We start from the raw sequence: 72,089 nt of genomic DNA on the forward strand, positions 1-72,089 counted from the left end.
ACTCGCCTTCCTCGCAGTGCAAAATGGGAGCGATAAACTTTCTGCTGAATGCCGGCTCTGCCCATCAACCAATTCAACCCACCGACCAATCAGAAAAGTGCAGCCATACAGAAACTTTATTACTGTCTACGATTGTGGTAGTTCTGTTATGAGCTCATGGCCGACAGCAACGGCACTGAGTCTGCCCATTCATTTCATGCTGGATCCTTACAGACAGCTGAAAAAGGAGATTTTCATCCCATCAGTCTGTACTGGATTTCAGTCCAGATTCCAGGTATGAAAGGGCAGAACAAGAAGTTATTCTTTACTCAGGTGATAAAACAGCTGAAACTAGTTTCCAGGTTTAAGACAGTTCACTGAATTCATTTAGAATACACATAATGCAATGGGAAGACAATTAAGTTTTATATTCAACAAGGATGAGATTAAAAGGATTGAAGGGCAACCTTAATCTACTGTAATAAAATTTGCCCCATTATCCTTTCTCTCATACATTATCATTTACCAAATGCCCCATAAGTACAATCCTTTGTGGTGTAGGAAATCACTGAGTGAAATAGCTGATAGATGTGGCCTCAGGAGGGAAAATATAGAAGAGTGATAAGGAGGGTGAAAACACACAATACTAAATGTCAAAACAGCTTTAATGTTTTATGTTTACTGACTGCCAGTGTTGACAGACCTGATTGAACATAACTTTATTCTTGCTGAAAACACAACTTCTATTGAAATATAAATTAGATTTTTATGACCAGGAGATATTTGAATTTTTTTTTTTAAAAATCACCATTTTCCAAACTTACTGGCATGATACCAGAAATTCTTTCAAACCATGTTTAAGTAGTATTCAACAGTGCTTGGAAAATGCTGTGTACTGCTACAGGCAGTCTACTAGTCCTCTTCAATGATATCACTCTCTCCAGCTTTAATCATCATCAACTGTTGGTTTTATCGTTACACCTCTTCTTATCTGACCCCAGCCAATTAAACTGTACGAAAGAAAGAAAGTTAATTAGTTTTTATGAATGAAACAATGCATGTTAACTAACAATCTATTCAACTGTGGAACAGTCAATTCTAATCCACTTTCCCAAAGGGATTACTAGACTTGGCTGATTCCCATCTCTACCTATCCTGCTTCCCTCCCCCCAGTCCCAGGACAAAGGTAAATTGTACTGTCCCTTCTGCTGCCCTCGGAAAGATTTGTTAATGCAGCATAGGAAAAGAATCAAACCAGGGTCCTTCTTGGCCGGTATGGTACAGTATCATACTAGGTGCTGCATATGCCCAAAGAAATGTGATTCTTTTATGATGAATCCGAGCACAATACAAGTGAGTGCCACATCATTGGTGATAAAATTAGCAAAGTCTGAAGCTGACTGACAAGTGAATTCCAATTTCTCCACCACTGTTTCATGCTGGTGCAAGTGATGTTGAAGTACATTCCAATACTAATCAGAAACAGTAACACTTCAAAAACATCCCCCAACAAAGCTCTCTGCACGATATACCATTCTTAAGGGAACAAGTAAGCTAGTTGCTCCCAGGTGTTGCCTAAATTCAGTCCTGAGCCTGCTTCTGGTCATTGATAATTGTCTGGGTGATTTGGCATTTGGATTTCCTTCCCTGTTAAAAAGTGCAGATATCATGATGCGGTGAACTAGGGCAATAAGCTCACATTTTATCAACTCTGGTACACTTTCAGCACATTCATCATTTTGGACACTTTCACTCTCTTGAATTTTTATGGTGGGCAGACATAATCAGGCTTTAACCACAGCACTGCTTTCTAAGATCAAAGCAACTTAGCTTTTTTTTTCCAATTATCTTTAACCCCCAATAGCAACAATCCATTTCTGCACAAAATGTTGATTTTCTTTTCTTTGTACATCAAGAATATGTTCTACATCATTATTCGCAATGTGGTACTATAACATGTTTCTGTGGAGTACCATTTTGGATTCCTCCATTAAAAGATATTCATAACTTATCAGGAAACTTATTTTTCAAGATGTACAAAAATGTTAACTTCCAAGCTTCCCTTGAAAAGCTGCAATACTTCCGCCAGTTTCTTTACTCACCGCCAGTGTTTCTCTACTCTTCGGCTGAGGGCAATCTTTTCACCAACTTCTGTACATACTGGATTTGTGAGGACTATCTTCCCCAAGTCAGCCTTTACTGCACTGACTCTTCCTCCAGTAGAAAGGGATCCTATATTTACCATTAACACCTCATTTTTGGATAGTTTTTGTACCTAAAAAGAGACATTTATGCTAAAATGCACTCATTTTAAAAATAGCTTGTCACCAATAACTAAATTAAATTCCATTATTTAAATATACATAAATGGTACAACACAGTCAATACCCTATTTGCATTTTCAAGACAAAATCATTGGATGCATTAAGAAACGTTCATGTTAGTTATTGTAATGCAACAAGAACTGCTGTTGAGTTATCTGACGGTACCTCCAGTAAGTTAGGGCTCTAGTCATTTTTGTCAACTAAATCACATTTAATTTTCTGAACTTCACATACTAAATTTGGGCAGAATATTCTTCTAAAGTATGTTCTCATTTATTAGTTTTTTAAAAAAAAAAAGTGGCCGTGTGCTCAATATTCAATTCACCTTTGCTGCTTTCTTGTCTCCTTCTGTACGTACACCCAGCAATCGCCTGAGAAGAAAATAAGAGATTTCCAGCTCTGTGAAGATTTCTGGGAGAGCTCCCACAGCACCAAGCACCTGTCCCACCATACGATCCGCACGGCACAAAGTTGGGTCAATTTTTGTTCCAACGCCTAAAACAAGGAGGAACTTCAGCAACTAAACACAACAGGCATTTCAGATCCAGTATCAGATACTGAGGAACCTGAATAGTCAACCCTTTTAAAACAGGCACTCCTTAGTCCAGCTGATTCAGTTCAAAACAGCAAGAAGTTCATAGTTACCATATAGTTGACTGCAGCAATACTTGGCAATGTTCATTATAACAGATATAAAACTAAAACCTCTGACTCCTCTGTAGTTAAACAATCAATAATCTTTTGTCAATTGGCTAGGCCATAACATGCTTTTAGCAAAGCAGAGAAGGCATTATGCAGATCTTCATTATTGTGTGGAACTGAATCAATCCTAAGCTTTGGACAGGAATAATCTCAATAGTCCAGCTTGAAAGAGCAGGAACTTTTTCTTATTCATTCATGGGATGAATGGCTATGCCAGCATTTAGTGCCCATCCCTAATTGCCCTTGAGAAGGTGGTGGTGAGCTGCCTCCTTGAACCGCTGCAGTCCATGTGAGGTAGGGACACCCACAGTGCTGTTAGGAAGGGAGTTCCAGGACTTTGACCCAGCGACTGAACACTCATGAAGCATCACATTTTACCAGACAATTAGCTTGCAATTGCACAGATTCTAGACACCATCAAACCACAAAAAACTCAACTACCAGTATTGATTTAGTATGTAGTTTGAAAATAAATAGGACTTCTGATTTTTGGCTTTTGTTTTACATAATTCAAAACAGTTAATCAGCTACACAAATTAAAAAATATTCCTCAGATAACTTCTGGTTTAAGCAGCAAATAATTTTACGATAAATAATAAACACCAGAAGTCTTTTACTAAGTACAATAAGGAGTAAAGGTGCATCATTGGTATATTCCTCCTGTGGATCAACATGCGATGCAGGCAACTAAAGTATAAGTACATTGATGCTGCTTGTCAGTATGGTGAGAAAGCAAAGTGTTCCCTGCACCATATATGGAGAGTGGCCTTGTGGATGATACCAACATTGCCGCTTCCAGATTTTATCATGTAAAACCTTAAAATCGTACAGCTTAAAAGCAAAGCATCCTCCTTACCAATAAGGCCACCGGGTACTGCAAACTGGAGGTCATTGTGTTCTGCAAAGAGTGACACAATCTTTGAAAAGATGGGCTTGCACATCAGCTTCCCTTCATGGTCTTTTGACACAATACCAGGTCGAACTTCAAGTTCCTGCCCTACCTGTGAAAGACACATTAAATCCCTCAGATTTAGAGGTATGAATTAAGCTACATCACAAATTGTTGCCACACTTGTATTGACAAAACTATGTTCTGTTGGAGAGCTTTTGTTCAAGACTATTTCAACTGCTGTGCTAATTTCTCTCCCCTAAAGGAACTGAATCCTCAGTAGGGTAAACCTTACTCAGATGAACTTCAACAGTGAATTTTTATGGGTTGTATTGCCCGATAATGGGAGCATAACTGAGCCAGAACCTGCCCTGAACTAACATCTGCATATACACTTGTGACTGGACCTCTGGATAGGGGTCATGAGAGGCAATGTAATCAGTTCCTTTTCCACAACCTAAGGCACATCAAGGCCAATTATAATACCCAACCATTACCATAGCCTAAATCAGTTATCACAACACAGATTAAGTTTGTATGGCACAACTACTCACTGGTAAAGTTTGTCGAGTTACTAAGAAATTAAAGACTTGTATTTACACATCTCATTAGAAACAGGGAAACTCAGAGTGCAGCAATTCCTCAGTAATGCACTGGAGCATCAGCCTTGATTATTTGTGCTCAAGTCTCTGGAATGATACTTGAACCCCCAAGCTCCTGACTTACAGGCAAGAGTGCTACCAACTGAGCCATGGCTTACATGGTATCATCGAGAATATCACTCAAAATTAAATCCTACAGTAAGACTTTGGAAAAATTGATCTCAGTTTTCAACCTCAGTGCATGCAGTGACTGATGATGTCACACTGGGGACACAATGAATTGCAATAAGATATTGAAAGGAAAGATGTAAACTTTGGTTTTAAGAAGCCAAGGCTAGCTTGACCATTAACAAATCATTTCAAATCTCATACCAATACAAGAGACATGATGTGATTCAAATATATAAAAGCTGTACTAGTCCTGTGTAAGATTTGGAGATGGTGCGCTGGAAATTCTGGGCACCGATGGGAGGATTAAGCAAAGTCCAGTCCTTAAAAACTTATGGGGATCCCTCTGGAAATCCACCATTAATACTAGAATCTCTGTTCAAAAAAGGGAAAGGATAAGTCAATAACTTAGTCAGCAGCCTGTATTTTCCTCTCAGCAGCAGGCTTGTCAGTGGAGATTTCCCCTAACCTAACGTCTGATTTAGTGCAGTGTCCTCTACAGGGGATCTGTGGCACCATTTCAATGTTGGGTCCATTGATGAGGACTGCAACAGCATATACTGTGCAGGAGCAAGGTATGTCCGACAGCAACCTCTGGATTTCTGTGTTCAACAGCATATGTGTGGACACCAGAAGTTAGTTTCAGACATATCCTGTGGTGAGATGGTCTCACCGTTATTATTATAGCAAGATATGGGCCAATTAGTTTTACCTCTGTTGTGGGTAAACTTCTAGTGTTCATAACATGGGAAGAAAATGAACAATTCGAAAGCTACAGACTAGTAAGGACAGTCAGCATTGATTAGCAACAGACAAAACATGCTAAACAAATTTAAATCAATGAGAAAATCAAGGTACAGATAAAATTAATTATGTATGTATGGATTTTACAGGGCACACAATAAACTGTCACATAAGATATGATAAAGATCAAGGCACATGTTATTCAAGGACATAGCCACTTGATTAAGAGGTGGTGGGGGAGTAAATAGACAATTTTCTGATTGGCAGAATATGGGTGCCTCAGTGTCCGTCTGTGATCTATATAAATAATTTGGACATAGACATGAGAAATGAGATTGAAATTTGCTCATTGTAGCAAATAACAGAACATGACCTGTCAGTTTAGCTTCAGTTGTGGGGACCCATGAGTCATTAGTAGGGTCCTAACAAATTCACGGCTGTGAAAAGTGTGTCATGGACCATGAACTTGACCATTTACTGTGCTGCACCAATTCAAAATTTGGTTTTGCTCATTTTCTCTCTGCTGTAAATTCTCAATTCATGAATTACATTTATTGATGTGCTTTGTGCTTCACCTTGCTGTTCAAATCATTCCTGTTTTACTTAATGTTTGATCTCTGTAGTTTTCCTCCTCCCCTTACCGTAATCATAAAGCATTGTGATTTCCTTTGTTTTCTTCCTTTCTGCAAACTCGGTTCAGATTGTCGTGGCTTTACGACGGCTAGCAGCATCAACTAGTGTTGAAGAAGTGGCACTGCAGGAGTGGGAGTACAGAATGGGGAAAGGCTCTGCTGCTGCATGTTAACAGCATTTGAAGATTGTGTGGGTGCGCAAATAAAAGGTAATTTGAAAGTTCTGTTGCAGATTTAGTGGAAGCAAGAGGTCGATGCAAATAAAGTAAGCGTGTAAAAAGAAATCTGATGTGACTGCAGGTAGCACTAAATGTTTCCTTTTGATGGTTTATTGTGACATTGAAATTTATGATTTAAATACGTGAAATCCACAATTCTTAAAATGTTGCGACTAGGAAATTTGTAAAATTTGACTGTGAATTTGGTAGGGCCTTAGTCATTAGGGATAGCGTGACTGAGCACTTGAATAAACATAAGCAGATCAGAGCACGCCATCATGGCTTTCATAGAATCACAATGATTACAGCACAGGAGGATGCCATTCGGACTGTTGTGTTGGTACTGGCTCTCTGCAAGAGCAACTCACCTCACCCCACTCACCTGCCTTTTCTCCGTGGCCCTGCAAATATTTTCTCTTCAGATAGTTATCCAGTTCTCTTTTGAAGGCCTCAATTGAATAGGCCTCTACCACACTCAGGCGTAAAAAGGTTTTTCGCTGTTGCTTCTTTTACCGATCACCATAAATCAGTGTCCTCTTGCTCTAGATCCTTCTACCAATGGGAAATTTTCCCCTATCTACTCATGATTTTGAAACACCTCTAGCAAATGTCCTCTTAAAGAGAACAGCTACAGCTTCTCCAATCTATCCATGTAACTGAAGTTGCTCATCCCTGGAATATATATGAAGAAAAGCAGGGGTCCCAAGGATGACCCCAGGCTACCCCACTGTACCTTCTTCCCAAATGAAAAACAGCCGTTGACAACTACTCTGTTTTCGGTCACTCAGCCAATTTCGTATCCATGCTACGTATATCCGTTTTATTCCATGGGCTCTAACTTTACTGACAACCCTGGTATGTGGCATTTTATCAAATGCCTTTGGAGGTTCATTTACACATCAACTGCATTACCCTCATCAATGCTCTGTTACCGCATCAAAAAACTCAAGCAAGTTAATTATACACGATTTGCGCTTAACACTCAAGCAAGTTAGTTAAACACCATCTGCCCTTAACTATGTTGAAAATAATTCATGCATGACTAATCTAGTTGATTTTTTTTGCGATTACTAATAAGGTATAAATGGGAGTGTCTATGCATGTTATTTTTATGCACTTCAAGAAGATATTCCACAAAAGATTAGCAAAAATGAGAGCGCATGGAATTGGAGTTAACCTTTTGACTTGGATTGCAAATTGGTTGGTAGGTGTTCCAGTACAAAAATAAGGAGGAACATAGTAGATTTGATATTATTTCCTCTATCACCGTTTTAAAATGTGTAAGTCTTAAGCTAGACAAACCTTGAGGGCTTGGTGGTTTCCACCCCATTGCATTAAAATAAGTGGTTGAGGAAATTAGAGATGCACAATTTTGCAATAGTAATTTTCTCGTCCAAAGGCACAAATTTCACTCCATTATTTAAGTAGGGATGAAGAATCTGTGGAGGTGCAAAGGAATTTAGGTGTCCATGCACATCACTATAATCTACTGCACAGGTACAAAAAAGTAATCAAAGACTAATGAAATGTTGGGCTTTATTTGAAGAGGGCTGAAATAAAATGGGGAAGACATTACATTCCAGTTGTAGAGTGTCTTGTTTAGCTCCCAATTGTAATACTGCTTTCTATTTTGACCTGTTTTGCAGGTCAGGAAAAATACATTAGCCTTGGAGGGGTGCTCAGTAGCGATGCAAAGAAATTTAAAAAATTTACAAGAATGATGACATTAGGAATGAGAGGTTATAGTTATGAAGAAATGGTAAAAAAAAAAGTTACCCTTCCAATGGAACGGAGAGGATAAACGTCCAAATCTATGCGTAAACGGCTGTTTCCCCTTGTTGGAACAATGGTAATGGGGGGGTGGGGGGCAAAGGATATTGAACAGAAGGACAAAGGGAAAAGTTAGAAGGCATTTTTCCATAATGTTATTAGAACATGGAATGCCTCACCACAAACAGCCAATAAGGCAGAAACTTAAAGATTTAAAAAGCAATTTTAAAAGTACCTGAAAATAAATAATAATGTTAGGGAAGAGAGGAAACATGGGATTAGAGTTGGCAGGTTATGTTGGGAGAACTAGCCCCAGCACAGCTGCCAATGGGCTGACAGCCAACTTGAGCTGCATTTATTTATTTTTTTTAAAGCAATTAAGATATTAGATAGAATCCAACTAATTCTCAGTCACTTTAAAGAATGAGATGGTTACCATAGGAAAATGCAGAAGCCACTGGACATCTCTTTCAAGTTGGGTCAAGAATACAAGGTTTCCAGGTGGAAAATAACAGGCACATTGATAAATTATTCTATTTTGACAGACTGGGGGAGAACCAGTGACATGAGTTTAAACTACACAAGAGTTGGAACAGAATGGACTGTAGGTGGTTCTTCTTTTCCTGGACAGTAGGGAAATTAATGTGTCGTCAGCTGGTGCTGAGTCTCTGCATGTCTTCAAGTGAGAGCTGGACCAGTTTTTGACTGAGGCAGAGATTGCATCATACAGATCGTATGAGGTTTTACAGATAACACATAGTCCATGTCATCTGCTGGACTAGTTTTGATTGCCCAAGCAGGTTGAAAAGGGATTATCCAGACTAATTTTTTTTCCTCTTATTTGCCCTGGGGTTTTCCCCGATTATGTGCCCCTTGCAAAAAATCACATGGCTGCAGGGGTGGGGATTGGAACTATCTAGTCATGAAACTCCAGCCTATCATGAGTATGGAGCAGTCTTGATGAACCAGCTGGTGTTTTCCTATCTGTTGTTTTTGTTATGTTGGTAAAATGGACTAAACCCAAGTAGATGGAGGGTGTATCATCAATGCCAATCAAGGCATATTCACTGCTGATTTTAAAATCAAGCATTCAATTTTTTTTTGAACAAGCTGCACAGGAGGGGAGAAAGAAGAGTGGAAGAGCAAGAGCGAAAGGGGATTCAATAGTTAGGGGATCAGACGGGTGTTTCTGCGGCAGTAAATGTGACTCCCCTGGTGCCAGGGTCAAGGACGTCATGGAGCGGCTGCAGGACATCCTTCTGGGGGAGGGTGAACAGCCAGAGGTCGTGGTCCACATTGGTACCAATGACATAGGTAGGAAGAGGGCTGAGGTCCTGAAAGCAGGTTTTAGGGAGTCAGGAAGGAAATTAAAAGGCAGGAGCACAAGAGCAGTAATCTCAGGATTACTCCCAGTACCACATGCTAGTGAGCATAGGAATAGGAGGATTGATCGATTGAACACGTGGCTGGAGAATTGGTGTAGAAGGGAGGGCAGCAGATTTCTGAGGCATTGGGACCGGTTCTGGGGCAGGTGGGACCTGTACAAGATGGATGGGTTACACCTTAACAGGACAGGGACTAATATCCTCACAGGGAGATGAGAACTTGAGAGGTAGCTCAAATTGAAAGGACGGTAACAGGAAGTAGAAAAGTAGCAAGTGAAATTAGAAGGCATACGAAACAAAGGCGAGCATTAACTAGGCTGAGACTGCAGAATATCAAAAAGACAAGGTTAAGGGCACTATACCTGAATGCACGCAGCATTTGCAACAAGGTAGATGATTTAAAGGCACAAATAGAGGTAAATGGGTATGATCTAATTACCATTACGGAAACGTGGCTACAGGGTGACCAAGACTGGGAGCTGAATATTCAAGGATATTCAACATTTAGGAGGGACAAGAAAAAAGGAAAAGGTGGTGTTGCGCTGATACTAAAAGGATGGGATTAGTAAGGGAAGATCACAGATCAGGAGAACAAAATGTAGAATCTGGATGGCGCTAAGAAACAGCAAGGGGCAGCAAACATTGGTAGGAGTTGTTTCTAAGCCAAACAGTAGCGGCAGTGTGGGGCATGGCATTAATCAGGAGATTAGAGAAGCATGTAGCATGGGTAATACAGCAATCATGGGTGACCTCAATCTGCATATAGACTGGGTAAACCTAATGAGCACTAATGCTTTGGAGGTTGAGTTTCTGGAGTGTGTTAGGGATGGTTTTCCTAGAGCAGTATGTTGAGGAATCGATGAGAGAACAGGCTATTTTAGATCCAGTATTATGTAATGAGAAAGGGCTAATGATAGAATTTTATCTTTTTCTTTGGCCTCCTTGTCTCGAGAGACAATGGGGAGGTGCCTGGAGTTGGTCAGTGGTTTGTGAAGCAGTGCCTGGAGTGGCTATAATGGCCAATTCTAGAGTGACAGACTCTTCCACAGGTGCTGCAGATAAAATTGGTTGTCGGGGCTGTTACACAGTTGGCTCTCTCCTTGCGCTTCTATCTTTTTTCCTGCCAACTGCTAAGTCTCTTCAACTCGCCACACTTTAGCCCCGCCTTTACGGCTGCCCACCAGCTCTGGCGATCACTGGCAACTGATTCCCACGACTTGTGATCAATGTCACAGGACTTCATGTCGCGTTTGCAGACAACTTTAAAGCGGAGACATGGACGGCCAGTGGGTCTGATACCAGTGATGAGCTCGCTGTACAATGTGTCCTTGGGGATCCTGCCATCTTCCATGCGGCTCACATGGCCAAGCCACCTCAAGTGCCGCTGGCTCAGTAGGGTGTATATGCTGGGGATGTTGGCTGCCTAGAGGACTTCTGTGTTAGAGATATGGTCCTACCACCTGATGCCAAGGATTCTCCGGAGGCAGCGAAGATGGAATGAATTGAGACGTCGCTCTTGACTGACATACTTTGTCCAGGCCTCGCTGCCGTAGAGAAAGGTACTGAGGAATTTTATATTATGTTTAAAAGTGAGGTAGTTCAATTTGAAGCCAGGGTGTTACCTTCATGATTTCCTTTGTTCAAAGTTATGAGGGGCAAATTGGCTGAGGTGGATTGGGAAAATACATTAAAAGGTATGACAGTACATAGGCAATGTAAAGTCCTTAAAGAATTATTACATAGTTTACAGCAACTATACATTCCTTCAAGACACAAAAACCCAAAACGAAAAGTCAGTCAACAAAGGAAGTTAAGGACTGTATGAAATTAAAAGGCCGATAAAGTTGCCAGAAATAGTAGGAAACCTGAGGCTTTTAGAATACAAAGAATACAACTCCTAGAAAACAAATCCAAGGGTCTAGGGAGAATGAGGAATTGAAGGAAATTAGTATTACTTATAAGGTTATATTGGAGAAATTAAAGGGACTGATGGTTGGTAAGTCCCTGGGACCTTATATTCTACATCCCAAAGTGTTGAAAGAGGTAGCTATGGAGATAGTGGATGCACTGGTGATCATCTTCCAAAATTCTATAGATTCTGGAACGGTTCCTGCAAACTGAAAAGTTGGCAAATGCAACCCCACTATTTGAGAAGGGAGGGAGAGAGAAAACAGGGAACTACAGACCTGTTAGCCTTATATCAGTAGTAGGGAAAATGTTAGAATCTATTCTAAAGGATGTGATTAACGGACACTTGGATAATATTGATATGATTGGGCATCATCAACATGGATTTATGAATAGGAAATCATGTTTGACAAACCTGTTGGAGTTTTCTGAGCATGTTACTAACAGAATTGATAAAGGGGAGTCCGTGGACGTACTATACTTGGATTTTCAGAAGGCTTTTGATAAAATCCCCCAAAGGAGGTTGGTTAGCAAAATTAAAGCACAAGAGATAGGAGGTAATATACTGACAGAGATTAAGGATTGGTTAACAGGCAGAAAACAGAGAGTAGGAATAAATGGGTCATTCGCGCATTGACAGTCTGTGACTAGCGGGGTACTGCAAGGATCAGTACTTGGGCCCCAGCTGTTCACAATATACATTATTGATTTGGATGTGGGGACAAAATGTAATATTTCCAAGTTCGCAGAGGACACAAAACTAGGTGTGTGTGTGTTGTGAGGCAGATGCAAAGCTGCTGCAAGGGGATTTGGACTGATTTAGTGAGTGGGTAAGAACATGGCAGATGGAATATAATGTGGAAAAATTTGAGGTTATCCACTTTGGTAGGAGGAACAGATGTGCAGAGTATTTTTTAAATGGTAAGAGATTAGAAAGTGTAGAGGTACAAAAGGGATCTGGGTGTCCTCGTCAATAAGTCACTGAAAGCTAACATGCAGGTGCAGCAAGCAATTAGGAAGGCTAATGGTATTTTAGCCTTTATCGCAAGAGGATGCAAGCACAGGGTTGCGATGTCTTGTTGCAGTTGTATACAACCTTGGTTAGACTGCACCTGGAGTAGTGTGTGCAGTTTTGGTCCCCTTACCTTAGGAAGGATATTATTGCCAGAGGGAGTGCAACGAAGGTTCATCAGACTTGCTCCCAGGAGACAGTCCTATGAAGAGCGACTGGGGAAATTCGGCCTGTATTCTCTCGAGTTTTAAAGAATGAGAGATGATCTCATTGAAACCTACAAAATACTTAAAAGGGATATACAGGGTATATGCAGGTAAGATGTTTCCCCTGGTAGGGGAGTCTAGAACCAGGGGACACAATTTCAAAATAAGAGGGAAACCACTTGGGACAGAAATAAGGAGAAATTTCTTTGCTCAGAGGGTTGTGAATCTTTGGAATTCTCTATCCCAGAGGGCTGTGGAAGCTCAGTCATTTTGTCTGTTTAAAGTATGTTTAAAGCAGAGATTGACAGATTTCTAAATACCAATGACCAAAAGGATACAGGGGTAGCATGGGAAAAAGGCAATGAAATGAACGATCAGCTATGATTGTATTGAATGGCGGAGCAGGCTCAATGGGCTGAACTGCCTACTCACGCTCCTATGTTCCTAAGCTTAACATTAATACAAAACCAAGAAGCTTTTTTTACAGTTCTATTTTTAACAGATATTTATAATAAATGTGTATTGCATAGCATAAACCGCAACTTAAAACACTGAAACTTTACCAGCACAGTAATCAACAATGGCCAGCTGACAAGGCTGCAGTACAACCAAGTTTCGCCTGGTAATTAACTAAAAGCTCACTACTGCTACCAGCAGGAATCTGGGGGTACTAAAGACAAAGCACATGCAAGTTAGTTCACAATACAGGAACTGAAAAATAAATACATTTATCAGTTACAAACTTTTATCAGGTTACAGAAACAAATAAACTGCTTCCATGCCACATACCTATACATCTAAATGAACTACTCAATCGATTGTGGTTTCAAAATCCATCTCAGATCTTCTCAACCCCAATGCAATACCACTACATATTTTGATTAATATTTTATACCTTTAATACTCCTTTCAAAATGCTGCCACCAGCCACACCACCTTTTAGATCATCTACTTCACAGCCAGGCTTGTTGACATCAAAGGATCGAATAACTGCAATAACACAAAAGAAAAATGTAAAAAAAAATTAAACATTCAATTTGTCTCAGCACCCCACAAGATCAGGAGAAAAAGAATTGCCTAGGATTTCAGTGATTCTCACTGAAAATTCACATGTGGAGATTGGATGAATCCAATAGCTTACATTTAAGCAGCACTTCAATAAAATTTTCCAAAGGTGAAAACAGTTAATAGTAAAAAGAGAAAAGTTGGGGAAAATGACCAAGGTGGCCAGATGCAATTTTGAGGAGGCTTTTGAAAGAGGGCAGTATAGTAACAAGGCAAAGATTTAGGCTGAGCATCTAAGAGTGCACTGCTAAGACAGGTAAGGTTGTGTGACAAGAGCTGGTGATGGAATGACGGTGGAAAAGAAACCCAAGTCACAAGAGTAAAAGGCACGTACTGTAATCTCCCCCTCTTCTGAATTCTTCTAAGATGCGGCGCGCCTTCAAGTTACTTAACTGGGATGTTTACAAGGAATGGTCATTCGAGTGAGATACAGTTTCTCATCATCAATGGAATATCTAGTTATGTTAATCTAGCATTACTAGAAGCATATCTCAGATGGGCGGCACAGTGGTTAGCACTGCAGCCTCACAGCTCCAGGGACCCGGGTTCAATTCTGGGTACTGCCTGTGCGGAGCTTGCAAGTTCTCCCTGTGACCGCGTGGGTTTTCGCCGGGTGCTCCGGTTTCCTCCCACAGCCAAAGACTTGCAGGTGATAGGTAAATTGGCCGTTGTAAATTGCCCCTAGTGTAGGTAGGTGGTAGGGAATATGGGATTACTGTAGGGTTAGTATAAATGGGCGGTTCTTGGTCGGAACAGACTCGGTGGGCCGAAGGGCCTGTTTCAATGCTGAATCTCTAAATAAATAAAATAAATAAACAGACCATAATTCTAGGACACTCACCACAAGTTTTTTTTTTGCAAATTGCAATCATACTTCCACTACTAAATTAATAGTCCAGACCATCTAATTCCTCTGACTGAAGCCCAGCTCAAACAGGAAAACAATGAAACATTACCTCAAGGACTGTGACAAAAATTGAAACTGCTGGGCTTGAGCCACTAGTACAATCAAATTTTGGTTCATATTCTGCTTAACCTGCAGGCTGAACAGTAAACTTGTATAAGTAATGTCCGTGATGCAATGAAACGGCATTAAAAGAACATGCAAATAGAGAAGACAATGAAAAGGTCTAGGAAAGGCCCAAACACAGGAGAAAGCAAAAAAGCAAGCATTAGGGGAAAAAAAACCTGCAGATACAAGAGGTCTGAAATGAAAACAAAAGAAATGCTGGAAACGCTTAATACGACTGCCTGCTCCAAAAGGAGAAAAAAAACTGTTCAACACCCCAGGTGTTGCAGAACTGTATTCTGACAAAGAATCTATCAATCCACTGCCCCTTTCCCCGGACACCAAACGCAGCACCTTCACATCTTCATCTGCTCTGTTGTAAAGGTGGGATTCAACCAAGTTATTGAAGTCAGTATTCAGCCCAGAAGACTACAGTGCGACAAGAGAAAGCTGAGATAACGTTCCTGAAGCCAATTTTCTTTTTCTTTGTTGCTTATAAAATTCATACCTCATTACTGCAGAGGCCTGGAGATGGGCAGGAAAATGGGGAGGCATGTTCGAGAATGGCATAGTTAAATGGCAGACAAAAACAAAACTAGTCAATAACTGGGAGACCAGAGCAAGCACAGATGAAGAGGAGACAACGCCACATTATTAGCATGGAAAATTCAGCAACACAATCCTACATTTTCTTCCATCAAATGGAGGTCAGGAAGATGTGGAAACCTACTGCACATAACCAACAGTATCACAACTAAACAGAAATATACACAAAAGTAGAGATTCTGTTTGCTTGATATCAAGTGCATTGAGTTATTGATGGAGCTTAACTAGCTAATAATACAGCTTTCCATTGCTTGGTGAGCCAGGATATGAGTTGCAGAATTAGCTGGAGCTGAGTGTTTAAGAATTCCCACTCCTAATGACATGTCTCCCCTTTCAAATTCCAGCAATGTGTCAGGCTAGCCAATTAATCAACAGCACCTTACCAGTCTCTGGATATTACCAAGTTTGCTACGAAGGATCAACTTTATTACACCATCAGGCATGTCATCTTGGACTCAACTTCAGTAAGATTCAGTTTACCTCAACTCACTCCTCCAAGACAAGAAGTGGCCTGTGGATATTTTATAACACGGAAGGGGGCCCTCAGAAGCAAAAACGTTGATAACTCCAGTTTATTTTACAGTGGCTGACATCATATTCAAGGTTGATTCCGTCCTTCACACATAAGTAGAAAGCCTGGTTGATTTTTCCCATCCCTAGTCCAGGAATGTTCTGGCCAACTGCAAAACCCCTACTGCCACTCCATCTGAAATCAGTTAACTCAACACAGATAGGGGATCAAATACATGCAGTGCTATGCAACAACATGTGAAAGTTAGCACTTCCAGAAAAAACACATGGTCTGAGGGGTGTTGCATTTATGGCATATTTCATAGTAAGGAAAGTCGGATTACCTTGGTCTAATGAACTAGAAAACAGCAGAAAACAATTTCAGTGTTTGCACACTTGTGCAAAATTATGTTTATGATCCAGAAAACACCAAAAATAAGTCTGATTTTAAAGAACAAGGAAAATAAAACACCTACCAATTAGCCTTGGTTCAGACATAAAGTCTCGGATGGGGACTGGAATTTTTTTTACAATATATTCGCATACAACTTCAATGTTATATTTCAATTGTGCCGAGATTGGAATAATTGGTGCCCCTTCTGCAACTGTACCTGTGTATCAAAACAGGAAAAGGCATTAGGCTATAAATCTAAAGAATACACTATTGCTCATTGCTGCAAACTAAGCTTTTGTAACTTAAGATATGTACTTCACTGAAATAACCTTAATATAGTCCTTTAGTTTTACTCACAAAAAAGAAATCAGCTTTCGACAATCTCCACCTGTCCTCTTCTGAAGGAACCATCTCATGCTAGCATACAATTCCACAAGTGTCAGCCTCCCTCTGAAAGGCACTTCCTCCCACCAAATTGCATTACCTCTGTGTTCTTTCCACATGCTGTAGCTCCAAATTGATATTTATATGAAAGAATTCTATGATTATTTAAAATTAATGATGGAAGGGTATTCATCATAATGACACTTGCCCAGAGAGTTACTTCATCTCTGAATATATCGGTTGGCTTGTAGTTCCTAATTTTCAAAACCAAAGCCCTTTCAATGATTGTTTTGTATGCATGATAAGGATCATGGTCAAGTACTGCTATAGTCACCTGTCTATTTGAAGAGGAGCAGGGGAGTTCTCCTGATGTACTGACCAACATTTACCCCTCAAGCAAAAGAGTTTAATATGTTATTTATCCCATTGCTGCAATAGGGACTTTGCGATGTGCCAACTGGCTGCCATATTTTCCTACATTACAAACCTGACTACCCTTCAAAAATAATTCATTAGCTGTTTGGTGTTTTGAGGTCCCGAAAGGTGCTATACAAATGCAAGTCTTTCTTTTAAACTGTAGATTACTGTACAGTTCCCAGCAGTTTCCCAGGAAACTGGCAACATTCAGGAGGGGGAAAATCAGCTGATTTTTCACTCCCTAGCTAAGGGCACTGATGTTAATTTGCCATCCCCATCAAAGCCTAGGTGAGAATTGAACCTGGTCTGTATGGCCCAGTTACATGCTGCCTTCACCAGCCATGTCACCAGGGATGCCAAGGAAATTATGCTTACAGTGCTAATTTGAAGTGTCCATTTAGCATGGTTAAATAAAGCAAGTATACTTGATCCAACAAAACCTGAGTATCCAGCTTCTTACACTAGAATGCACCAGTAACACTGCAAATGTTACACTCTGATTAAATCGGGGAGAGAGATAAATCTGGCTACTACAGGTCAGTCAGCCTAACATCAATTGTGGGCAAACTTGAAAAATTGAAATTGAATGAAAAAAATGAGACAATAAACCAAAAATTATTTGACATTTAAAGTGTGGATAAATAAATGAAAATCAGCCTGGATTTGTTAAAGGCAAATCATTTTGACTAACTTGATCCAAGTCCTTGGATGAAGGACAGAAAGGCTTGACATGGGCAGTGTGGATGATGTGTATATGGATTTTCACAAGGTATTTGACAAAGGACAACATAACAGACTTGGTCGCAAAATTAAAGCTGATGGGATTAAATGGACCATGGCAACGTGGATGCAAAATTGGCTGAAGGAAAGAAAGTAGACAGTAGTGGTGAACAGTTGTTTATTCAACTGCAAGGAAGCGTAAAGTGTTGTTTCCCAGGGGTCAGTATTGGACCACTGAACTTTTTGATATATAGTAATGACCTGGACTCATGTATACAGGATATAAATCCAAAGTATGCAAATGATGCAAAACTTAGAAATGTAGCAAACAATGAGGAATGATAGTAAGGAGGACACAAACAGGTAAAATGGGTAGACACAGTCAATGAAATTTATCATGGAGAAGTGCAAAATGATACCTTTTGGTAGCAAGAATGAGAGGCTATATAAATTAAATGGTACAATTTTAAGGGGGGGGGGGGGGGGGGGGAAATTCAAGAACAGAGACACCCGCAGGTATATGTACACCAATCTTTGAAAGTGGCAGGAAAAGTTGAGAAGGTTGTTTAAAAAAGGCATATAAGATCCTTTGTTGTATTAATAGTGCAATAGATTACAAAATTAAGGAAGTTATGGTAAACCTTTATAAAACACTGTTTGGGCCTCAGCTGGAGGGCACCACACTTTGGAAGGATGTCAAAGCCTTAGAAAAGGTGAAGAGATTTAATAGAATGGTACCAGGGATGAGGGACTTCAACTACGTGGAGAAGCTGGGGTTGTTTTCCTTACAGCAGAGAGGTCAAGAGGAGATGTGATAGTGTTACATTGTTGAGTAAATGAGGAGAAACCATTTCCAGTGGCAGAAGGTTCAGTAACCAGATGACTCAAATTTAAGGTGACTGTGTCACCTCTAATTCTTTGGCCAGCTAGCTACAACTTGGAATGCATTGCCGGAAAGCTAGTTGGAAACAGATTCAACATGACATTCAAAATCATGCTGGATAAATAATTGAATGGCAAAATTTACAGAGATATGGGGAAAGAGGAGGGATCGGGATTAATGAATAGTTATTAATAGTTCTACCAAAGAGCTGATACAGGCACGATGGGCCAAATAGTCTCCTTCTGTGCTGTATCACTTAATGATTCTATGAATATGATTCATGAAATCAAACAAGTAAAAACTGTGAATGAAGTTTCATTTAGGGACGACCTACCCTGAACAAAAGCAAGTATCTGCTCATGCTGTTCCTTTGCTTGACTTTCCTTTACAAGGTCAATCTTGTTCTGCAGAATCAGAATGTGTTTCAGTTTCATGATTTCAATAGCAGCCAGATGCTCTGAGGTCTGAGGCTGAGGGCAAGATTCATTACCAGCTGAGGAAGAGAAAAAGAACGTGTTAACAATACGTATGTTTATGATTCCTATCCCTCAATAGTTTATTTTTCCACTTCAATACTTACTGGATTAAAACTTAAACTGAGGAAAGGAAGGTTGGGGGAAAAATAAACTAGGCATAAGATGTAGACAAAGTGAAACATACTTTATATGATGGTCAGCTCATCACTGAGAAACAATACATTTAGAAACTGCTGGAGGTGGCAGAGGAAAGCAGCACATGCATGCAAGGTTATAGTTCCAGATACCTACAACTCTTCAATACTTCACTCGTTAAGTGTGACCCTTAAGAAGTGAATTAAATTCCTTCATGACTCCTGAAGGGTCACTGCAACTAAGTTTGATCCTTTGTTGTTTGCCATTCATACATACAAACATAGCACGGGAGCAGGAAACCAGTTAATTTCTCTTCCTTAACCAAGGATGCTGAAGCCAACTGTAGTGTCCACATCACTGCACTGGCTAATTTGCTAACACAACCTAGACCAAGAGTGATCACATGACTTTTCCAGACCTGCAAGATTTGATAGTCCACCAGGCAAAGCATTTCACCACTGACCTACCAAAAGAACCTGGTAAAAGGTAACCAGAAAGTGAGGAAATATTTCCTGCTTTCAAAAATTAGACTTTACTATTAGACAGGACTGGTCCAATACTGGTAATCATGTTAATAAATTTTTTGACAGCCATCTCCTCAAAATATGGCCATTATTAGACTGACCCTTAAATACTGAAAGGAACGAGGTTCTCCCTTTCTCAATTAAACAGGTCATTCTGGCCTTGAAGATAATCTAGAAGGGAGCTCCAGCCTCTTCACAAGGAATTACTTTATTTACAAATAAATAGCAACTTTTAACTGATTACTTTGAGTACATTCCATGAAAAAAAGGAAGGATGCTGTCACCTGATACACTGATCTGGTCAGCTACTTACAGCTTCTATTCTGCAACTTTGTGGATTAATAACATTAACATTCTTCAGCATTGCCTATGATTTTAACTCTGCCGACAAATAGTGTTCTTGGCAACGTACGCCCAGATCTTCTCATTCACTGTTGCTAATTTACACTAATAAAAATACAAGGATATAGAATTGTCATGGCAAGATTTGTGAAGCAACTTAGGCAGTCTTTTGAAGGATTGCTGAAATCATAAGGATTTAGCCAAGAATCTGGTATCAGAGTAGAGGGCAGAAGCAACTAACAGTCATGAAACCAAAAATATCCTGTGGGCGATGATGCCACAAATCTGTACCTACTGTTAATGTCCCAATTACCTATTAATAGCAAAGCTGCATCCATGACAGCAGCTCCGTTCAACATAGTAGCCATCAAGATGTCATGCCCTGGGCAATCCACAAAAGATACGTGCCTATAACAGAGGGAAACAAAATAAGTCCTAATTTAGAACAGACTTTTCTCCCCCGCATCATCCCACCAAAAAGTACAAAATGCACAACTGAGTACTTTTATGGTTATAGATGTTTCACCATAGAGACAAGTGAAAACCTGAAAATTAGGATTGAAGGAAAACCACAAGTATTGCCTCACAAATTACCGACATATTTAAAAATCACATCACTGGAATAGGATTAAAATCTGGTGACAGGGATTAAGTCCCAAAAATTAATCCACACAAAGTTTATTGAACGTGAAGGGGTAATAGAGAACTTAGGACTATAAGCAAATATTTCCAAGTTTCTTCTCAAGACAGACAGCAAAGAGTAACTTGTATTTATACAGTGCCTTTAATGTAGAGAAATGCTCCAAGGTAATATAGAGGTGTGATCAGACAAAAACTATTTTTTAAAAATTCATTCATGGGACATGAGCATTGCTGGCAAGGCCAGCATTTATTACCCATCCCTAATGATTTTTCAGAAGGTGGTAGTGAGCTGCCTTCTTGAACCGCTACAGTCCGTGTGGTATATTCCATCAAATTCTTGACTTGCTCTTAAAGATGGTGGACAGATTTTGGGAAGTCAGGTGTTGAGTTATTTGCTGCAGAACTTCCAGCCTCCGACCTGATCTTGTAACCATGGTCTCCAGCATCACAGATGCCGGTCTTCAGTCAATCCGATTCACTCTACATGATCTCAAGAAACAGTTGAAGGCGCTGGATACTGCAAAGGCTAGGGACCCTGACAACATTCTGGCAATAGTACTGTGCTCCAGAACTAGCCAGGCCCCTAGACAAGCTGGTTCAGTACAACAATAACACTGGCATCTATTTGGCAAAGTGGAAAATTGTCCAGATATGTGCTGTGCACAAAAAGCAGAACAAATCCAACCCGGTCAATTACCGCCCTATCAGTCTACTCTCAATCGTCAGCAGAGTGATGGAAGGGGTCATCAACAGTGCCATCAAACACACTTGTTCAGCAATAACCTGCTCACTAATGCTCAGTTTGGGTTCTGCCAGGGCCACTCAGCTCCTGACCTCATTACAGCCTTGGTTCAAACATGAACAGAAGAGCTGAACTCCAGAGGTGAGGTGAGAGTGACTGCCCTCGACATCAAGGCAGCATTTGACAGAGTATGACATTAAGAAGCCCCAGCAAAACTAGTGTCCATGGGAATCAGGGGGAAAACTCTCCACTGGTTGGAAGCATACCTAGCACAAAGGAAGATGGTTATGGCTGTTGGAGGTCAATCATCTCAGTCCCAGGATATCACTGCAGGAGTTCCTCAGGGTAGTGTCTTAGGCTTAACTATCTTTAGCTGCTTCATCAATGACCTTCCCTCCATCATAAGGTCAGATGTGGGGATGGTCACCGACGATTGCACAACATTCAGCACCATTTGCAACTCCTCAGATATTGAAGCAGCCCATGTCCAGATGCAGCAAGACCTGGACAACATCCAGGCTTGGGCTGATCAGTAGCAAGTAACATTTGTGCTACACAAGTAACGGGCAATGACCATCTCAAACAAGAGAGAATCTAAACACCTCCAGCCACATATATGATGTGGCTGCAAGAGCAGGTTAGAAGCACAAGTCAGGAGTATGATAGAATACTCTCCACTTGCCTAGATGGGTGCAGCTCCAACACTCAAGATACTTGACACCATCCGGGACAAAGCAGCCTGCTTGAGTAGCACCCCACCCACCACTTTCAACATTTATCCCTTCACCACCGACGCACAGTGACAGCAGTGTGTACCATCTACAAGGTGCACTGCAGCAACTCGCCGAAGCTCCTTCAACAGCACCTTCCAAATCCGTGACCTCGACCACCTAGAAGGACAAGGGCAACAGATGCATGGGATACACCACGACCTGCAAGTTCTCCTCCAAGCCAAACACCATCCTGACTTGGAACTATATCACCGTTGCTTCACTGTCGCTCGGTGAAAATCCTGGAACTCTCTTCTCAACAGCACTGTTGGTGTACCTACCCCACAAGGACTGCAGCAGTTCAAGAAGGCAGCTCACCACCGCCTTCTCAAGGGCAATTAGGGATGGGCAATAAATGCTGGCCGAATCAGCGATGCCCACATCCCATGAATTAAAAAACAATGGGGCCAATAGATGAGCGAGACTTGGTGCAGTATAGGATACACCGATACAGAATGCTTAGTTTAGCCAATTAAATTTATGGGTCAAAAATGAGAACCCAGCCCAGAGAGCATTGAAAAAGTTAAATCGGAGGTGACAAAGCAGGGATGAGAGTTTTAGCAAACAGATGGCCTAAAGTAAGGGAAAATGTGGATAAAGTTACAGAAATAGTAGACATTGTGAAGGAAAAGATAAGGCATTTTAGAGCTCAGCTTTGTGTCGAACAGTTACGAAAAGTCTGGTTCACCCAGATATAGTGGCCTGGGAAGTGTATGGATATGACGACAAAGTTTAGGCAGGGGCCAAAAACAATGGTTTTGGTCTTCCCAGTGGAAGAACTGCAGCTCAGCCAAGCCTGTATTGTGATAAACAGTCTGATAATGGAGGAAGTGAGTAGTAAAGACAGATGGTGTGAGGAAGAGCTGAGTGTCGCCTGCTTACATACGGATGCCGACAATGTTTTTGGGTGATGTTGCCAAAAGATGAGGAATGAAAAGGGGCCAGCCAAGGGAAGATCCTTAGGGGGACTCCAGATGCAATGGCTCAAAGTGAAGGAAAAGAGATCATTGGTGGAAATGCTAGAACCGGATGGCTAAGTAAGGACAATCCTATTGAACTGGATAACAGAGCAAATGCATTGTAGGAGGATGGTGTGTTAAAGGCTATAGAGAATGAGGGGGGATAATGCACCATGGTCACAGCAGAGGTCATTTGGGACTTTGATGAGGGCTGTTTGTGACGTGGGTAGAAACCTGATCGACAGATTCAAACATGGAGTTGCAACAAAAATCATCGAATGATGAGCGCCATTCGGACTATCATGCTGATTCCAGCTCTTTGGTAGAGCTATCCAATTAATCTCACTCCTCTCCTCTATAGCCCTGTAATTTGTTTCCTGAAATATTTATCCAATTCTTTTTTGAATCTATTGAATATGCATCCACACCCTTTCAGGCACTGCATTCCGGAACACAAAATTCACTATGTAAAAAATTATTTCCTCAAGTCACCTTTGGTTCTTTTGCCTATCATAAATCAGTGTCCTCTGGTTACCAACCTTTCTGCCACTGGAAACAGTTTCTCTATTTACTCCATCAAAACTATTCATGACTTTAAACATCTCTATCAAATCCCCTCTTGACTTTCTCTGCTTTAAAGGAGAGCAACCCCAGTTTCTCCACATAACTGAAGTTCCACATCCTGGCACCATTCCAGTAAATCTCCTCTGCCCCCTCTCCAATGTCTTGACATCCTTCAAGAGTGGTGCCCAGAACTCAACACATACTCCTGCTGAGGACTAACCAGTGTCTTATAAAGGTTTATCCTAACTTCCTTGCTTTTGCACTCATTCCTTAATTAATGAAGCCAAGGAACTCATGCCTGTATAACAAGCTCTTAAATACATTCCCATGTCTTTGTTCCTGCACCCCTTTAAAACCGTACCAATTGGTTAATATTGCCTCTCACGCTTCCCACCAAAATATATCATTTCACACTTTTCTGCACTAAATTTCATCCATCATGTGTCTGCCCATTTCTCCAATTTGTCCTCCTTCTGTTTTTTTAACTATCTACATCATTGTTTGTTTCACTACATTTGAGTTTTGTATCACCTGCAAACTTTGAGATCATCAATATCTAGTCAAAGAGCAGTAGTCTCAAAACCAGCCCTAGGGGACCACCACTGTATATCTCCAGTTTGAAAAACAACCATTCACCAATACTTTTGCTTTCTGTCCCTTAACCAATTTTGCATCCATGATGCCATAGATTTTAATTTTGGTAACAAGTCTATTATGTGGTACTTTGTAAAAGGCCTTTTGAAAGCTCATATACACTAGATCAACCACACTACTTCCCATGAACCCTCTATGGTATTTCAAAGAACTTTATTAATCAAACATGATTTGCCTTTAATAAATCTTTACTGACTTTCTTTTATGTGCCCATACTTTTCTAAATTCCAATAAACTTTGTCCCCGATTATGGTCTCAAAGATAGGCACTGATTTTCAGGGTGACAAGTTCATGGCCTTTGGAAAGGAGATTGGTGGTACTTTGCAAGGCCAGAGGGGTCGATGGTGATTTTTTCTGAGGAGCTAATGACAGCTGTTATTAAAGGGAGGAGTCAGTACCTGAGAAGAGAAAACCATTTGTAATGCCACAGATCTAATTGGACATTTGCAGTTAATAGGAAAGCAGATTTTGTACAGATAATAAAAGATAATCTTTGCCAACTTCATAAAGTTTTTCTAAAAAAAAAGGGCCGTTAAATGGGAAGAGGATACTTGCTTATGTTTGAGATCTAGTCACTAAACTGTGGGCGGCGCAGTGGTTAGCACCGCAGCCTCACAGCTCCAGCAACCCGGGTTCAGTTCTGGGTACTGCCTGTGTGGAGTTTGCAAGTTCTCCCTGTGACTGCGTGGGTTTCCACCGGGTGCTCCGGTTTCCTCCCACAGCCAAAGACTTGCAGGTTGATAGGTAACTTGGCCATTGTAAATTGCCCCTAGTATAGGTAGGAGAATGGTGGGGATGTGGTAGGGAACATGGGGTTAATGTAGGATTAGTATAAATGGGTGGTTGTTGGTCGGCACAGACTCAGTGGGCCGAAGGGCCTGTTTCAGTGCTGTATCTCTAAATAAAAACAAACACATAATTGATATCCGTAAAAATTTCAATGTCAATTTAATCAAATACCTTAAGGTGCAATCAAATTGTTTATACTCAGTTAACGTTGCACACTAGCAATATAATGTTATCAGAAAATTCGAAAAGCATACTGGAAAAGCACACTGTCTGAGCAAAGCAGAGGCTGGTATGATTTGGCTCAGAGAGCTGCATTAACCAGCAAAAACTGCTGCAACGTAAGAAAATGTTACCAGATGTAGTCAGTGCAAACCGCAGTAAAGGAAGATTTAATAATGCCTCCAAAATAATTCTCGTTAGTATGCAGGAGCTAAATCTTATGCTTACAATGACTTGTATCTGGATTGCACCAACCTGACTAGCTTGAAATTTCCTTTGATCCCAGGAATATCTGAAGGGAACTCATCTGGTGTGCTACTACCACACGACCTATAACAGTCTGGCCTGGGACAACTGGGGTCATCAAGTTTGTAAACCTAAAAAAAGTACAACTAAATAAGTACAGAAAAAGTTTCAAGTTTTATAAAAGACAATTAAAGAGTAACCACTGGATTTCTTGTCCAAAATAAAATAAAGCCATATACTGTATAAATGCCAGTATATTGGCCTCATTCACAAAGAGCTGGCTTTCTTTAACAAAATTAAACAATTTTAAGATTATAGCTTATTATATTTGTTCCATCAAATATTTGTACTTTGAATTACAAGGGTGAGGGAGTCCCAGACATTCAGCAAAATGGCTGATATTAACTAATTACCACAGATGACGTCCAGGCTTCAAGTCACCCAGACTGTCATCCTCAAAGGTCTGTTGTAGTCTTTTCATGAGACAGTATAATCATTATTTACTCAGGCAATTAAAAATTTCACAAACGCAGAACCACTGCAAATGAAGAATATTGGTTATTTTTAAGCAGTTCATCAATGATTTAAAATGAAGGACTTCAGGAAATACCAAAATACGTACAACAATCTGACCACGTTCCATTGAGGTACAGCACAAAAAAACAAAAATGATCACAATTTAAATCAAATACAAAGACATTTAACTGAACATGAACTACAAAGGCAGGAATATTATGTACGGCACTCCATTTCTATTGATGTTTTTACCTTTGCATTGGCATATCCAAGCTTGATAGTGATATTTCTTTCCAGTTCATTTTTAAATCGGACAGTCTGAACACCAGAAATAGCTTTAACTACAGTGGACTTTCCATGGGCTACGTGACCAATTGTGCCTAATGAAAAGGTTAGTTGGAACACAGGTTAAGCTACTGCATGATTTATGTAAACAACTTATCACAAAATCAGAACTTAACCTTGGTCCAAACAATAAATTCTACATTATTCATTTTGATTAACTGAGCAGCCAAACATGCAATCCAGTAATGAATATCTTCCCTTCTATTTACTGTGCCCATTTCCTTATGCTATTTGTAAAGTACCATGGATTTTTTTTTAATTTAAAAGTTCTTTATAACTTCAAGTTAACGTATTTCAGATGCCACAATTTAAAAAAACACACTTTCAGACCTTCATGTGAGGAGTTCTTGATCATGATTTTTTTTTGGGGGGGGGGGGGGGGAAGAAGGGGGAAATGAGGGGTTGGAGCAGGGTAACCTACATCATTCTGTCCATTTGTAGTACAATAGAGGTTGCCTTATGAATTGGGCATAGAATCATGCACTGCAACAATGAGTGAAAAGCAACCTGACATCCAGTATTTTCTTACTGCAAAACAGCTAAACGTTGCATCTTCATGCTGGTGTTATCTAAAAAAAAAAACATCCTGTTGCACCACTGGCATATTATCCAGACACTTGCTACTATTAACGCATTTTCCAGTTCATATGCTACAAATATTCACAATATTTATGGTCTTGCATGTTTTTGAAACATATTTTCCCACCCACCCACCTTTGACTTACTCACTCCAGAACTCTAATATCGTAGAATTGTAACACCTTGGGCTTCTCCACCCAATTAGAAACTGCATTGATTAAAATTACCAACTTCTTAGCCAACTTCAATTATGTTTCTTGCAGCAACTTTGAAGATATTAAAGCTGTATACAACTGAATAGATGTTTGCAGTCCTCAATTACAAATGGTGCTAAGACATAAGAACTAGGAGTAGGCAATTCAGCCCCTCGAGCCTGCTCCGTCATTCAACACGATCATGGCTGATCTCATCTTGGCCTCAACTCCACTTTCCTGCCCGTTCTCCATAAACCCTTCAACCCATTTCTAATTAAAAATCTGTCTATCACCTCCTTAAATTTACCCAATGTCCCGGCATCCACCGCACTCTGGTGTAGTGAATTCCACAGATTCATGACCCTTTGAGAGAAGTAATTTCTCCTCATCTCTGTTTTAAATCTGCTATCCCTTAGCCTAAAACTACGACCTCTCGTTCTAGATTCCCCTACAAGAGGAAACATCCTCTCTATGTCTACTTTGTCTATCCCCTTAATCATCTTATATACCTCAATTAGATCTCCCCTCATTCTTCTAAACTCCAGAGAGTAAAGGCCTAAACTGCTCAATCTCTCTTCATAAGACAAGCCCCCCCATCTCTGGAATCAATCTTGTGAACCTCCTTTGAACTGCCTCCAATGCTACTACATCCTTTCTCAAATAGGGGACCAAAACTGTACGCAATACTCCAGGCGTGGTCTCATCAATGCCTTGTACAGTTGCAGCAACACTTCCCTACTTTTATACTCTATTCCTTTAGCAATAAATGCCAAAATTCAATTTGCCTTCCTTATCACCTGCTGTACCTGCAAACTAGTTTTCTGCGATTCATGCACGAGGACACCCAGATCCCTCTGCACCGAAGCACTCTGAAGTTTCTCTCCGTTTAGATAATAATTTCCCTTTCTATTCTTCCGACCAAAATGGATAACCTCTCACTTATCCATGTTAAGTCCATCTGCCAAATTTTGGCCCATTTATCTAATCTATTCATATCCATTTGTAGATTTATTTCTTTATTGCAACTTACTGTCCCACCTATTTTAGGGTCATCTGCAAATGTGGCTATAGTACCTTCTATCCCTGCATCCAAGTCATTAATATAGAATGTAAATAGTTGGGGCCCCGAGGATCGAACCCTGTTGCATCCCACTAGTTACATCTTGCCAACCAGAAAAAGACCCATTTATCCCGACTCTCTGTTTTCTGTTTGTTAGCCAATCCTCTATCAAAGCCAATAAATTGCCCCTAACCCCATGTGAACTTACCTTGTGTACTAACCTTTTGTGCGGCACCTTATCAAATGCCTTCTGGAAGTCCAGATAAACTACATCTACAGGATTCCCATTATCCACTTTGCTTGTTACAGCTTCAAAGAACTCTAGCAAATTAGTCAAACACGATTTACCCTTCATAAACATGCTGACTCTGATGGACTGTGTTTTGACTTTCTAAATGTTATTACTTCCTTAATAATGGATTCTAACAATTTTCCAATGACAGATGTTAAACTAACTGGTCTATAGTTTCCTACTTTCTGCCTCCCTCCCTTTTCGAATAAGGGCATTAGCTTTTTTCCAATCCACTGGAACCTCTCCCATATCCAGAGAATTTTGGAATATTATAACCAATGGATTAACTATCTCCACTGCCACTTCCTTTAAGATCCTAGGATGTAGGCCATCAGGCTCTGGGGACTTATCTGCCTTCAACTCCAATAGTTTGCTCAGTACTTTTTCCCTAGTGATGATTGTTCTAAGTTCCTCCCTTTCTATAACCTCTGCATTACCTGTTACTATTGGGATGGTACTAGTGCCCTCCATCGTGAAAACTGAAGCAAAATACTGATTTAGTGTCTCTGCCATTCCTGTGTTCCCTTTTATTAACTCCCCAGTCTCATCCTCCAGCAGACCAGCATTCACTTTAGCTATTCTCTTCCCTTTTATATACTTATAGAAGCTTTTGCTATCCGTTTTTATATTTTGCGCTAGCTTTCTTTCATAATTTACCGTTGCTCTTTTTAGTAGCTTTTTAGTAACCCTTTGTCGATCTTTAAAAGTTTCCCAATCTTCCAGCCTACCACTGGCCTTTGCAATATGGTACGCCTTAGTTTTTGTCTTTATGTTATCCTTAACTTCCTTGCTTAGCCACAGATTTTTTTCCCCTCCTAGAATCTTTCTTCCTCTCTGGAGTATATTTTAGTTGGGATAAATTGAATATCTCCTTAAACATCTGCCACTAGGGTCAAATCTGTCCTACCTTATAGTCTTCTTGCCCAGTCCACTAGGGTCAAACCTGTCCTCATGCCTATATAATTACCTTTGTTTAACGTCAGAACGCTCATGTGGGACTCCAGCTTCTCGCCCTCAAACTGAATTTGAAATTCTAGCATGCGATGATCACTCTTCCCTAGAGGATCCTTTACAATGATATCATTTATTAATCCCACCTCATTACACAACACCAAATCTAGAATAGCCTGCTCCCTGGTTGGTTCCACAACATATTGCTCCAAAAAACAATCTCTAATACATTCAATGAACTCTCCCTCGAGGTTACCCTTGCCAATTTGACTAATCCAGTCTATATGCATATTAAAATCACCCATGATTACTGCCGTACCTTTCTTATGAGCCTCCAGAATTTCCTGGTTTATACTGTGCCCCACTGCGGAACTACTGTTTGGGGACCTATAGATTACTCCCCCCAGTGAATTCTTTCCCTTGCTATTTCGTATTTCTACCCAGACTGATTCTACACCTTGATCTCCAGTGTCTAAATCGTTTCTCACAACAGCAATGATCTCTTCCTTCACTAACAAAGCTACACCACCTCCTTTTCCTTCCTGTCTATCCTTGCGAAATACTGAGTATCCTTGGATATTCAATTCCCAAACCTGGTTGTCCTGCAACCACGTCTCAGTAAGCGCCACTAAATCATACCCATTTGTCTCTATTTGCGCTGTTAACTCATTTATTTTATTCCGAATGCTTCGTGCAGATACAAAGCCTTTAGGTTTGTTCTATTATTAAATTTCCCTACTCTTGTACGATTCCTTGGTGCAATATGATGTTCACACGTACTGCCCCTTCCTTTTATTTTCTGGTAACAATCAGCCTCACCACTAACCTGCACTCCTACCTTCTCCTTTAACTTCCTGTTTTTCCATGCAACTGAACCCTCCCCCCCCACTATTTAGTTTAATGCCCTATCTACAGCCCTAGTTATGCGATTCACCAGGACTCTGGTCCCAGCATAATTCAGGTGGAGCACGATACAAAGTGAAGCAGCTTTCCTCTGGGAAAACATTTAGAGTTATAATATTCATCATTTCAGGTTGACTCCTGCAATTAAATGCAATTTATAGATGAACAGATAACACCTTAAAGAAAATCCTAAACCAAATAACCAAAACAAAAGCAGTGATAAGACTTAAGTTTTTTATAACAGATAAAATAAAATTATGAAATTGTCAAATGGGATTGGGTGGCAGCATCAGGTTCTGCGTTCAAATGTTGCAGACTGAAAGGATTAAATTCAGTTGGCTGAAATGAGATTTGGTGCAGATTTACAGCACAACCTTCACAAACTGACCATCAGAATTAGAGGGCACAAACACGTGTGGAAAATGGAAATATTCATACCAACTATATAATTAATACAGGAGAAAGTAATAAACATGCCTTTTGAAACTTTCCAGGTACAACTTCCCAACATAAATATATGCAACATAATATTTTTTTAGCACAAATCCTTGACCTGTAAAAGTTTTTTTTTTACAAGACTTGTGACTAGACAGAACTTTTAAAAAATTGCCATATTTGAATTTATAAAGCTACATTTTATGCCAATTAACAGACGTTCTTTTTAAAAATCTATGACTCCAACAGATTATGTCCAAAACAGGCATCTACCTCCTATAGAAAATGAACATTCATGTAACGGAGAATGAGCCAAAAGGATTTAATTACTCACCTATATTGATAGTAGCTTGCCTGCTAATAACTTCAGGAGAAAGAGCTGTTAACTTGCTAACATCCTGTAAAACAGAAGTAATCACAAACCATTAAACATTATACAATTAAAACTTTTGCTAGGATTGCAAATTATTCAGATATTTTGAATGGATAAATGTTGGGCATCAGCATTAAACATGGCAAAAAAGTTACTTGCACAACATTTCTTAATCTCTATTCTCATTGAATCCCTCTTGATGAGGAGCCCAATTCTCAGAAAATATCAATCCCGCTCCATCAGTCAACATGAGTAAAATACATAGGGATTGCATATTTCCTCCCCTCTTCCTCTTCCTCAGACAAAACCTGGACAAAATTGAAATCTTAATTTGGGATTCCAACTTTACAGCCTACAGTTCTCATATTGCTGTTATCAAGTTTGGTGATATTCCTGACTTATTCTTCCTTGCTAAACACCAAGCAATTTGCAGCTGGCTCCTTTCCTACTATCTTTGATCCTTCCAAACTTGCTCTCTCTTCATCCTCTATGTATGTCAGTTTTTTTTACGCAATTCACCAATGTTTCCATTTATTTAGAACAGCAGCTAAATACAGATGATCAGTGGATTATAAATTCAATTCATAATTTGACCGAACATGCACGTTACATTTACAACAAGCAAGAATCCGTATTAGCCATGAAACGATCTCTGTAACCTACTCCAATTCTATAAATCGCCGAGACCTCCATATTCTTCCAACCCTGGTCTTGTGCATTCTTCACTCTATTCACCCAACATTGGTGGCTGTGCCTCCAAACAGCTAGGGCCTGCAGTCTGGAATTTCCTCCCTAAATCTCTCTGCCTCCCTCTCATTATTACCCACTTCTTTTACCAAGCTTTTGGTCATGTCTAATATCTTTGACTCACATCCATTTTTGTCCAATTACACATCTCTGAAATGCCATGGAAGGGATTTCTACTTTAAAGGCAATATATAATATAAATCCTGAGTTGTTGTTGTCTTTATCTATTGGATAGTAATTCCTCAACTCTACTTGTCTCACCTCCCAGTGAGACAGACAGTCAAAAGCATAGTCAAAAGTTGAATTTTAATCTGGAATCTTGACAGTGACCTTCGCGTATCACTCTCCCTTAGATTTTTTGTGCACTGCCTCCAGAGGCTTGCTGAGCTCTATGGGTGTAACAGATTTCATAATAGAGTGCAACCTCAAAGGCGGCATTTGATCACTTGGCAGGCTCATGAACCGACAATTGTGAGTTTCACTATAGTATTCAAAATGTCTACAAACCAACCCTAGACAGCTGGCAGTGGTGGAGAGACTTTCCTGTGGGTCTTCCAATTTTGCAAACAATTACCCCCCCCAAACTATCTGCTAAACATAGAAAGAGACTTCAGTGCATTAGCAAGCTGGCTACTTTGCAGCCATCTGGCCTCAATACTTACTTTAGACCTTCCGAAATAGCGGAGGAAGAGGCTTGGTACTTAGGATGGGAATCCCCTATTGGCGGTGTGGTCTGCAACCATGGTGCTGCCCTGCCCATTTCTACCAAGAGACTCCTGCAACCTGCCCCATTTTTGTCAGGTTTTCATGTTCTCCCTCTCAAACCTGCTTCAACTGCAGTCTCCACCATTTAAAATGACCAGGCTTCAAATGGACAGTAGCGTATATCAGCCAAAAAGTGATAACCATTGGCCACTAACATTAATTTGAAAGTTGCCTGTTATAACATTTTGAGTGCTCCGTTTATTTTGAGAAATAAACTGAGTCAAATCAGTTTCCAAAATCATCCTGTGATACTGTGCAGTGAAGTGCACATGACAAACTGATATTTTTTAAAAATTCACTCATGGAATACGGGCGTTGCTCGCTAGGCCAGCATTTATTGCACATCCCTAACTGACCTTGAGAAGATGATGAGCTGCCTTCTTGAACAGCTGCAGTCCTTGGTGTGTAGGTATACCCACAGTGCTGTTAGAAAGGGAGTTCCAGGATTTTGACTCAGCAACAGTGAAGGAATGGCGATATAGTTCCAAGTCAGGATTGTGGGGGGTTTGGAGGGAAACCTGCAGGTGTTCCCATGCATCTGCTGCCCTTGTCCTTCTAGGTGGTAGAGGTCATGGATTTGGAAGGTGCAGTCTAAGGAGCTTTGGTGCTTTGCATTGTGTAGATGGTACACAGTGCTGTCACTTTGCATCAGTGGTGGAGGGAGTGAATGTTTGTAGATGGGGTGCCAATCAAGCAGGCTGCTTTGTCCTGGATGGCATCAAGCTTCTTCAGTATTGTTGGAGCTGCACCCATCCAGGCAAGTGGAGAGTATTCCATCACACTCCTGACTTGTGCCTTGTAGATGGTGGACAGGCTTTGGGGTGCCAGGAGGTGAGTTACTCGTCGAAGGATTACCAGCCTCTGACCTGCTCATGTAGCCATAGTATTTATATGGCTGCTCCATATATACCATGCCTGTGTTTTAAAATATATTTATATTTAACAAAAGCAACACTTCCCACGCAATAATCCCAACAGAAGTAGTTAAGCGTCCTGACTGGGTGTTTGAGTTGTTTAAATGATCAACGGGTTCTGCTCCCTGCCCCTCCAATTTTCAGATCACCGCAGCTGGGGTGAGATTGAGGCTGAAGTGCTCGGGTCTTTGGTCAGGTCTCAGGTCTAGCATTAAGGAGGTTCATTCAGATAGCAGTTCAGGGAGCCGTGGCTGATGAGCAATAACATTTTTGTTATAACAGCACGTGCACACTCTAGATGGGAATTCTTGATCATGCCTACAAAATGTAGCACAATTCAATTCCCAGAAGAGCAGCAGCAGATAACGACGAGCAGCAAAGGACAAAACAAGAAAAACAGAACAAATCAACTAAACGGTAATTTCCTGGATTCCAAAATAAAAACAAAACCAGTTTCTATCAAACACTGCATGTAATGGGCAAATCACAATCACATGAACATGCCTGCTATTATGCATTCTCTGGGTCTCGTGTATTATTTTTCTTAGCATGCTTCCTTTTGCCTGACACGATTATGACTTGTCAACTAACCAACTCTTGTTCTCCTAATCACTTTACAGCTCGTTATACTACTTAGTTGTGTACTTGTTTCTTCCTTCTGCTATTTGTTTGTGTCCTTGTTTCTTCCTCCCCCTTTTCTTCACTCGGTTCCTTTTTATAAGTTGTTCATCTGTAAGATCTTCCAATTCTGATGAAAGAATACACTTAAAATTGCAACATTTTCTGTTTCAGCAAGCTTGTGATTAATCTATTTCCTCTCTCCTCTCTGTAAAGGACTTTCTGTTAAAGCTGCCATATGAACGAAAGTTGTTCGTGGATGATACCCATTTACCTGTCTTTTGCACTCTCTCAATATCTCCATCTAGCAAAAATTTAACTGATTAATCTACGTCAATCACCACACTCTGGTTGACATTAACAATAACTGTGAAGTAACATTCCCTCAGTGAGTTTGGAAGCAACATCTGAAACTGAGAAACTACTTCAATACCTCGCAACTATAGTTCCCATAAATGTTGTCCTCTTGTCTACACTGTGAAAGCAATTAAATGCCAGCAGTATTTACTGAACGTTCAAAATTCACTGCATGTCAATTGTCTTACTGGTTCAATATCGGATCAGACAACACTAGAACAAATGTACAACTGATAGAATGATACAGCATAGGAGGCCATTTGGCCCATTGTGCCTGTGCCATCTTTTTGGTAGAACAATGCAATTAGTCCACTCCACTGCTCTTTCCCTATAGCCCTGCATTCCACCCCCTTCAAATATTTATCCAATTCCCATTTGAAGGTTGCTGTCAAACTGCTTCTACCACCCTATCAGGTAATGCATCCCAGATCATAATTTGCTGTGCAAAGAAACTTTAATGCCACCTCTGGCTTTTTTGCCAATCACCTTATAATCTGTGCCCTCTGGTTACCAAATCTTCTGCTACTGGAAACAGTTTTTCCTGATTACTCAAAACCATTCATGACTTTAAACATATCAAATCTTCTCGACCTTCTGTGCTCTAAGGAGAACCACCCCAGCTTCTCCAGTCTCTCCATATAAAAAGTCCCTGGTGCCGTTCTAATAACTCTCCTCTGCACCCTCTCCAAAGCTTTGACATCCGTCTGAAAATATGGTGCCCAGAACTGAACACAACACTCCAGCTGAGATCTAACCGGTGTTTTAGAAGAGTTTAGCATAACTTCCTTGCTTTTCTAATCTACGCCTCTATTAATAAAGTCAAGGGCCCCGTATGCTTTAGCAGCCTTCTCCAATTTCCCTGCCACCTTCAAAGACCTGTGTATATATACCCCAGGTCTCTCTGCTCCCGCACCCCTTTTAAAATTGTACCATTTAAAAAGCTAGAGAACTTGCGAGCAGCACATGGTCACTGTCTGTGTACTGCAGCTCTGGGAAAGACTGTTCCCCGCACGGAACAATTAGAAAACTGGGTCTTGGTTCACAAATGACCAACAGCCAGGGGTGGGGAAGAAAGTAAAAATTGCCTTCAGGAATGCAGCAAATTAATGTTCGGGAACAAGACGAGAGTGAAACAGTAACCGGGATATAGGCCACGCCGGCCTGGCCAGCTCAACGGCACTAAACCGCAGAGAGAAAGGATGCGACTGTCCTCGCCCTGAGCAGAGCCACAACCTGCTCCCCCGCGTCCGGCCCCACCACAACCCCGGCTCCAACCGCTAACCGAGGCCCTGGGCCCGTGTGTGGCTCCACACTTGGAAGTACGGCCGGCGGCTCATGTGTTCAGTGAAACCATCCTTCCCCCAGCCGGCACTGACCAGGGCGTTCAGATCCTGTCTCGCCAGTTGAGGCTGCCCCACGGTGACACCGGACTCGTCTCCCGTCATCGTAATACCGGCCCCACCATTAACCACCGCTCACAGAATGATGCAACCCTTCAGCGCCAACAACACCACCCGCCACCACAAGATGACCTTCCGGAAGAGGAGGCACCAGCGCCAGCCGTAGTGCCCTCTGCAGGACAACAACTGCAATTTCTTCACACCAATGACAAATATTTAAAGCATTAACATGATGTAAACTATTATTCCAGAAGCAACAGAAGTGCAAAACGGGATTGCTGCATTGGAAATTGTTCAATAACATCTTTACTCTACATTGCTGTAAAAATCCTACCAGTCATTGTGGGTTCAGAAAGCAAATATGATGCAAACAGCTCCAACATTTTGTTGAGCTAACAAAGGCGTTCCACATTGTTAGGAGAAAAGATCTCTGGAAAATTACAGAATCCTCTCCAAGTTTGGGTGGGAGTTTGACAAATCCATTGAAATGGTCTAACAATTCCAAAATGGCATGATGCCTATAGTGATGGAAGCTGGGGCCAGTTTCAACTCCTTCCCCATTATAAACGGTATCAAGCGAGGATGTTACTTTTCACCATCACTTTTCACTGTTTCGTTTGCTATTATGCTTCTCGTGGCTTTCAGTAATCTCAAAACCAAAGTCAAGATCAAATTCAGTAGTGATGGGCAGCTCTTCAACTTTAGAAGACTCTAAACCAAAGCTGCTGGAAGAACTTGTTCATGAACTCCTATTTGATGATGACCCACCCCCAGGATTATATGCTAAAAAACAAGAACCATCCTGTAACAGCTTGCCTGCAATTTGACAAGACAGTGGGGCTCTTCCAGCCAGTCCTCAGCAAGAATTACACTCCACCTATCATAATGATTGTTGATCACATGCTTCAGGCTGGGAAGCGATTTCATGATGTCAGAAATGGCTGCTTAAAAGCAACTCAAACAGTACAAAGTAGATGTTCATAAGGGGGAACAACTTGCTCAAGATAGAAAAGCATAGCAACCTGTGCAAGTCTTGCAGGAAAAATCAAGATACCCAACCTGGTATATCTGTTTACCCTGTGGACATTCATTCCTAGCAAAAATCAGTCTCATTAGTCAATGATATTCTGACTGTCGTCGTTAATGTCAATATATTCTGCGTAACAATTTGCATTTGCAAAAGAATCCTTGCATAAAAGAACATTTGAAAGCATCTTACAAGGGAAACAAATGGAAACCAGGTAACATAAAATCCCAACCTATAAACTCAGAAAAGCTGATAAAAAGCTTCAAAAAAGCTGACAATGGAATAATCAACTGAGAAAACAGCTTTGTATAAAGACCAATGACTGAGGCCACTGCTTCAAAGCACCTGAATTAATTAAATTCCTTTTTATTAAATTGGATTTTAGGATTTTTATTAGTGTTTTGGGATCACATTCCACAATTCAGTTTGTTTTTCTGTGAAAACTGAAACTTAATGACTTACTGTATGACACATGAAAAAAAAGTAGATATTAATGGAAGTGCAGTGGGCCATGAACTTCAGCTGCAGTTATTGCTAATATTCCATCATATAGGGAATATATTCCATCATCTCTAGCCAGCGGAAAAGCCCCTGGGAAGGACAGCATTACCCCTGAAATAATCAAGAGTGCCAAGCCTGCTATACTCTCAGCACTACATGAACTGCTATGCCTGTGCTGGGACGAGGGAGCAGTACCCCAGGACATGCGCGATGCCAATATCATCACCCTCTATAAAAACAAAGGTGACCGCGGTGACTGCAACAACTAGCGTGGAATCTCCCTGCTCAGCATAGTGGGGAAAGTCTTTGCTCGAGTCGCTCTGAACAGGCTCCAGAAGCTGGCCGAGCGCGTCCTCCCTGAGGCACAGTGTGGCTTTCGTGCAGAGAGATCAACCGTTGACATGCTGTTCTCCCTTCGTCAGATACAGGAGAAATGCCGTGAACAACAGATGCCCCTCTACATTGCTTTCATTGATCTCACCAAAGCCTTTGACCTCGTCAGCAGACGTGGTCTCTTCAGATTACTAGAAAAGATTGGATGCCCACCAAAGCTACTAAGTATCATCACCTCATTCCATGACAATATGAAAGGCACAATTCAACATGGTGGCTCCTCATCAGAGCCCTTTCCTATCCTGAGTGGCGTGAAACAGGGCTGTGTTCTCGCACCCACACTTTTTGGGATTTTCTTCTCCCTGCTGCTTTCACATGCGTTCAAGTCCTCTGAAGAAGGAATTTTCCTCCACACAAGATCAGGGGGCAGGTTGTTTAACCTTGCCCATCTAAGAGCGAAGTCCAAAGTATGGAAAGTCCTCATCAGGGAACTCCTCTTTGCTGACGATGCTGCTTTAACATCTCACACTGAAGAGTGCCTGCAGAGTCTCATCGACAGGTTTACGGCTGCCTGCAATGAACTTGGTCTAACTATCAGCCTCAAGAAAATGAACATCATGGGGCAGGACGTCAGAAATACTCCATCCATCAATATTGGCGACCACGCTCTGGAAGTGGTTCAAGAGTTCACCTACCTAGGCTCAACTATCACCAGTAACCTGTCTCTAGATGCAGAAATCAACAAGCGCATGGGAAAGGCTTCCACTGCTATGTCCAGACTGGCCAAGAGAGTGAGGGAAAATGGCGCACTGACACGGAACACAAAAGTCCGAGTGTATCAGGCCTGTGTCCTCAGTACCTTGCCGTATGGCAGCGAGACCTGGACAACGTATGTCAGCCAAGAGCGACGTCTCAATTCATTCCATCTTCGCTGCCTCCGGAGAATACTTAGCATCAGGTGGCAGGACCGTATCTCCAACACAGAAGTCGTCGAGGCGGCCAACATCCCCAGTTTGTACACACTACTGAGTCAGCGGCGCTTGAGATGGCTTGGCCATGTGAGCCGCATGGAAGATGGCAGGCTCCCCAAAGACACATTGTACAGCGAGCTCGCCACTGGTATCAGACCCACTGGCCGTCCATGTCTCCGCTTTAAAAACGTCTGCAAACGCGACATGAAATCCTGTGACATTGATCACAAGTCGTGGGAGTCAGTTGCCAGCGTTCGCCAGAGCTGGCGGGCAGCCATAAAGACGGGGCTAAAATGTGGCGAGTCGAAGAGTCTTAGTAGTTGGCAGGAAAAAAGACAGAGACGCAAGGGGAGAGCCAACTGTGCAACAGCCCCGACAAACAAATTTCTCTGCAGCACCTGTGGAAGAGCCTGTCACTCTAGAATTGGCCTTTATAGCCACTCCAGGCGCAGCTTCACAAACCACTGACACCTCCAGGCGCGTATCCATTGTCTCTCGAGATAAGGAGGCCAAAGAAGAAGAAGGGAAAATAATCCTGAAATATACAAAAATGCCATTTTTCTCTAGTGATCTGTGTGACACAGGGCATTGCAGTTCATTGGTACCAGTCTCACATGAGCAGGCTGGAAAGTATCATGGGAACATTGACTAATTTATATTGCTGATACCTTGTTAGAACCACATAATAGACCTTACAGCAGAATGATATCTTAAAGCACACTGTGAAGCAAAGCAGGTTTGCACTTGTTGGCACCGTCTCCAAAGAAGAGTTATCCCAACTACCTGATAGGTAGTTAAAAAGTGATTGCTCTTTGCAACACCAGGGGATATGGCTGTACACATGGAAGAAGGCAGGGTATAAAGGTAATGCTACAACAGTATCTGTTACAAATGTGTCCTCAGAAAATATTACGCTTACTACTTACCCCTCAAAAGCTGTCATGCAACCATACTGCTCTTTGAAAGCTTAGCATGCATAGCCTACTCCTGTTCCTAATCCGTATGTTCCTATGTACAGCAGCACATGTAAAAGATACAAATTTCATTTGGAACTGCTGTCGCACTAAAATCCTAAAGGTGTTTCACACAGCAAATCCTGCAAAAACACCATGGCTGCAAGAAGCATGCTCAGTTACTGACACTTACCAGAGATTGCAGGATGCCATTCCTGGCCCCTGCATTTTGTGAAATACATCAATGATGTGAATTCAGGCAGCCATGTTATGTTGCTGTTGCTATTCAGTAGGAAAGGACAGGTCCTTCTGGACAACTGTGTGATACATTCTTGGATAGAAAGTTACCTGATACAGCAGATAATTCCTATACTGCACTGGAAGAAGGCTGAGGCATAACCATTGAAGGAAGCAATGACCTTTCCTTGCACTTGACTGTGTTGTTCCTGTGATAAAGTTGGCTGCAGCCAACAAGTAGCATCGGTCTGCAAATGCCCTGTGCTGTTCCAAAGCGTGTGGAGGCAGTTCTCTGTGGCTACTGCCAGGTAGGTGTGCCAAAGCCTGCAGGTATAATTGGTGACAGGATGATCGAAGTAGGCTGCCTGATTTTCATGCTAACCAATGTCTTTGGCATTTGTTCCTTGATCATTGATTTCAAACCTGTGGGAGCTGAGCTGGGAAAGCAGACGCCACAAATTACAGAAACAACCATTAAAATAAATGCCTTTGTGCTTTCAAGAGCTTCTTTCTTCATATGTGATAATACTGCTGCTCTCTAATGGCTGGATGGGTGGAACAGCTATCTAAAAATTTTAAATTAAAGGGCTGCATTGAAATGCCTTCACTAAATGACAATCTGCATTGTGGAACCTCTTGCTTTAATGGATGGAAGTCCATAGGCCACAGGATTGTGGAATCACCCCTAGGCGATCATTGTCTAATGGAGCACATGCACACTCTAGATGAGAACTGCAAATGAGAAAACCAGGTGGATGAGTGGAATCCTGGTGATTCCGGTAAGTCCTAATAGACTGATCCCTGCTCACCCATTTACTACTGGCAGGAATATTACTATTGATTGTAAAATCTAGCTTCTATTTACTAACTTAAAAATGATAACCAAATATTCTCAAATAGAATCAAATATTTCTGCAAATTTTATCTTTTGAAAAAGAAACAAATTAAATCATCAATGATGATGTTTAATCTCTGCCAATAACATCATTATTATTTATAGTGACATGGCGATGGCTGCTGTTTTAAACTCTAATCAATATTTACCTAGTCACATTGCTGAAACAATCGGAAAGACAATTTAGGATTTGAAAGTAGCTGAATAAATTCAACACTGTCTGGATTTGATCACTGTTTCAAATTAGATACTGCATAAATCTGTCATATTTAATTACTGGGATGTTATTTACTCAAGTACCTTTTTAAATTCTGCAGTCAATATTTTATCTGACCATGCAGCTAGTTAAAGTTTGCTTGATAATTTAGGAAACCATTATTATTTTAAGTATGATGACCATGTAACGTGATCAGTCCTCAAAGTACTGAAGGAATGTCATTGAGGGCAATAAAAGAGTTCAAAGGTTGAGGCTTGACATTGAAAGCAGTAAATGTAGAACAAATTGACCGATATAGTACTGCACAGTTCTGGTCTCCAAATTATAAAAAGTATGTGGAAGCACTGGGAAGGTGCAAAACAATTCACAAGGACAATATTTGAACTAGAATGGTTGAACAGGCTGGGGCTTTTTTCTCTTGAAAAAAGAAGGCACCGAGGTGACCTAATAGAGATCTTTAAAATTGTTAAGGGATTTGATAAGGTCGACGAAGAGATGTTTCTACTAGTGGGGGAGACCAAACCTAAAGGGCATAAATATAAGATAGTCACCTATAAATCCAACAGGGAATTTAGGAGAACTTTCTTTACCCAGAGAGTGGTAAGAATGTGGAACTGGCTACCATAAGGAGCAGTCGACACATATTGCATAGATGTATTTAAAGGGAAGCTACATCAGCACATGAAGGAGAAAGGAATAGAAGGATATGTTGATAGGGTTAGATGAAGAGGGGTGTGTAGAGGCTCAGAAAGAGCATAAACACCAACATAGACCAGTTGGGCTGAATGGCCAGTTTCTCTGCTGTAGTCTGTTTGTAATTCTATGTAAGGTAAAACCTTGTGGCATGTATACTTGACTCAACTACTTGGTACATGGTACTTTTTTATTCTTTCCTGGGATGTGAGCATTACCAGCCAGGCCAGCATTTGTTACCCATCCCTAATTGCCCTTGACAAGGTGATAGTGAGCCACATTCTTGAACCACTACAGTCCATGTGGTGTAGATACACCCACACTGCTGTTAGAGAGGGAGTTCCAGGATTTTGACCCAGTGTCAGTGAAGGAACAGCGATATAGTTCCAAGTCATGATGATGTGTGACTTGGAGGGGAAATTGCAGGTGGTGGTGTTCACATGCATCTGCTGCCTTTGTCCTTCTAGGTGGTAGAGGTCATGGGTTTGGAAGGTGCTGTCGAAGGAGGCTTGGCAAATTGCTGCATTGCATCTTGTAGATGGTACACACTGCAGCCACTGTGCGTAAGTGATGGAGGGAGTGAAAGTTTAAGGTGGTGGATGGGGTGCTGATCAAGTGGACTGCTTTGTCCTGGATGGTGTCGAGCTTCTTGAGTGTTGGAGCTGCACCCATCCAGGCAAATGGAGAGTATTTCATCACATTCCTGACTTGTGCCTTGTAGATGGAGGACAGGCTTCAGGGAATGAGGGGTGGGTTACTCACTGCAGAGTTCCCAGCCTCTGATCTGCTCTTATAGCCACAGTATTTATATGGCTGGTCTAGTTAAGTTTCTGGTCAATGGTAACCCCCAGGATGTTGATGGTGGGGGATTCAGCGATGGTAATGCCATTGAATGTAATGGGGGGATGGTTAGACTCTGTCTTGTTGGAGAAGGTCATTGCCCGGCACTCATGTGGCATGAATGTTACTTGCCATTTATCAGCTCAAGCCTGAATGTTGTCCAATTCTCGCTGCATGTGGGCACCGGCTGCGCAGTTTCTGAGGAACACTATGCAATCATTGGTGAACATCGCCACTTCTGACCTTATGATGGAAGGAAATTAATTGATGAAGCAGCTGAAGATGGTTGGGCCTAGGACACTATCCTGAGGAACACCTGCAGCAATATCGTGGGGCTGAGATGTTTTGCCTCCAGCAACCACAACCATCTTCCTTTGTACTCGGTATGACTCCAACCAGTAGAGAGTTTCCCCCCTGATGCTCATTGACTTCAATTTTGTGAGGCCTCCTTGATGCACAACTCAATTTCAAGGGCAGTAACTCTCACCTAACCTCCGGAATTCAGCTCTTTTGCCCATGTTTGGACCAAGGCTGTAATAAGGTCTGGAGCCGAGTGGCCCCAGCAGAACCCAAACCGAGCATTGGTGACCAGGTTATTGCTGAGTAAGTGCCGCTTGATAGCACTGTCAACAACACCTTCCATCACTTTGCTGATGATCTAGAGTAGACTGATGGGGTGGTGATTGGCCAGATTGGGCTTGTCCTGCGTTTTGTGGACAGGACATACCTGGGCAATTTTCCAAATTGTTGGGTAGATGCTAGTATTACAGCTGTACTGGAACAGCTTGACTAGGGGCATGGTTAGGTCTGGAGCACAAGTCTTCAGTTCACAGGTCGACAGCTACGATGTTCTCAGGACCCATATTCTTTGCTGTAACCAGTGCCTTCAGCTGTTTCTTGATACCACTTGGAGTGAATCGAATTGGCTGAAGACTGGCATCTGTGATGCTGGAGACCTCTGGAGGAGGCTGAGATGGATCATCCACTTGGCACTCCTAGCTCAAGATGGTTGCAAATGCTGCAGCCTTGTCTTTTGCATTGATGTGCTGGGCTTCCCCATCATTGAGGATGGGACGTTTGTGGAGCCTCCTCCTCCAGTTACTTGTTTAATTGTCCACCACCATTCACAGCTGAATGTGGCAAGACTGCAGAGCTTGACCTGTTGGTTCTGGGATTGCTCTATCTACAGCATGCTGCTTCCACTGTTTAGCATGCATGAAGTCCTGTTTTAGCTTCACCAGGTTGACACCTCACTTCTAGGTAACCCTGGTGCTGCTCCTGGCATGCTCTCCTGCACTCCTCGTTGATCCAGGGTTGATCCCCTGGCTTGATGGGGAGGGATATGCCGGGCCATGAGGTTACAGATTGTGGTTAAATTCTGCTGTTGATGATGATGGCTCACAGAACCTCATGGATTCCCAGTTTGAGCTGCTAGATCTGTTCTGAATCTATCCCATTTAGCACAGTGGTAGTGCCATACAACACGATGGATGGTATCCCCAGTGCGAAGACAGGACTTCATCTCCCCAAGACCTGTGCGGTGGTCACTCCTACCAATACTGTCATGGACAGATGCATCTGTAAGAAGTAGATTGGTGCGAGCGAGGTCAAGTAGGTTTTTCCCTCTTGTTGGTTCTCCACCACTTGCCGCAGGCCCAGTCTGGCACATATGTCCTTCAGAATTCGACCAACTCGGTCAGTAGTGATGCTAACAAGCCACTGTTGGTGATGGACATTGAAGTCTCCCAGCATCAGTACATTTTGTGCCCTTGCTACATTCTATCCTGGCAGTGGGACAGGACATACCCAGGATGGTGATGGAGGAGTCTGGGATGTCAACTGAAAGGTATGATTCTGTGAGTATGACTATGTCTGGCTGTGGCTTGACTAGTCTGTGGGACAGCTCTCCCAATTTTGGCACAAGCCCCCTGATCTTAGTGAGGTGGACTTTGCAGGGTGGACTGGGCAGGGTGTACCTTTGTTGTTTCTGGTGCCTAGTTCGATACCAAGTGATCTGTCCTGAAAAGTCCTGGGGAAAATTGATGTACAGAGAGATTTGGGTGTTCAGGTCTATTGTTCCCTGAAGGTGGCAACGCAGGTCAATAGAGTGGTCAAGAAGGCATATGGCATGCTTTCCTTCATCGGATGGGGTATTGAGTACAAGAGTTGGCAGGTCATGTTACAGTTGTATAGGACTTTGGTTCGGCCACATTTGGAATACTGCGTGCAGTTCTGGTCGCCACATTACCAAAAAGATGTGGATGCTTTGGAGAGGGTGCAGAGGAGGTTCACCAGGATGTTGCCTGGTATGGAGGGCGCCAGCTATGAAGAGAGGTTGAGTAGATTAGGATTATTTTCATTAGAAAGACGGAGGTTGAGGGGGGACCTGATTGAGGTGTACAAAATCATGAGAGGTATAGACAGGGTGGATAGCAAGAAGCTTTTTCCCAGAGTGGGGGATTCAAATACTAGGGGTCACGAGTTCAAAGTGAGAGGGGAAAAGTTTAGGGGGGATATGCGTGGAAATTTCTTTACGCAGAGGGTGGTGGGTGCCTGGAACGCGTTGCCAGCGGAGGTGGTAGACGCGGGCACGATAGCGTCTTTTAAGATGTATCTAGACAGATACATGAATGGGCAGGAAGCAAAGAGATACAGACCCTTAGAAAATAGGCGACATGTTTAGATAGAGGATCTGGATCGGCGCAGGCTTGGAGGGCCGAAGGGCCTGTTCCTGTGCTGTAATTTTCTTTGTTCTTTGTTCTTTTATTCTCACTTTGCCAGACTCCTTAAAGTGTGCAATTTTTTTCTGCATCTTATCCTAGGTCTGGCAGGTACTGCGGATAGCCACCTCCTGACAGTCTTTGCACAGGCTCAGATTCAGCTTCGTACCTCCACATTGGATTTTGCTCCCATTTGTTTTTAATGGTTCTTCTTCCCAACCCTAATGCAACCTTTGCTTATACTGTCAACCTTTTAAACTCCATTTTCAACCATTATAAAAACAACAAAATTATGGATCCTGATAAGTGACCACTTAAGTTATTTAAAATGTTCTATTTTGAAAGATTGTGTGAGGTTAGACTTTGCAAGAAGAGTCTTGCCCATTGTTTGGGTGCTGTGGGTGCTGTTTGATGTCCAAAATGACATCCGCACACTTTTGATGCGAGTTGTGTTGGACGCCATATTGTCAATGGTGATAGCGCACGCTGTGTATGGTTGCCAGAAGTATGCAGTGCAGGTAGATCATGATATCAATCAGCGTGCAACGCCGACTTAATGCCAGAGGAGCCATTTTGTAGTTCAAGACTCCAGCTAATGCCCTCTCTTAAACTCACACAGCTGAACAAGCATTCAGCAGCAGGAAGGACACCCTATCCCCTATCAGCACTGTTTAAAGGGATCATCAATTATTTACAGGTTAGCTGTTGATTGTTTCCATTCTACAACATTTTGGTGCTTTGTATAGTTGTTTAAATTTGCCAAAGTCTACAGGGAGTGGTGTGCTGGATTCTCAAGGAGTTTTTCTGACTTCAAGGCTTCTACATAGATCAGTTGCTCCCAGACATGGGTGCACTTGTAGCCATTCCCCTTAGCATAGAGCATAACTTAGAGAATGAACAGAGGCAACAAAGAGCAGGCCAATCTGCTGGAAGACGGAGGAGGAGAAGGAAGGGGAGAAGGGCTCTTAGCCATTTCTGCACAGAGTGTTCATGGAGCAATTCTCCCTACTTGAACCTCAGCGGGGAACAGAATGTCAAATGTCTCCACTAATGAAGTCCTCATTGAAATCTGCCACCTGCTGCAGCCACACCTTTAACTTCATAACATTGCCAGTGGCTGTGAAAGTGACCATGGCAATGAACTTTTATGCATCTGGCTCCATCGAGGCTGGAGTAGGAGATGTTAGCAACATCTTGCAGTTTGCCATCCACTGTTGCGTAAGGGAGGTCACTGAGACACTTTATTCATTGAGAGATAACTATATTTCATTCTCTCTTACCAGAGAGAAGCAGGTGGAGTGAGCATGCGGCTTTGCTAGGATTGCAGATTTCCCCATGTTGCAGGGTGCCATTGACTGTATGCACATCATTTTGCGGGTGCCGCATGTCAGTTCTACCCTATACCGGAACCGAAAGAGATTCCACTCCCTCACCCTCCAGCTGATGTGTGACAATAGGCAGAGAATCATGCAGGTCAATGTCCAGTATCTTGGCAGTGGTCCCAATGTCTTTATTCTGCAGCAGTCTTCTGTGCCAGCTACATTTGACCCAACACAGCAAACCAAAGGGTGGCTACTGGGTGACGAGGGCTATCCGCTGACAACATGGCTAATTATTCTGGTGCACAGATCACACACCCATGCGTACCAAGCAAACAATGAAAGCCATGCTGCCGGATGAAATGTGATCGAGCAGACCTTGGCATGCAGTAACAACGCTTCCGCTGCCTGGACACTCTGGAGGAGCCCACAGTACTCGGCAGAGTGAGTGTCAAGATTCATTGTGGTCTGCTGCGTGCTGACAACCTCACCATCATCAGGGGACAGCCTTGCCGCCTGTTATACAATGAGCAGCTCTGGAGCTGGAGTAAGTGGAGGAGGAGCTGGAGGAGGAGGAAAAGTAAGAGAGAAGGCAACCTAGACAGCCTATTTCCACCTGGACTGTCCATGATGAATTCCTTCAAATATGATACCGTAGCTACAACCCCAATTCCCCATTCACCAACAGCCCCACAGCTTACCTTCCCTCTGTTACTGACCATCACAGCGTTCGCTTAGCCACAATGGAAAAGTAAAAGCCAACACAAAATAAACTTTAAAACCAAATTTATAAATCAAACCATCCAATATTCCATACAAATATGAACTAACCGCCCTTGTGCATTCCCTTAGTGCTTGTCTTACATGTGCCTTTGGAAGGTTGCTGACTTTCAGTGTGAAGATTGCAGATGGCCTGCAGGACAATCTCGAGCAGCTTTGGCCTTAGAAGGACTGGCTTCATACTGCACCATCTCAGCATGGGCGATAGCAGTCTGAGCTGGTTGGCTGACAGGCAACAACAAGGTCACTGCGGAGTGGCAGTCGTGGGAGGACAAATGCTGTCATCCAGAGAGATCAGCAGGTTTGTGCTTCATGAAGTCACTGCCACTCCCCTGGGGTGATGCCTCAGCGATCCTAATAATGTGTTGAAGAACAGATTTCTGGAATGCTGTGAGATCCTGCAAGCCCCTTTGCACACTGTAATCCACAGCCATGATAGTAGCAACCTGAGTTTGCATGATAGCAAGCTGACCTTGCACGATTTCAGTCTGAGCTTCAAATGCAATATTCAAGCTGCTGGTGGAAGCTGCTTGTGCTGCAATGGAAGCTGAAACAGTGACCATTAGATGCTGCATCATGATTGGGCCCACAAATGTGCTGTTGGAGTTGGACACCATTTCCATGCTGGAAAGGATAGGCTCCAAGCTCTGTGTAAAGCCCTGAGCAAAGTTGGTGCTGGACTCTTACATGCTCCTTTACATTGACTGCAGGTTTTCTGCACTAAGCATTTTGGTGTGCATACCCATCAGCCACCTTCTCTATGCTGTCCCATCAAAGTGCTCATCTGAGTCCTCTGCAGCAGAAACCATGTGCAACCTCACCCTCTGGCAGGCTGGTACCTGTACTATCCTTGTCCCCTGTACTGGCTGCAGGCCAATTGTGTTCCATGTCCCATCATGTGCAGATCCCATGTCTATGCTATCCTCTAAATAATGTGTCAGTGTCTGGGTTTGTGTGAAATCAAGTGACGGTGTTGTGTCTTCATTGTCTTCTTGGTCTTCCTCCACTGTCTGGCCAGGTTGCACTTCTTCGGTATCTGAAAAGAAAAAGGTACAAAGGTAAGGTTGTGGTGTGGGGAGGGGGGAAAGTAAGAGGTGGATACTCACACCATCTGTCACTTGTAAATCAGAAGGGAGGGTAGGATGAGGGGGAGATGGAATGTGAGGAGGATTAGGTATGAGGATATTGTCATCTTTGATGGTTTCAGCAGCTCCATTGGCCATGGCCTCAGCAATGGGCATTCTAGTAATGGCTAGTATTGTCTTCTCCATGGAGTTCAGGATATGCAGGCACGCCTGTCCCATTCTGGTTCGTGCCTGCTGCCTTTGGTTGTGTATCAGCTTGTCCTGAAAGTGAAAGGGAATTGTTTTAGTGAGTGTCCTGCAATGTGTTTGGCTGATGTGGTTGAGAGATGTGGGTATGAGACTTGTAATGGAGGGCAGATGGTGGCGTAGTGGTAAGGTCACTGACCTAGTAATCTAGAGGTCCAGGCTAATGCCCTGGGACATGGGGTAGAATTTACATTCAATTAATTAATTTAAAAAATCTGGAATTGGAAGCTATCTGAGTAATGGTGCCATGAAACTATCATTGTTTGTTGTAAAACCCATCTGGTTCACTAACGTCCTTTAGGAAAGGAAATCTGCTGTCATTACCTGGTCTGGCCTACATGTGACTCCAGACCCACAGCAATGTGGTTGACTCTTAACTGCCTTCTGAAATGGCCTAGCAAGCACTAATTTGTCAAGGATAATCAGGGATGAACAACAAATGCTGACTTGCCAGCAATGCCCAAATTCCGTGAAAGAATATAAAAAAAAAGTCCTATGTGTGTGAAAGTGTGGTGTAACATATTGTTACAACCGAGATTGGAGGAGTGCACTGTCTTTCTCTAGTTCCACACTCCACTGGTTACAACATATATTTAAATGTTTTACTCAGTTACCGATACAGCCAATTATATACTTAATATTAATTTCAGAATAAAAATACGCCAACCAGGTTTCTTTAGTAAACAATAAAATTATTAAATTATAATACAAGACATATTCAATAAAGATGCAAAGTTTATTAACACACAGGTTGAAATATGAAAGTATAAATATATTTCCTTCTAAATAACCCGACACACATACACACATACTGGTTAAAGAAAAAATAAAGATGCTTTCTCTGCAGAGATCAACTTTACAAAAAGAGAAATACTTTGGCCAAACACTTGTTAATTCTTGAAGGGATAAAAGGATAAGATATGAAATGTTCCAGTGGCCCTTTGGTCTGGCGTCCGGCTACACGTAGAAGGCTGCCATTGAGATCTTTCTGGAGCAGTTCTGTTCAGGAGACATCGAAGGGTAGTCTTGCAGACTTTTCAGGAGAATTACTGCATCAGTGGGTTCAGCTATCACAGTGGATTCTCAGAAGATTTTTCAAAACAGATGACAAAAAAGGATGAGTTGGGTGGCTTCTCACTTAGCAGATACACACCAACTGCACTCCAAACAATGTCCAAAAATGAAACCAAAATTCCTGAGCTATAAATCTAGACTGTGACTTCTCTGTAAACAACTCCAAATAGTTCCATAGTCCATAAGACTCCAGCTGTTTACTTAGCTTAAGACATGTGACTTCCAGTATGTGTTTGTTTTTAAACAAGGTCCCAAGTGTTCTTCCAGTGACACTTTTTTAAAAAAAAAATCCATGTCCAGCATCTCCTCAGGTATTTTCTAATCTTTTAAACACAAGTCCTCAAAAAATATTTAAAAATGGAAGCATGTTCATGACAATATGAATGACAGGTATGAGTCCTGATTGACAGATATTATTAGTAAGTGGATGATGGGGCTGTGTTCCATTGAGCAGTGTCTGAGCATAGTAGGTAGTTAGTGGGATGTGGCATTTGAAGATGCATTCACTGACCTTGACCACACATGTGAAGTCATTTAACTTAAGAATGTAATAAAATGAGAACCTAAGAAATAGGATTAGGAGTAGGACATTCGGCCCTTCAAGCCTGTTCTGCCATTCATAAGATCATGGCTAATCTTGTACCTCAACACCATCTTCCCGCATTAATCCCATATCCCCTAATTCGTTTCATACCCAAAAACTCTATCGACCTCTGTCTTGAATATACACAACAACTGAGTATCCACAGGTCTCTGGGGTCATAGAGTCATAGAGTTATACAGCACAGAAACAGGCCCTGCGGCCCACCGTGTCCGCACCGGCCATCAAGCCTATCTATTTCGAATCCCATTTTCCAGCACTTGGCCCATAGTCTTGTGTGCTTTGGCGTTTCAAATGCTCATCTAAATACTTCTTAAATGTTGTTAGGGTTCTTGCCTCTACCACCCCTTCAGGTAGTGTGTTCCAGATTCCAACCACCCTCTGGGTGAAAAAATGTTTCCTCAAATCCCCTCTAAACCTCCTGCCCCTTACCTTAAATATATGCCCCCTGGTTATTGACATCTCTGCTAAGGGAAAAAGTTTCTTCCTATCTACCCTATCTATGCCCCTCATAATTTTGTATACCTCAATTAGGTCCCCCCTCAGCCTTCTTTGCTCTAAGGAAAACAACCCTAGCATGTCCAGTGTCTCTTCATAATTGAAATGCTCCAGCCCAGGCAACATCCTGCTGAATGTCGTCTGCACCCTCTCCAGTGCAATCACATTCTTCATATAGTGTGGCGACCAGAACTGTACACAGTATTCCAGCTGTGGCCTAACTATCATTTTAACCATCATAACTTCCCTGCTCTTATATTCTATGCCTTGGCTAATAAAGGCAAGTATGCCATTTGCCTTCCTAACCACCTTATCTACCTGTGCTGCTGCCTTCAGTGATCTATGGACAAGCACACCAAGGTAGAGAGTTCCAAAGATTCACAATCCTTTGAGTGAAGAGGTTTCTCCTCATCTCAGTCCTAAATGGTTGATCCCTTATTCTGAGACTTTGTTCCACCTGTTCGAAACTCCCATCCAAGGGAAACATCCTCCCAGCATCTAATCTGTCAAGCCCCTTAAGACTTATTTTTTCTTATATTCCAATCCCTTCATAATTAGGGCTGACTTAATTGCTTGCTGTATCTGCACCTTAACTTTCTGTGATTCATAGAATCATACAGCACAAAAGAAGGCCATTCAGCCCATAATGCCTATGCTGGCTCTATGCTGTACAATCAGAGCTACTCTCCTGTGTTTTCTCCATGGCCCTACAATTTTTTTCCCTTTTCAAGAATACATGCAATTCCCTTTTGAAAGTTACTATTGAATTTGCTTCCACACCACCCCAACCTCTTTTCAGATAGTGCGTTACAAATCATAACTCAATGATTTGTGTACAAGGATACCATGGTCCCTCTGAATACCAACATTTTCCAGTCTCTCACTATTTAGAAAAATATTCTGTTTTTCAATTTTTCCTGCTAAAATAGATAACTTCTTACTTCCCCACATCATATTGCATGTCATATTCTTGCCCACTCACTCAACCTGTCTATTTTGCTTTGCAGCCTCTTTGCATCCTTCTCACAGTTTACTTTCCCACCCAGCTTTGTATTGTCAGCAAACTTGGATACATTACACTCGGTCCCATTATCTAATTCACTAATATAGATTGTAAAGAGATGAGGCCCACGCACTGATGCTTGTGATACCCAACTAGTTGCAGTCTGCAAACCCGAAAATGATGCTGCCTTCCTATTCTCTATTTTCTGTTTGTTAACCATTTTTCAATCCATGCTAATGTATTACCACCAATCAGTGCTGGGACCTCAGCTATATTATTGACTTAGACGAAGAGACCGAGAGTATTGTATCTAAGTTTGATGACAGTACAAAGCTAGGTGGGAATGTAAGCTGTGAAGAGGACACAAAGAGGCTGCAAAGAAATATAGACAGGTTAGGTGAGTGGGCAACAAGGTGGCAGGTAGGAGTATAATGTGGGGAAGTGTGAGGTTATTCACTTTGTTAATAGGAATAGAAAAGCAGAATATTTTTAAAAGGTGTGAAACTTCTAAATGTTGATGATCAGAGGGACTTGGGTGTACTCGTTCAAGAAACACAGAAAGTTAGCATGCAGGTAAGTGAGTAGTTAGGAAGGCAACTGGCATGTTGGTCTTTATTGCAAAGGGATTGGAGTACAAGAATGAGGAGGTCTTTCTACAATTGTATAGGGCTTTGGTGAGACCACACTTGGAGTACTGTGCAGTTTTGGTCTCCATATCTAAAGTAGGATATACTTAGATAGGAGGTGGTACAGCGAAGGTTCACCTAAATTGGTTCCCGGGATAAGAGGGTTGCCCTAAGAGACGAGTTTGAATAAGTTGGGCACATAATCTCGAGTTTAGAAGAATGAGAGGTGATCTCATTGAAACACACAAGATTCTGAAGGGGTTTGACAGAGTTGACACTGAGAGGTTGTTTCCCCTGGATGGGGAATCTAGAACATGGCAGCATAGTCTCAGGATAAAGAGTTGATCTGAGATGAGGAGAAATTTCTTCACTCAGAAGGTTATGAATCTTTGGAATTCTTTGCCCCAGAGGTTTGCAGATGCTCCATCATTGAAGTTATTTAAAGCTGAGATAGACAGATTTTTGGTCTCTCAGGGAATCAAGGGATATGGGGAGTGGGTAGGAAAGTGGATTTGAGACAGAAGATCAGTCATGTTCGTATTGAATGGCGGAGCAGGCTCGAGGGGCTGTATGGTCTACTCTTGCATCTGTTTCTTTTGTTCTTATCCCATGAGCCCTAATTTTGTCTGGCACCTTATTAAATGTTTTGAAAATCCAAATGCACTACATCCACTGGTTTCCCGTTATCTACCCTGCTAGTTACAACCTTAAAAAACTTTAACAGATTTTTCAAACACAATTTCCCTTCCATAAATCTATGTTGACTCTGTCTAATCATATTGTAATTTTCTAAGTGCCCTGTTGCCACATCTTCTAATAATAGATTTTAGCATTTTGCCTTCTACTGATGTCGGGCTAACTAGTTTATAGTTCCTCGTTTTTTTCTCTCCCACCTTTCTTGAATAGTGGGGTGACCTTTGTTACCTTCTAATCCATGAGAACTGTTCGACAATCTAGGGAATTCTTGAAAACCAATGCATCTACTATCTCTGTAATTACCTCTTTTAAAACCCAAAGATGTAGGCCATCAGGTTCACAGGATTTGTCGACTTTTCGTCCCATTAATTTCTCCTGTACTAGTTCTGTACTCATTCTCATTTCTTACAGTTCTTCCTTCTCATTTGTCCCTTTGTTCCTCGCTATTTCTGGAATGTTTTTTGTGTCTTCTACCATAAAGACTGATACAAAGTATTTGTTTAATGTCTCTGCCATTTCCTTATTCTCTATCATAATTTCTCCCCTCTCTGCCTCTAATGAGCCCATGTTTACTTTCGCTCATTTCTTCCTTCTCCTTGCGGCACTGTATCCAGGTCCTCAGGGCTAGACTCCTGACATTGTCCTCTGTGGATATCTACTCCCACTGCCTTCTGGACATATATCTAGAGGGCCCACTGGCCTGCGGATACAACACATCACTCTTCCTTTTCACCTCCTGCACCAAGGCCTCAAGTGCAATGTCCAAAAAACTGGGGGTCCACTCACTCCCATGTTGTGCCATTCTTCTATCTTTCCTAGGCAAAATTCAGCTTGCACAGGACTCCCAACGCCTGCTGTAGCTACAATGCATCTTCCCTTTAAGAGGTGCATGCTAGCTTTAAGCAATGGGCGTTTGGTCTCTCCTTGGGGAGACCAAGCTCAGACTGGGTGACTGCTTTGCGGAACATCTCCGCTCAGTCCGCAAGCAGGACCCTGAACTTCCGGTTGCTTGCCATTTCAACACTCCCCCCCTGCTCTCATGCTCACATCTCTGTCCTGGGATTGCTGCAGTGTTCCAGTGAACATCAACGCAAGCTCGAGGAACAGCATCTCATCTACCGATTAGGCACCCTACAGCCTGCCGGACTGAACATTGAATTCAATAATTTCAGAGCATGACAGCCCTCCATTTTACTTTCATTTTTAATTGTTTTTTCTTTTTTCTTTTTTACATTTTTTACAACCTTTTTTTTGCATTTATTTCATTTCATCTTAGTTTGTCCAGTTTGCTTACCCACTGTTTTTTTTTTCATGTTTGCACTTGCTGCTGTTCAATATTTAGTCCGTTAACACCTTTTCTGTACTAATGCTTTGTTTTTCAACACACCATTAACATATTGTTTGCCTTTGCTCCATGACCTTTTGGTCAGCTATGTGGCCTTGTCCAATCTACACCTTCTCCTTTGTTATCTCTTGCCCCACCCCCACCTCACTTGCTTATAACCTGTGACATTTTTAATATTTGTCAGTTCCGAAGAAGGGTCACTGACCCGAAACGTTAACTCTGCTTCTCTTTCCACAGATGCTGCCAGACCTGCTGAGTGGTTCCAGCATTTCTTGTTTTTATAGCAAGTTAGAACAGGCTGGCTGCTCAAATAATACACAAAGTTTGTCTGCTGCCTGTGTTCCAATTAACAGGCGCAGTTTAATCACGCATCCCAATCCCTGTGCCTGGTTTTGGGGGCTATTGAATTTAACCCTTTCTGTATTTACAGGGATAGCTTAGAAAGTCCTCAAAGCAACTGAACCATACTGACCTCCTTTTAAACCACAGTGTTGATTTAGCTGATCTCAGCTGGACATGGATAATGACATGCAACTGATCTTAATGTAAATGGTTTAGGAAGTGGTAAATTAGCCATTAACTTGCTCCAGATTAATACCCAGAAGATCTTGCTGGAAGGGAGCATATGTGAACTTCAGAAAGAACAGCATCTGGTTCGGTGGTATTGTTCCCTATGGTCAAATAGCTTGCTACCTTTCACTGTCAAGGCTCACAGTGGTAACTTGGCCTCCCTGCTGGAGGGAGACTTGAGTCTGTGACCTTATGAAAAGAAACAAAGATGTGCTTCTGTAATGCTTCTTTTAAAAAGTTATGAAGATCAAATGTATTATATTTAAATTATTCATCCACGCCTGTCTATTTGAATACTCACATTTAAATGTTGAGTGTTGGTTGAACAATTGACTTGAAGGACTTACTGACCACCAGTGTCAGGGGGCAGAATAATATTATTGGATTTAATCATTGATCTCATTGCTTTACTAATGGCACATTTTCAACTGTGCAATATTCATTCAACTCCCTCATAATTCTGTCCTTAGTAATTCTCTTATACCATTTCCCAGGATGATGTCATTGCCACTCACTCATTAAATAAAAGTATTGAAATAAATTAGCAGAAGTAAATGGGGAAAAAATAAAAGGAATTTAACGATAACCATAATTCTTTGAAAATGATTTTTTAAATGGTCACTGATAAATGAATGTCATTAAAAAGCTGATATTATGAGCATAAATTAGATTAATGAAAGTAATAATGTAATTAGCATATATTAGATTATAATTAAAGTACCAATATCATTACCATAAATTGCACTTATTAAAATCTAATTATTTTGTATATTGTGGAAGTCAAGCTGGGTGCGAAGCTATTAAAAAGTTTGATTGTGATTGGTTGGTGTCATTACATGTGAGAAGATCTTTCATTATTTTCTGATGTCAGTGGCCACCAATTTCAGGAAGGACATCAGCAGAGAATAGGCCCAAGATTATTGACCACTGACAACATGGTGCAAAGAATGCAAAAAGAAAGTGAAAAAGTAAGCATGATGTGAAAATTAATTTACAACTCCTTAAATTTAGAGTGTAATCCTGTTTTTGATTGCTGCAGATGAGTTGGTTTGCTTTCTAGATCTGTCACTCTTTGTTCTCTGCTGTGCTTCGTAAATACATTAATAACCCCAGTGTTGTAATAATTCACACTGAGAACTGCAGTTTTCATTCTGTAAATAAACTGTTACTCCATCTATTTCAGAAATATTTAACCTTCAGTTTTGGGGAATATAACACAATTAACTATTCTCAAATCCATAGGTTTGTATACAGTTAATGGGGTTAAAATCACACATATTGGAATATTGTTCTGGCAATAATAGGATATCAGGTATCTGTTGTGCTGATAGAATCAATATGACTATCCATAAGGAATGGAAATTACAAGGTTATAAGTAGGAAGCAGGTTACCAAAGTTGTTGATAAACACTAATTAAGTTCATGAAGTGTGACTCAGTTAAATGAGCCAAATTGCAGTTTTTTTATACAATGAAAAATTACAGACCTATTGGCTGAAATTCCAGCTAAGAGCTAGTAATAAAATGATGAGGTGTTCATCAAACCCAACATGACCATCACCATGTGGTGGGTGCAGATTTTGCTAGACTCAAGAGTAGAATTCACCCTGCTTTCCCTATGCATTAGATGATCAAAGATAAACAAAGTGGAACTAAAGTGTATGTACGGGACAGGAGGGTGGACACCTGCCTCATCAGCCTGGACCAAGAGAAGGCTTTTGACTGGATATCGCACACCTACATGATGGACGTGCTTTCCAAAATGGGATTTGGGGAGGGAATCTGCAATTGGATCAAACTGCTCCACACAAACATCAGTCGCGCAGTCTCAATCAATGGGTGGGAATCAGAAAGTTTCCCGATCCAATCTGGAGTCAGACAGGGCTGTCCTCTCTCCCCTGTCTTGTTTGTTTGCTGTATTGAACCCTTTGCTGAGTCTATTAGCAAGGATGCGAGCAGAAGAGGGGTGACAATCCCAGGCAGTGGAGGCACTCAGGTTAAAACCTCCCTGTACATGGATGACATCGCCGTTTTCTGCTCGGACCCGCTGTCTGTGCGCAGACTGATGAACATCTGCAACCAGTTCGAACTGGCCTCGGGAGCCAAAGTTAACCATGGAAAGAGTGAGGCCATGTTCTTTGGGAACTGGGCTGACTGATCCTTTGTCCAATCACCGTTAAGTCAGACTACCTGAAGGTGCTGGGGATATGGTTCGGAAGGGCCGGGGCGTGCACCAAAACCTGGAAGGAGCGAGTAGCCAGGGTACAACATAAGCTGAGCATGTGGGAGCAGCAATCTCTCTCCATTATGGGTAAGAACCTGGTCATCAGGTGCGAGGCGCTCACGTTGTTGCTGTATGTGGTGCAGTCTGACCCATACCCCACTCCTGCGCTGTGGCAGTCACCTGAGCCATTTTCCACTTCATCTGGGGATCCAAAATGGACCGGGTCCAGAGGGACATGATGTTCAAACTTCTGGATAAGGGTGGGAAAAATGTACCCAACATCGCCCTCATCCTGATGATTACCTTCGTGTGCGGCTGCATTAAGCTGTGTGTAGACCTCCAGTTACTATGTGCTGAGGTTCTATCTGTCCCTGGTATTGCGATGGATGGGCCTGGTCACATTGCCGCAGAACGCTCCATCCAGTTGGACCGTGCCGTACCACCTATCCTTCGTGAAAAAGTTTCTGCGGAAAAACACCTTTGACCACCGATCCATCAGGCAATGGTCTGCACGGAATGTCCTCAAGGCTCTACGGGAAAAGGAGATGGTGGATCCTGTTGGATGGTTCCCCAAGCAGACTGCCAAAGTCATTTGGCAGAATGCCTCATCACCAGAACCTTCAAACAAGCACCAAGATGTAGCTTGGCTGGTGGTGAGAAGAGCCCTCCCTGTCAGATCCTTCCTGCATGCCCGAAGTCTCACCCTCTCTGCACAATGCCCTCGAGGTGGCTGTGGTGGGGAAGAGACGGTTGCCCACCTCCTTCTGGAATGTGTCTTTGCAAAGCAGGTGTGGAAAGAGATGCAGTGGTTTTTGTCGAGGTTCATCCCAAGCAACTCTGTAACACTCTGTGTTCTACGGGCTGTTCACAGGGACGCACACCGAGATAAACATCAACTGCTGCTGGAGGACTATCAATTCGGTGAAAGACGCCCTTTGGTCTGCCCGAAACTTGCTGGTCTTCCAGCGCAAAGAGTTGTCCACGACCGAGTGTTGCAGACTGGCACATTCCAAGGTCCAGGACTACGTGCTGAGGGACGCACTAAAGCTTGGGGCAGCCGCAGCAAAGACTCAATGGGGAAAGACCACTGTGTAAGGTCCCCCCACCAAGCTGAACTGAGGGGCTGGATCCATGGAAAAGCCCTCGATCTGTATCCGGAAAATTTTGTTTGCTGTAAAATGTATATGGCATGAAAAATGAAATGGAAGGGTTGTGAGGCAACTCACTCCTGTATTGAAGGAAACTGACCTCCTTTGCACTGTTTGTATTTTTTGACTTGGTGCTGTTTGGAACTGTTTTGTAATGTATTTTCTACAGATTTTTATGAATAAAGTATATTTTGGAAATATTAAAAAAAAGGAACTAAAGTGTAACCAAACATTAAGGAATCACCCTTTCTGATAGATTTCATAAGAACCAACATTTCATATAAATTTGAGCATCTGTTTCTCTCTCCACAGATACTGCTAGACATGCTGAGTATTTCCAGCTTTTTCTGTTTTTATTACAGGAGCACCCCTGACTTGGGGCATGATTTTGAAAGGGGAAGAAACTGATGTGCAGCTAAAGGATCTAAGTCCTGCAACTGAATAAGGGAGTACCGATTGTGGATGGCAGCAATGACCTGGGAGAAAGTAATTGACTTGGATTTGACCTTTTGCAGCAGTTACTCTGGAGATGACTATGGGGAACTGTGACCTGAATGTGGGCCAAGGGAGTAAAGTCTGGCTCGGGTATAAAATTAAAACCCAACCCAGGCTCGACTCGACCACAGCCAACCCAAACCTGACCCGAGCCCAAGTCCTTTAATTTTTTTTCGCGCCCGACCCAACCCAACCTGACCCGACACGAATATCCTTCATCCATTCCGGCAGTGGGCTACTCCTGCAGTAGGAGCTGTGGGGAATCATTGTTAAGCCTAATCCCGTGACTTCCCGGAAGCAGCACCGTCCAGCCCGACCCGACCCGAGCCCGAATGCTGGACTCGGAATTTCGACCTGACCCAAACCCGACACATGCACTCGGCTCTTTTCGGGTTCGGGTCGGGTAGCCAGGCTTTACAAGGAAGCAGCTGCACAATTTATCTCAATAGAAGCATCATGAGAGCAAACACAAGATTCAGGGACATCTATTTTTATCTTGGTGAATGAATTTGTTGGTATAAGACTTTTGGCGTAAGGAGACAATATGGACTGAATTTTTCCAGCCCCATGCTGGCGGAGTGGCCATATAGAATGTTGGAGGAATCAACGCCCCTCCTTGATGGTGGAGTGTCAGGATGAGGAATACATCAAACAGCCACCACAGAGGGCTCCCTGCTTTTCAATGGGGTATCAAAAGAAATAATGATATCAGGATAACCTGAGTTACAATATCCTATCTATTGCTATGTTCTATGATGACCATATTCTCATTGGCTACCATTGATCGATCTAAGAATAGAGCAATATGGAAAACTTTCCTAGATGGTGACTTTAATCTTTTTCCAAGTCCAACTACTACTAAATATGCTTAGACCTCATGCCAAACATAGTAGGAAAATAGCAATAGATGTAGGCCATAGCGCACCTCAAGCCTGTTCTGTCATTCAATTAGATTATGGCTGATCTGTACCTCAAGTCTATTTATAATCCCTAGTTCCATATTTGAGTATTGCTGAAAATAGAGGCATGTTGTTGAAGCTTTTCGTCTTGCACGCGTGAGGCCAAACCACAACAGTACCAATGTAAGGGAAAACAACAACTTTATACTGTATGAGAAGAAAGTACTGATTGGTTGGCAAGTGAACTCTGATTGGTAGAGGCATTGCCATGGAGAATGCACCATTTTATCAGGACTGACAGTTAACTGCCAAGCTTTATTTGAAATTTAAACCAGGCAGCTTGACTGTGATTGGTCAAGGCATTGCTCTGAGGAATGCATCAGCGAATGGTTGTCACTTATTTTGTTTAGCTGAAATAAGTGCAATGTTTGTACATGTTCTTTCTGTCTGCAAAGAACAGGGCCCTGTGTTTTAATATATGTAGCTTCCAGTACGCACAAATGCGACATAATGCGAATCCAACTGACAATCTTAAATTGGTTGTCAGTGTAATTCTTAGCACACTGAGGATTATTTAGCAAATGTTGTCCAATCGCAGAATCACATCTAATGTTGGACACTGTGATTTTGAGTTTTGCAAGCACGGGCTGGTTGGGTACGGCTTGTACCTTGCCCATTACGAATAGCGGAAGGGACATGTTGTTTGATACGATCCGCCAGTCTTTGGGATGTACGTCCTATATACCTAGCATCACACTGGCAATGAAATTCATATATCACATTACTCATTTGTGCGATAGGCAGGACATCTTTTTGGCTTGACGGCAGCATCCTGTTAGTGGTGAACACCACACGTGTTGCTCCTGCATAGTAGCTGCGTGAAACAGCTAGCTTCACCTGTTGCTCAAATTTTTGGGATAGATTACCCTTCCAGGGTAATTTGAGGTAGACTGGGCACTTCTTTCACTTTTTTGAGTTACCAATCCTCTTCATGTGGTTGGTATGTCTGTGTAAAGTAGAAAACATAATATGGTGGCAGCTGGTGATGTTTGAAGATTTGAATTGAAGATTTTGCAGTACCTGCAATGCTGAACCCCTCCATATGCAACAGAATTCCGGTGTGTGGAAGTTTGAAGACCAAACAAGTACATCTGCAGTACTTACAGCAGTATGGAAGTCTCTGTGTGAGTGATTCTGCAACAGTGTAGATATCCAATACACAGCAGATCCGTGCGGTCAGGACACGACACCATGCTTCAACAGACAGGTGTCGGGTCCCAGTAAAACAACTGCCAATCGGGGGAGCCAAGGCCTGAGTCCAACTGCTGCTACAGCTTGCACGGGAACATTTGTTAGAGAATCGACTCTGTGAGGTATGGCACAGGACAGGGCTCCATTAACGGGAGCAACTACTTCTCCCGTGTGCCACCAGATCGGGAGTATGGGACAGGGCCAGGCAAAAGAGTCCATTGAGCAGCAGCCTCCAACAGCTTAAAGAAGGCTGAAAAAGACCTCCGTTGCCATTATGCAATTTCTTTAAGTGTTGTGGCATTTTCACGCTGAAACACAGCTTTATGGGCATGGCCTAACAAAAGCACCAGATGACAGCAACAGCGCCATCGATCCTAATTCCAACAACAGGGTGTGGCCATCCAAAGAACTGCAAGCCAGTGGAGCCACAGAATTTAACCTCTGAAGAACTGTGCAAGCCTGAATAGTTACTCCTGCCAGACTACAGTTGGAAAGCAGCAGACCTCCTTATTGAAGTCAATCTGTTCAGGCAACAGATGGAACTATGTTTTCTGGACCTGGCTGTCTCCGAACCAGACAGACAAGCCAAAAGTAAAAATAACCTTAGGAAACGTAGGTCTCCACAGAATAAACACATCAGGGCTGTCGGAAGACGACCTCAGAGACCCAAACAAAATATGATTTATGATGGAAGACCAGTTAAGAGTTAAGCTCAATTTCCACATACACCGTCTCAAATTCCTGTCTTTCAGACAGCAACCCAAGGAGACAATAGATCAGTTTGTGAGCCGCTACAGAGATAAAGGGCATGATTGCGACTTTTCAGAGGCAATGCTGGCTGATATAATCATCGAGCTTGTGATAGCTTCTATCCCAAAGTTTTCACACGTATCTATTTGGAAAAATATTTATTGTGGAAACCGACCACAAAAAGCTTGAGATGATCTGGTGTAAACTGTTAACTAGTGCACCATACAGATTACAGCGCTTACTCGTCAAAATACAAGGCTACGACTGTGACATACGCTACAAGACGGGTAGTTCCATGGTCACATCTGATGCTTTAAGTCATTTACCTAACCTGTCTAAAACTGCAGATATTTCCTTTAGATCTGCAAGTAGATCTCATTGATTCTGAAATAGAAGACATCTTGCGTATCAACCTCATGAGATTTGGGCAGTATAAATGACAGCAACTGCAACACGAAACGTCCAATGATCCCATATTGCAACAATTATGGAAGACCATGATTGGCAGGTGGTCGGAGTCTTTCCAGGACTTTCCAGAGGTTTTAAGACCATTTTGGCCTTATAGGGATGAGCTCGGGATATCCCAAGGTGTTATCTTCAAGGGCAAGCAAGTCCTTATTCCGGAATCCCTTAGACCTGACATCCTACAACAATTGCACCAAGCGCATATGGGGATAGATCAAACCAGGAGGCTGGCTAGAGAAACAGTATACTGGCCAGGAATTAATCAGGACATCAAAACAGCCATGAGGGAATGTGAGGCATATCAAGCCTACATGACCAGTCACCCAAAAGAACCACTATTACCTCATGAAGCACGCGCACATCCCTGGACCAGAATTGGAACTGATCTCTTCAGCATCTGTGGAGATGATTTCTTGGTTGTGACTGACTGCTTCTCGAAATTTCCCATTATTTGTCAGTTACACGACACATCCAGTGCAGCCATTGCAGACACACTGAGTGCAATCTTAGCCGAGCAAGAAGTTGTTTCGGACAATGGATGCCAATACGCTGGAAAACCATTCAAGGTGATGTGTGAAAAGTGGGGAGTTGACCATACTACCTCATCACCACACCATCCCATATCCAGTGGCATGGCAAAACCTATGGTACTTACCATAAAGTCCTTAACTACAAAAGGTCGGCAAATTCAACATGATTTGTACGTTGTAATGTTACACCTTAGAGCAACACAACTCTGTGCAACCATTCCTTCACCAGCAGAATTATTGCTCAGCAGGCAAGTGCGACCAACCCTTCGCAGTCATCATTCATCAATACTTCCAGGAGTATGAGGTACGTTAATTGAAAAACAGGGGAAGATGAAGGACGCACACGACCGACATGCGGGCAAAGAACTACCCTACTTAAACACTGGACAAAAGGTATAAATACAACACCCAACTGATGGAACTTGGAATCTAGTAAAAATCATTGGAATCTGACCAGAACCACGATCATATCAAGTACGAACACCCAATGGCATGACATTGCGAAGAAACCGATGCCAAATCAGGGAAGTACCAGAACAAGAAACACCAAGTAGCCCAATTGCAAGTAGAACACAACCCAAGACACGATCCAAACACAACACTTCTACAGATAATCAGAATTGTGAGAACATACAACAATCTCAAAACAACGTCAGAGGGTGAGGGGTGGGGTAGTCACCAAACCACCACTATGTTTCAGAGACTCATAAGTTTATCACTTTGTATAATTGTGTGTTTAAACACGTAACAGTTTCTCTTGATGTAATGTAAATAGTTCTGATCGTTTATGGATACAACTTTAAGTTAGAAAAAAGGGGAATGTTGTGGTATACCTTTAAACAGGGATCTAAAATTGCTGTCCATCACCAGACAGAATGTGATGTATATACTCATGTCATCATCAGGCAGAAGGTAGGAGCAGTCCTAGAGACCAGATGTGTCAACTAGCCTCCCAGATATTGTTGTATATAGTTTCATCCCTTCAAATAAAGAACCCACTTAATCTTTGTGTGGTTGGAGTGTTTGTGTAAAGTAGAAAACACAATAGTGCTCATTATGGATATCAGAGGTGGATGTACTCAACTCTGAAATGAAGGCATTCAGCTCAGACTTTAAGTCACTGAGCTGCATATATCCTACTTCCCAATCTCGCTTCCATCATTGTGTGCAAGGTGAGCTGTAAGGTTATGCATATGGTGCTGCTCTTGAATTGCTATCACTTTGAAGGTGGGTCCAGTGAACTGTGTACCTATCATTGTCTCTACTTAGGCCTTGAATTAAAATCTGTGCAATTCCACATTGATCTCTCCAAGCCTATTTCATCTGATGTAGGTTGTATTTTGTTCATTCTTTTGTCTGTTCCTGTTCTGGGGATTCACTGGGCTATGGGGTGCAGGTCAGTTTTGCAGTAGAGATGGTCCAGATTGTCCTGTGGAGATTAGATAATATGGGAGGCCAAAGCATTGTTCATGTGTACTTACTGTAAAGTCTATAATAGTACTCATAAAGAAAGCCAGACCATAGTTTCTATCCAGTTGAGTGCATGGGAAAGCATAAGATTAGAAAAATATTTACTGGAGTCACAGGCAGATGCACCTATTTCAGCTTCCGTCACCACCCTACCCTACTGACTCTCCAAACCAAGTAATTCCACAGCAGCCTTTTCACGCTGTGTTAATTTTTGATCACCTGTAGTTCACCTGGAGCTTATGTGCTTGTTGATTAAAAGCTCCATTGCTTAGTTTTCTTCTTGTTATCATGAAATCTTTTCCTTGCCTTTTTCCAACTTCTAAGGAAAGGTGGACATGGAAAATAATGAACGAATGATCTTCCAGTCTGCCTTCTTTGTGATTTTCTGACCAGCTTTGTCACTGTTATGAGTAAAATGTACCCTTGTGATTAATTTTTCATCCCACCTGTAGTTTGCACATGGTACGTCTTAGACAGCAAAAAGCACAAATCTTTAAATACTAATTGCTGCTCCACTGTGGTTGTTTCAGAACTGTTCATTGCAATTGGTGACTGGAAAAGGAAACGGCCAAAAACAACTGGCTAAAGAATGCAAAAACAATGAATACACTTGTAATGGGCTTCTCTCCTAATTATGTGCCATTAATTGTTCCTGTCCCTTTGTAACATCTGCTGAATGTTTACAAGGATAGAGTTTCATGGTGCTGTTATGCTGCAGGTACCAGGTTGGGATGAATACCTGTTTGGAGCTGGGTTATAGTGCTGGCAACATACTGCTCTCCAGTCACTGTCTGGTTGTTAACTGTTACAATTTGTGTTTTCTACTAGTGCTAACTTATTCACAGTAAATAAGCACATTCTATAAGCAGACCCACGTCTCCTTTAAGCTGAAACTAATAGCCTGATGCTTGATGTGAATGAGATACTATGCCGCAGGGTAAGGTAGCAATTATTCTTTTATCATTGGGGGAGGGGGTACAAGGTTGCTCACCACATTCTCCCCTCACTTAAAAAAAATTTCAGGGTTGATGTTGATGCAAATTTACAGGTGTGGGCCACCTACCCGTCCCTAGTATGCAGATGACCCTATCCCCACAGTTTGGGATGGGAGATGGGTGGCTCATTGAAACATATGTAAGATTTTGAGAGGGCTTGACGGGGTAGATGCTGAGAAGCTATTTCCCCTAGCCAGAGAGTCTAGACCTAGGGAGCATAGTCGTTGAGTATATTCAAAACTGAAACCAAGAGATATTTGGACTAGTTGGGCTAAGACTGAGGATCAGCCATGATATTATTAAATGGCAGAGCAGGCTTGAGGGGTTGTATGGCCTACTTCTGCTCCTATTTATTTTGTTTTTCTGTCCCTGTCTTGGCAGACTTAGGTCCTGCTCTGACAATGGAGTGGCCAGATTGGAACTATGGGCCCTTTGTGTGCATCCCAGGAATTAGGAACATAGGAAGGAACATAGAAACGTAGGAAAGGGAGCAAGCCATTCACCTCCTTGAGCCTGTTCTGCCATTCAATTAGATCTGTATCTTAACTCCATCCACCCACCTTGGTTCTATAACCCTTAATACCCTTGCCTAACAAAAATCTGTCAATCTCAGTTCTGAAAATTTTCAGTTGACCTAGCCTCAACTGCTGTGTGGAGCAGAGAGTTCCAGATTTCCACCACCCTTTGTGTGAAGAAGTGCTTGCTGACATCACCCCTGAACAGCTGAACTCGAATTTTAACATTGTGGACTCTTTCATCGGAGGATTGTGTTTCTCTCCATCCACTCTTATCAACTGCTTTAATCATCTTAAACACCTCAACTAGGTTAATTAAAACTAGTAGATGGAAGATTATATTGTGTGATTTCCTGATATGCACTCCCACCAGGCAAATCTTTTTGCTGAGAGCATAATTTACCTTTATATTTCAGTCATAGTTAACCAATGCCAATTTTAAATTTGCATTAATCTATCACATGTCCTATCAAAAAGGATATATAATTAGAAATTGTTTCGTTTGAGCTATCACAGTGCTGTGCTTCAGTCACTTTAATGTTAAACAGTTTAAAAATGAAGTTCTCTCTTATGAACTTTGTAAACTTTGCCTCACGGAGTATTTCAATGATACTTTTGCAAACCCAAGAGTTCATACAAGTTATGTAGTATAACCAACCCATTATAATATAAAATCAAACTAGTCATCTAAATTTTAATTTTTAAAATATAGATACTCAGCTCTTCCAATCACCTAATGGGTTAATGTACTGGCTGGTTCGACATAAGCCACACGGAGCAGAATACCCCCGTTTTGACCAACAGTCTCTTTTGACTTGGGTGTTCTCAGCTAGACCAGCAGTTGAAGTGCTACAACTGTCCTCAGGAATTAGCCAAGATTTCTGCTCATAATCAATATCCCATGACCCCTGCGGGAAAATACTTGTGTGTGGAGATTAGAAGAAGAAAGGTTTGGGATTATCTGTGATGCCCCATGCTCTAATAGACTGCTGACAGTCACTGTGGAGGCTTACACATCAAGAATGAGCATTTAGGCAGGCACTGGATGAAAATCCGTGGATCTGTACATCAATGCCTTTAGGTAAGGAGGGAGAAAAGTGGGCTATAAAATACATGGGTTCACAGTAGACTACTCATAGGTTTTACATTAGGTAGCCAAGCAACAAAAGGCCACATGTAAGTCAATAAAGCCTGTTTGTGGGTCAATAAAGCCTGTGTGAATATATACACCAGCACAGACAATTGCTGATTCTCAAAGCAGCGGAATGAACAGTTCTATCTGTGATTCATGACATTGTTAGCTCCTGATCTCAACTGGGAACTGAGGAAGGTACTGAGTGGAGGTAAACAATTCCATGGGGGAAAGGGACAGGAAAATCAGATGGTAAATCTTGTTGGTTGATCTAGCACATTCTGAGAGAAAAATGTCAGTTGGTTATCGTGGTACTGGGAGTAGAACAGAACTCAAGGGGATATCTGTCAGTTTGGCTCTGAATCAGAAGCTGGTGGGCTCAAGCTCTAAGTTAGGGGTTTGAACACATTAGGGATGATTTCCATTTTAATGGATAGAAAGTGTGCTCTTGATTCTCCTGACACACACTTCTGGCAGACAATGCTCTGCATTGGGACCATGAACTGGGAAAATTAGCCTTTCATCTGGACTGCTGCTCCACTGCAGTAATGGATGAATGAAGCATCATTGGAGATACTGTCCTTTACATTAAATGCTAATTTGAGGTTTCATTGGCTAGTTTCAGGTCATTGTTAAATATTCAATTATTTGAATGAGGGGGAGCTTTTCCTATTTTTCCTGTCTTCTGGCTTATATTCCACTATCAACCAATACAACCATGAAATAGATTGATTGGCTATTTATACCACTGCTTTCTGTGGAATGTTGTTGGTCTAAAGAGTTCCAGTATTTGCTTATAAAACAGTCAACGAGCTTAAAAATGATTTGTTGTGTGAAGCAATTTGAAACTTCTTGTCATGATATGGTATATAAATGCAAAGTACTATTACTTTGATCTATAGACAGATACTTACCTTTAGCAGGGAAAGAAAAATATATAATATAAATAACTAATGGTAGAAAGAATCAAAGGCTTTTTCATATCTGCCAACCACTCTGCAGTTGCTTGAACTGTAAATATGCTTTTTGCAGAGGCTGCAGTTTTGAACATGTGCAGCAGAGGGCACTGTGTGAACTTGGGAACATTTTTGCGCACCATCACAGCTCAGTTCAATTTTTTATTCAATAAAATCATTCATAATCACCTTGCATAAGCCTTCTCACAGGATATACCTCATGGAGGACTGCAGAATAATTTTATACATTTTTAAACACTGATGATTATATATTTTTTCAAAAACTATTTATTCAAAACTCATTGCAAAAAAATAAATGCTCAATGGTACCTTCTCTAATTTCAGTCTGTAATAGTCAATCTCGGAGATGTACATAAATTTACTGCTGTGCAGGTTATTTTCTCAGGCTATAAAGGGAAGTAATTTTATAAATTAGAAATACTGTTTGTGGTATTAGCATACAAATGCATTCATACAATATCCATCTTTTCATGATTTTCATGGAGGTGTTAACCTATTTGAAATAAGTGAATTATTACCTCTGTTAAAATAGAAGTCCAAGGGATGCCATATGAGTGTGTCAAGTGTTTGTTTGCAAATACTGCAAACAATAATTTATAGATTCTAATGCTAGGGTACATTCATAAAAATAACATTTTATAACACTTCTTAAAAACAAAATGTGTCAAGGTGCTTATCAGGGCAGTGGTGGGCACCAAGCAGGCAGAAATTAGGGGAGGTGACTGAAACATAGATCATAAAAGTAATTAGTGAGCATGCTTTGGAAGGCAGGTGAAGAAGAAGCAAGGCAAACATGTGTAGAAATAAAACTGCAGAGTGCAGATTCAGGTGGCTGAAGGCATGATCACTGGAGGAGGAGCACAACATATCAAAGTCAAAAGAGCAAAGCATGCTAGCTTGGATATAGCACTAGAGATGATTGGAGACAAGAGAATAATTAGCATAAATTATATTTACGATTTTGTAACAGGCTATTATGTTAGCAAGGTCATTTGCATATGTGATGATTCAAACCAAAATCAAAGTAAATAAGAATAAATGTTCTGTCACTACTTTTAAGGGTACATTTTCTAATTATGGCACTGGCTTACAGCTTATTTTCTACTGACCAATTTTGAGGAAGGCTGACCTCATGGAGATATCTGTGGCCAACTCATTTGAAGATTTCTAGCAAGTTAACAACCTGAATTGAACCTAGTGGTATGATTTTACTGATTACAGGCACAGGAGGATTTTCTGGATTGGAGCAGCTGTTAAAGGATTGCTGCTTCTATGTAAAATTATGTTTTTCACTTGACTGGGAAGACAGTCTATTGCTGCAATCCTTTCCGTTTTGTTGAGCAGCATAGGGGAAATAGAATTTCCCCATTTTTAGTCAACGTTTGCTGTGTTGCTGGAGGAAGTGGAGGAAAAGAGGATGACTCCCTTTGGAGCAGAACGCCATCCTCAGAAGAGAAGTCTGCATGAAGTAAGATGGTGAAGAAGGGCTAATCTGCTCTCCAACATCCCAAGACTTGATAGCAGAAGGGAAAAATGTCTGGCGTCTTCATTAAGACCATTAAGGAAAGACTATCCAGAATTTCCCAACACAAACAATCTGCACGCTTACAGAATCACGTAAAGTGGCTACTGACCTGGGCACTTGGGTACCACACATTCTTCTCAAATTCTTGTGTCCAACCCGTAGGATGATGGGCAGTTTATCTTTTCCTAGAGAATAGTAGACTTGTGGAACAGGCTGCTTGCTAGTGCTGGAAGTGCTGGTTAGCTGTGTGCTTTTGAGAGAGAGGGACTGGTTCCTGGAGATCACATCATACAAGAGGTAGGAATGGTTTAATATAAGCAATGATCCATGTGGTCTACTGGACTAGATTTGATCATTCAGGAGATGACATGGCACGTAGAGGATGCAGAGTCTCTTGACCTGATTCATAGGGTATCATAATTGTATGAGATAAACTAGATGGATTAGCTGGTCTTTTCCCATCTGACATTTTCACATGTTTGCATATGATCCTTTTCTATCTGGTACATAAGAGAAAGCAATGCATGCAGAAAGCAGAGGGTGAGGGGGTGGGGTAGACACTAAACATATGACATTTAGCTCCTTTTGAGGAGAAGGTCCCAGAGATGCTGGTTGGAGACACAATAGAGGAAGTACAGAGCTTGTGTTTTGAGGCCTTCCCAAATTCACAGCTAATATCATCCTTTCTATGTTTCTATAGCTCTTGGGTCTTATGAGATCAAAGGGTATGGGGCGAAAGCGGGAACAGGCTACTGAGTTGGATGATCAGCCATGATCATAATGAATGGCGGAGCAGGCTCGAAGGGCCGAATGGCCTACTCCTGCTCCTATTTTCTATGTTTCTATTCTTTATCTCTTTATTCACTGACACATTCACAGGCGTGCACAAAAGCAATGGAACATAACAGACTTGAAAATCTTGCCATGTAAGGGGTGTCTTAGTGCCAGTATTCTAAAAATTTGTACTCCTGCTCTCTGAGCGCTGTAGGGAATATGAATGCTAAATCCTACACAAGACCCTTGATGTGTTCAAAATACTAAAAGAATCCAAACAGGCAGCCGAAAGTGCTGGAAGGATATCAGGCAAATATTCATCAGTATGTGCACATCAATAAATTAGATTGGGTTGTACCATTTAATGTCTGGATTGTTGACATCCTTCCATCTACGAAGGATGATGGACACGCAGCAAACAATCCATTTAAGTGGGGTGTCTTCTCTTGGTGCACCTTTGCTGATGGCTGTGAAGGCCAATTCTCGAGAGGCAGGTTTTGCAACAAGTGTCGTACGTGAAGCTGCCAAGTGACACTGTAAGTTGTTGTTTTTGATGTTGGCTCTTGTTTCCAAGCTGCTGTAGCAACTTATTGTCATGGTATGCACATCAATCCACAGGATATGTTGCCATCTCCCTCTTTCACCAGCTAGTGACTCCCAGGTGCGATAGTCAACATTTAGGGCCTCATGTCATGCTTGCAAGCATCCTTGAAGTGGAGCTTCAGGCGCCCCATTAGTCATCTGGCCCTGGCTACCTCACCATACAGAAAGTCCTTGGGTATGTGACGGTCTTCTATCCTGTGGATGTGTCCAATCCACCAAAGCCGCCTCTATTTGATTAATGCCAACAAACTTGGGAGCTCTGACTTTGAGAGGACAGCTACATTTGTGATTTTGTCCTGCCAGGATATACCCATAATGCGCAGCAGACAGCAAAGATGGAAATTATTGAGCTTCTTTTCCTGGTAGCTGTAAGCCGCCCATGTTTCACAGCCATTCAGCAAGGTGCTGAGAATACAGGCTTTATACACTATCAACTTGGTCCTAAGGTTCAGCTTGGTGTTATCCCATGTGCATTTCGCAAGTCAGCCAAAGGTAGTAGCTGCTTTCCCTATGCGTGTATCGAGCTCTGCATCAAGGGACAGATTGTCTGTCACCGTGGACCCAATGTCTAGGGTTTTATATACAATGCCTATGTTTCCTTACTTTGGATTGTTCTACTTGCCACAATCTGAGAGCTATCATGATTAAACCTGTCCGTGTTTGATGTCATCTGTTACGACCGAGTCTCAGTTCTCCGCAGGTCACAACATATATTTTTAAAATGTTTACCCAGTTACCGATTTGGTCAATCATATATTCTACTCTTTACCCCAGAATAAAACATGCCGACCAGGTTTCTTTAATAAACAAAAAAATTATCAGTTTATTATCAAACAAGACTTATCCAGTAATGAAGCAAAACATTAACACAAAGATTGAAATATGAAAGTTCTCTTTTTAAATTCACCACACATACACACACACAATCTGAAAAAAATACAGAAATTCTCTCTGCAGAGGTCTGTTACAAAAAAAAAGACAAAAAAGAATACTTTGGCCAAATACTTGCTAATTCTTGAAGAAAAAAAGAGATGTGGAAGGAAGTCAGTTGTGCCTTTTGGTCTGGTGT

At 41.8% G+C, this 72,089-nt stretch overlaps 1 protein-coding gene across 1 annotated transcript; it reads right to left on the reverse strand.

The window, feature by feature from the left end:
* Nucleotides 1-625: 625 nt before the first annotated feature.
* eif2s3 (eukaryotic translation initiation factor 2, subunit 3 gamma) lies at nt 626-36,159 on the reverse strand. Its single transcript, XM_068040580.1, has 12 exons — nt 36,015-36,159; nt 31,199-31,262; nt 26,358-26,485; nt 25,599-25,720; nt 20,318-20,412; nt 18,862-19,020; nt 16,206-16,340; nt 13,435-13,529; nt 3,862-4,006; nt 2,629-2,798; nt 2,082-2,254; nt 626-989 (listed from the first exon to the last, which is right to left on the reverse strand). The coding sequence occupies exons 1-12, from the start codon at nt 36,081-36,083 to the stop codon at nt 926-928; spliced, it is 1,419 nt and encodes a 472-aa protein (XP_067896681.1). The 5' UTR covers nt 36,084-36,159; the 3' UTR covers nt 626-925.
* Nucleotides 36,160-72,089: the final 35,930 nt, after the last annotated feature.

The sequence above is a fragment of the Heterodontus francisci genome, chromosome 10 (assembly GCF_036365525.1).
Source record: "Heterodontus francisci isolate sHetFra1 chromosome 10, sHetFra1.hap1, whole genome shotgun sequence".
Taxonomy (NCBI): domain Eukaryota; kingdom Metazoa; phylum Chordata; class Chondrichthyes; order Heterodontiformes; family Heterodontidae; genus Heterodontus; species Heterodontus francisci.

What these genes read in the sequence shown, in the direction of transcription:
- eif2s3 (XM_068040580.1), bottom strand. Translation starts at nt 36,083, where the DNA reads ATGACGGGAGACGAGTCCGGTGTCACCGTGGGGCAGCCTCAACTGGCG. An exon ending in GACAGGATCTGAACGCCCTG is followed by an intron (nt 31,263 to 36,014) that starts GTCAGTGCCGGC and finishes TCTGTTTTACAG; the next exon opens with GATGTTAGCAAGTTAACAGC. An exon ending in TTTTGAAAGGAGTATTAAAG is followed by an intron (nt 4,007 to 13,434) that starts GTATAAAATATT and finishes TGTCTTTCACAG; the next exon opens with GTAGGGCAGGAACTTGAAGT.